Here is a 68590-nt window from a genome sequence, read left to right as displayed (position 1 = left end):
TCTCCCCCGCCGCCCGCGCCCACGCCCTCCCCCGCGGGGCCGTGGCAGTGCCACCACGGGCCTCTTTAAGCTCCTTTGAAGCCGGCAGAGCCCCGCACTGCGGGAGGCCCCGCCGCTATGCCAGTTATGCCAGCTATGTCCCCGCCGCCGCCGGCCACCACCGCTCCCCCATTAATGCTGGCTAATCTGGCTAATAAATAAACTCCCCTCCCAGCCTCAGCCTCCCGCAGGCTCCCCCGTGCTCCCCCGGAATTGATTTCAAGGCTTGAACCAGAATAAGCGTTCCTACTCCCTTCTGAAGTCTCTGACATTTTTTTCTATTGCTGCCCTAGGTCAGTTGCCCGTTTCTGACGGAATTTGGGGAGGTGGGGGTCCCTCCCTGGCGCACTGCATCTGCAACTCTTTCAGTTCACCTGTGCGCAGGGAGCAGGCCACATGGCTGGACGCAGGGAACCGGACTAGATGCCCCGGGATGATCTACTGGACGGAGGAGCGCCCCCTAAAGGCGGGAGGGGGCGCTTGCCACGCCCCCCATCTGCCCGGCCCTCGTCTCCGCGGAAGTGGGCCGCACCTCGAGTAGCCCCGGGACAGGTGACTTCACGCCAGGGAAAGGCTCTGGTGTCCCACGCGGCAGGTGTCCCTTCTCCGCGGCCTTGGCCACCCCCTGCGTCCCCACCCGGGCTTCCGAGAGTCTGACTCAGAGCCGAGCCCGCATCGCTTCACCTCCTATACAACACACCCGGAGCGCGCGGAGAAATTACAGGATTGCAAGGGCACGACTAATGCGTTCTAATTACCCGCCGCCGCTCTCATCCGCGGCGCTCTGCTGCGCTGGGCCAACGCGCCGTAACTAGGCCATCCCTCCCTGGTCCCCAGTCGCCATAAGACCGCGCTTGAGCTCCGCCCGCCACCTCCTCCTGCCGTCCTCTAGGACTGCGCCTCAGTCCCAGGAGAGCTATGCGAGAGGGGAGATTGAGGGGCTTGGAGACCTGCCCGGGAGCCCGAAGGTGCAGAAGTCGATCTTCTGCAAGCTTATAGCCCTTGAGATCTCTGCTGGAAGAAACTGGGAGAATGGAGAGGAGTCTTGACCCATTTTGTTGACATGGACACTGAGGCCGATTGGAAAGTTAACTGCAGGGGGAGGAGTGGGTTGGGCACCAGGACAACAGGATCCCCCATTTTGCAAACGAGGAACAGAAAAGTAAAAGCTCTCAGGGAAGGCCACCCAGCCAGAACTAGATCAGTTCATTTCAGGGTGGCTTTACAACCGCCCCACAGGCTCCTACCCAGGGCAGTGGAATTACCTTCTTGCAAAGGAAAGTGATGCCCCCATCACAGACCTGGAGTCCTTGGCTGTCTGTCTTTATCCAAACCAGGCTCAAATCCCTCTTTTATCAGAAATTCTTTCCTGATGTCCAAGGGGTTGCGAATTCGTGGCCTTGGGCCAAGTCTAATCTTCAGTGAGATTTTGTTTGGCTTGCGGTGAGTATGTCGTTTTTGTATTGAACTTCAAAGCTGACAGACAGTGCATGCTCTCTGATTGCCCTCCCCTTAGGCAAAGGCAGTGTGGCCAGACTAGTGCCCAGAGGCATTTAAGTTTGAGAGGCCTGATGTAGACCAGCCCACTAACCCTTCTCCTCAGCTGCTAGGATCTCTGTCTGCACTGTTGCCACACCTTTGCAGTCTGTGCATGTATCTTGGTGAGCATGCAGAGATGCGTGTCCTTGAGCGCGCCTCTTTAGGCTCCCCACCTGTGGTGGTAATGGTGGCTGCACATGCTTCTAGAAACCCCTCTTGTACCCCTTTTTTCATCTTGAGTTTCAGTCTGTTCCCTGGGTATGCACTGTATCTTATTCAGCAGGAGGACAGCTGTTTTTCTGCCATGAGTCTAGAGGTTCCTTGAGGGCAGGATTTTGCATCTCTCCCTCAGACTGGAATCTCAGGACTAGGAGAGTGGGTTATGAGGGTAGTAGCCTCCATCACAGGGAACTCTGAGGGCAGGGCTGTGTCTCTCCCCTCAGCTGGGGCTCCCTGAGGGCAGGGCTGTATCCACCCCCTCAGACTGGGGCTCCCTGAGGGCAGGGCTGTGTCTCCCCCTCAGCTGGGGCTCCCTGAGGGCAGGGCTGTGTCTCCCCCTTGGTCTGGGGCTCCATGAAAGGCTTTGACTTCTCTCCTCAAATGCGGCCTTTGCTCCCCACCACATGCCTCTGGCCTTCCATGCCCAGGCATTCCTCCCAGGACACCGTTTGTCACGCTTTGATGAATGAAACCTACTAAGAATAACTCAGTCCTTGTAGTCTCTGAAGGACAGGAATGGGAGGGTGAAGGGGTTGGGGGGAGGCTGGTGATTGTGGAGCGGCTGGGGAAGGATGGGCCGTCCATTCATTTATTAGTATTTCCCTAGGTGCCCATCTGGACACAAAGGGGAGACACAGTGAGTGCCACAAAGCCCCCTACTATGTCATTTCTGCTGTTGCCAGGAGGGAGGTGGCCACAGGACCCCTGAGACAGAAATTCCTGCCCCCTTTTTCACAGCCTTCCTGTCCCAGAAGTCATCACCTCAGAGCCACCCAGCCTCCTCTGTGTCCGGCACCAGCTCCCTCTACTTGGAAGTCAAACGTGCTTGGAGTCGGGTGCTGCCTCCAGGGGAACATGGGCTGTGGTGGCGCTGCCTGTGGAGCAGCCTCCTTCCTTCCGTGGAGAACTGTCAGTGACAGCAGGAGATGTAGAAGCCATCTCAGAGAGGTGGGAGGGCTTAGGGAGTTTTGATTGAGGGAGAGGGTATGAGTGACCCAGAGGGGGAATCCCTGTCCACTGCACCCCCACCTTCCTCCCTCATCCTGCCCCTTACACTCCCAATTCTCAAGTCTTCAGTTCAAGTCTTCAGTTCAAAGGTGACCTTTCCAATGCAACTCTTGTCTTTTCAGGGGGCCTGTTGGGTGGGGAGGCTGTGACCTTAACCCACTTCTCTGGACTAGGCCTTCCTGGCTCTTTGCCCCACCTGCCACCTCCTGAGAGGGACATTTCTGTTTGGTCTTGGCAAAAACATCAGCCTACGAGCCAGGCAGCCTTGTATGATACCAGCTCTGCAAGTGACCCCACTGTGATCTTGAGAAGCCATTTTCCCCTGGGCCTCAGTTTCCCCATATGTAAAATGAGTACTAATTTCCATGGTTCCCAAACCTTTCTTTTTGTTAAAATAATGGATTGTTTTGTTAAATAGTAACTTATGTAGAATCTCTACTGGTAATAGAAAAAGTTAGGGGTTCTATGATCAAAATAGTGTGGGCCCAGAGCCCCAGTGTTAAGTCCATCATACACACACACATACACACACACACACGCACGTGAACACAGATCAGCTCCAGGGCACTCCCTGGGGCACACTTCACAACCTTCTGAACCCTGAAATCCTGCTCTGTGCAAACATTCTAAGGCCATGATGGGGCTGGGAGCTCTAAGAATGGGGGTGTCAACCTCTCAGACGACAAGGTATTGATTGTGGGACCACCCAGGAGCTACCCATGGTTCACCCTGGCTACCCATGACTGACCGGTTACTAATGACAAAAAGTGTTAGCCAAGGGGTAACAGGATGGGGACTTAAGCTGGTAGGGGGCAGCCTTTCAACACTGGCTAACCCCACTGAGGCTGGGCAGGGGCCTGGGTCCAAAGCTGGGTCCATGCAAACCCTCAGTGCCTTCCTTACCCACCTGAGCTGCAAGTCAAGTGGGCTTGTCTGGCCCTGGGTGACCTCAGCTGGAGGGAGAGGGGCACAGTGGGGACTGAGGATGCCCTTTCCCAGAGGTAGGGGGTGGCAGGTACGGGTGGGAGCCTCTGGCAGCTTTTTCCTGGAATCCCTCTCACTATGCCTAGGACAAGGGCCAGAGTGGCAGGGGCGGAAGGCTAGCAGGGGCCCTGCAGTGGCTGAGAGGTGGGGGCTGAGCCGCAGGGAGCCCAAACAGGGTAGTAAACCCCACTGCAGGAGACACAGGGAGCCTCACAGCACTGCTAAAGCTGGAAATGTGAGCATTTGGTTCCAGTGGGGAATGCAAGGGCCCAATGGGCACTGGTGACCGGAAGGTAGGAGTAAGGAGAGGGGCAGGTGCCACACAGGGAAGAACAACGGCACCAATAAGAGGCAGGACTGGGCTTGGGGTCCCAGCTTAAGGCGGCAGGGTGGGTCCCTCCAAAGTGGGGGAACAGCAGAAGTGCCCCAGTTCCTGTGCTCAGGGGTGCTGGGAAAGGCCTGTGCTCAGTCCCAGCCACCTGGGGTCACCAGGCAAGGGAGGCGCTGCCCCCTCCCTTACACCCACAGGGGCCTGCCCCTGTACAGCCCTAGAAAGACTGTGGTTCCTGACTTCCCTCAGCAAGCATGCGAGGGGAGGGAGCACAGGGCCCCCTTCCTTGGGACGTATGACGAGGGAGGGGGAGAGCTACCTCCCCGACCTTCTCTCTCAAACACACACACATTGACTTTTGTTCCCTAGAGACTTCACACCCTTGGCCTTGGAAATTTCTGGATCACTGCTCTATGCCAGGCACAGCTCTGGGCACTGGGGATATAGGAATGGAAAAGACAGCTGAGGTTGCTGCCCTCCTGGTACTCACATTCTAGGTGGGGAAAGACAGATGATCAACAAGTCAGACACACTAAAGCTCAGGTCATGATAGACAACCATTCGAGCAGAGGATTTTGGGGGGGGTGGAGCTGTTTTAGGTGGGGTGGTCAAAGAATATCTCTGTGAGGAAGTCACATTTGCATGGAGACCTGAGCTACAAGATGCTAGTCATGCTTTGGGGCCAAAAGGACTCCAAAAATGTACAATATTTTTAAACAGAAAAGAATGTGTATCCATAAACATTAAAGGGCAGGGAAATTAAAAGTGCTTCTGGAGCATCTGTTCTATGTCCAGCACATTGATAGGAAGCACACATGCATCCTCTCCCACAGTCTTCTTCAGAACTAGAAATACGAAGCCCACAGATGTTCTTGCTTCATTCATTTAATAGGATGTATTGAGTTTTAGCCTCTGAAAGAATTATAATAAATCCACGTGGGCTCTGCCCTTTGAGATCCTACAGCCCATAAAGCACAGAGGAGGGTCAGGGAGGGCTTCCTGGAGGAGTCTATGTCTAAGCTGAGTATGCAAGGATGAAGAGGGGGTGACAAGGGAAGAATGAGGTAAGGAGCGGGGCCAGATGGGGTGGCACCAGTGGCATGGAGCCACATGGCAGAAGTAAAGGACAAAGAGGGGGTCCTTCCTGGCTGCCTGTTCAGCTCCCTAAGGAGCTGAGATGGTGACTGAGGGCCCTGCAGGCAGGGCAGGAGGGCAGATGGGGCCACCTGGTGTGGCTGTTAGGCAAGGCAGATCTGGTGGGCCTCTTTCAAGGTTCTGGTGACCTGGCTACCCATGACTGACCGGTTACTAATGACAAAAAGTGGGTGCCAGCCAACAGCAAGCCTAATTAGACAGCTTACACAGGCTTGCACACTCCACACACATGAGTAACAGACATGTGCACACCAGACATGCACAAATGCACGTGTAGGTGGCCCCACTCCTCCATCCATATTGATGAGGGGCTGGGAAAGGCACAGGGTGGAGGTCAGAGATCACAGAACAGGGTGGCTCCAGCATAGCTCAGACCTCAGGCCCTAGGCACCTCTTTCTGGAACCTCAGGGCAGATACCCCTCCTTAGCCCCCCAGGCTCTCTGGCCCCTTGCATCCCCCAGCCCACTCTCCACATGCTCAGACCTCACCTGCCAGCACCTTGTCCAGGATATGCAGACTCCTTGCTGGTCACATTCACAGGGAATTCAGCCCTGGGCATTGCAGCCAGCAGCAGAATCCAGGTTCAGCCAGGTTGGAGTGAAGAGGCCATCCCAGAAAGAGAAGCATTCACAGGGCCAACACCAGGACTCAAACACAAGGTCAGACACTCAACAGCTCAGACACAGGCTGGGGAAAGCCCTGTGTAAGATCGGTCCTGGTGAGCCTTTCTGGGGTGGGACTGGTCCCCAGGGAGCATGCATGTGCATTAATGGGAGGGCAGTAACCAGTCAGAAAGAGAGGCCACCCCCAGACTCTGAGCTGGCCCCCAGGAGTGGTGGGTCCAGATCTGGAGATCTCGCAAGGCAACAATGACAAACAGAGTGACAGGGTGGGGAGGGGTCCGGAAACCCCATCATGTGAGGAACTGCCACAAGGATATTTAGCCCCAAGAATGAAAGGTCCTAGCCCCTGGAAGTGCCCTGCGCCAGCCTTGGCTCCTGGGTGCCAGTGCCCAATGGCAACTCTCCTGCTCCCCCTTAGCTAAGCCCTGCGTGTTCTTCATACCAGCTAAAGCACCACTTCCTCAGGGAAGCCTTTGGACCTGTCTGTGGTTACGTCTCATTTTTATTTGCTCTGTGACTGCCTTGCCCTGGTTTCGGGGCAGCACTTAGCGGGGGCAGTCTGACGGTTATCTACCCGATTGTTCTGCTCACCCTAACTAGACTGTGGTGCTGTGTGCCAGGGCTGTACCTGCTGATGTTTACTATTATTTTCCTGGTGCCTGGCACATAACAGAAGCTGGATAAATGTCTGCAGAGGGAGGGGAGAAAGAGAGGAAAGGAAGGAGGGAGGGAGAAAGGGGAGCTGAGCACGCCTGGAACCCTGAGGGCTGACCTATAAAAGAGGGCTAAACGGGTTCTCCAGGGGCAGAAGGAGCACCAGCAGGTCAACTTAGAGAGTCGGATTTGCAGTCATCAGAGGTAAGGTTGCAATAGTCAGATGGTCCCAGTGTGGACTGGGCTGTCCCAGAAGGATAAGTTTAAGCAGAACCAAGAGGAGCACTTCTCAGAGGTGCTATTGCTTGTATGAATGAAGAAACCAACGAATGAATGAATGAAAAATGACTGAGATTACTACAGAGCAGTTCTCACAGTGAGCAGAAGGCTAGAGACTCTGATCTTTGTCTCAGAAGGAGTCTGTGTGCCGGGCTATGCCAGAACCCCAGTAGACAACCAGCTGCGGGCCCATCCTCAAGGGGCTCAGTCTAGTGAGAGAAGCATGCGGCACACCACATACGGGAAAGCACACTTCCAGCCCATCTGCCAGTGCCGGGTGTGTCATGCGGGATGACGCTCATGTTGGGACAAACAGAGAAGTGTCTTGGAAGCAACTCAGTCCTGACTCCCCCCACACCTCCCAGCTTTCTCAAGGAGGTTAAGTTCTGAAACTCCCTTTCGACTGCTTTCCCAGGGGTGACCCTCTGGCACAAGTCTATCCTGAGGTCAATACTCCTCTGGCAGCTTCGTCCTCAGGGTTGAGGGTGGGGTTGGGAAGGAAGAACCGGGCATCCGGCCTCACTCAGCGATCACCTGGCCTGTAGAGGCTGGGCAGCCACGGGGCAGGCACCCTGGCTCTGAGTCCCCCTGACAGATTCAGGAGCCTGAGGAGCCACCCTCCCCCGACCCTGAGCTTCCTGAGAGCAGGGATAGGGTCTTACCTGCCTCCATCCCACCCCTGGCACAGAGGAGGTAACCACTGGGTGAGAGGTGAGCAGTGCAGGGACCAGGCCTGCAGAGCTAAGATAGGAAGAGACAGAGATGGAGCACCTTCCTAGTGGGGGACAGTAGCATCTAGACAGGGTCCAGGAAGAGCACATGGGCTCTGGGGCCCCTGAGGCTGGGACCAGGTTGGACTTGTGTCCTGTCCATGAGGGACCTGCCCTGAATCAGCCATGAGCCACCCATGGGTGAGTCAGAGCCAGCTGTGGCTATGGAAGGGAGAAAGTGGCCCCCAGCTGAGCTCATGCACTCGCAACCAGCCCTCTACGCCTCCTCACCACGGAGAGCCTCCCAGCTTCCACACACGCACGTCCTGGGCTGCCCTTTCCCAACTGCAGGGTGTCCCTTGCTGCTTATTTTAGCCTGATGAAGCCTCTTGAAATGTCAGAGCTAGAACCAAGCTTGAGATCATGAAGTTCAACCATTTCATTCAACCAGGGAGGTAATGGGGATTCAGAAAGAGTAAGCGATGTGTTTCAGGTCACACAGCTAATTGGTGGTGTGGCCAGAAACTGACTGCAGGCTTTGGGGGCCCAAATCCAGCTGTCCTGAACTCCAAGGGGGCAATCTGCTTCAGGCAGCCCCTCATTTTGGGAGCCAGCATGCCTGGATTTGAATCCTGATTTGTCAGTTCTCAGCTGTGAGACTACAGGCAAGCTACTCAGCCTCTCTGTACCTCTGTTTCCCCATCTGTAAAATGGGGCTAACAATGGTACCTACTTCCCAGGTTGGCGTGAGGATTGAATGAGTGAATAAATATGAATTGCTGAGAGCAGCATGAGGCACTCAGAACACATTAGCTAACATTCTTAGGTGCTTGGTGGAGTCACCGAGACTTGGTCCTTGTTGCAGAAAATTCAAAATCGGTTTAATCAGTTTGCCCAAGGGTGAGCAGATTCCGGACGGCTGGTCATATGACCAGGCTTGTAGCAAACTGATGTATGGTATTCCTGTGGGGACAGATGTCACTGTCAGAAGGACCACATAGGTGCAGAGGCGGCCTCCTGCTCCAGCAGCCACCACCTGGCAGCCAAGACTTTGCAGACATCGCAGCAAGGGCAGCAGCAGATTCTCAGAGCTGTGGAAGCTGAGTGAGCCTGAAGAAATGCCCTTCTGAGCTCAAGAAAAAGTCTCTGTTCATCTGAAAAATGGGAAAATCACAGCCTCTCGGGGGGATTGGTGTGCGTGCATTCAGGTGACACAGTACCTGACAGCCCTTCCAGCACTCCTCCCCCCTCACCGTCTCCCCTGCCCCCAGCAGCTGCGGGAGACCAGCTGTCTTGGTTCAGAGCAGGCTCCCCTATGCCCAGGTGAATAAATATTGACGTGTTCTTTCCTTCTGATTTCCTCCTTTATCAGTCACCAAGGCTCTGACTCCTCACACCAGAGGAACTATGCTAGGATTGGGGTGGTCTCATTCCAGCCCCAGAGGTGCCTGTTGAGTGGATGACTTGGTGAATCAGTGAATGGAGCAATTCCCAGAATCTCCTGAGACGCACTCTGAGCTCCCAACATTGGGCAACACTCTGGCTTCCCCTGGGCCCCGGCTGCAAACTGCCTCTGAGGAGAGGCTACTAGGCAGCTGCCTCATCAGCCCTGGCCACCTTTCATCTCCCGTTCACAGGCAACCTTTCTCTGCCCCAACTCCAGCCCCACCATTTAGTCTAGACCACACTGAGTCTAGGTGTCTGTGTAGCCTCCCCCAGCAGGAGCGCCGTCACAACCACTCTGCTGACCATAACCACTGCCCACAGGCCTGGTGGTCAGAGTCCAGCCTTCTCCTGCTCCCCAAGTCACACACACCTCCTATGATGGCCTGCCTGAGAAAACTGACTTCTTCCCTTGCTAGTCCAACCCACTGATAGCCCAGGATGCCAGCAAGCCCCAGCACATGCCCTGCTAGCTCCAGTTGTTCCCCCACCCCATAGGATCCTGCTGGGGTGGCCCACTTCCCACCAGGAGCATCACCTGCTGTCTGGACTCCTGCCCATCAAGGCAGACTAAAACTCTTCAGACTGGGAGGCCAGCTAGGAGAGCGTGCCCCTTTGAAGGCTGAGGTGATGGATACTAGTTCTGCTCTCAGGTGTCAGGACATGGCTGGGGCATGGTCTCCAGTTTGGTCCCAGCTTTTTCCCCATCACTGACTCTCTGAGTGGGATTCTACATGGTTCTGAGCTACCCATGGGCCCTCTACACCAACCAGAGGATTCCAAGAGTATCTGAACTGGAAGATCCTCCGGAATCACCCAGGCTTGTGGAGATCTTCCCAGAGTGTTTGAAAATGTGTTAGTCCCTTTCGCTGCACCAATGATAAGGGGTCCTTTGGCCTTGGACACCATGAGCTAGAGATGCTAAACATCCCACAATGCACAAGGCAGATTGCATGATGAAAAACTGCACCCCTTCCTTTCTTGGAGAAACACTGATTCTAGTCAAAAGTACTTATTGTGCAATTGTAGTAACTAAGAGCTAGGGAGGAAAAAGGGATCAGCCCAGGATTACATAGAAAATTTGTCTTAAAGGCAATCCAATGAGGGGGACCCAGGAGTCCTCATCTTGAGAATTCCAATGTCATCTGTTCTCAAAATCCACTAGCAGTCACCAGGTCAAGGCAGTACAGGAGAATCAAAGGCTAATGTGAGACATCCGAAAGGCTTCACAGAGGTGTCAGTTTAGCTGAGCCTTGAAAGATGGATCTTTGACTTCTAGAAGTTGGGGAGAGCATAATGGGCAACGGTAGAGCATGAGAACTGGTGCCCAGTGTGCAGGTGGCTAAGAAATGAGCACAGGCTTTGGAAGAAAGCAGTGGAGAATGGGGAATGACTGAAAAGTAAATGGAAGCTGGATCACAGAGGACTTTGCTTGTCTTGCTGAGCATTAGGATTTTTTGTTATAGACAATGGGAAGTCCCTGAAGACATTAGAGTAGAAGATATGCAATGGTGAGCTCTATTCTTAGTAGGAAAGTTACTGAAACTGCCTGTGGAGAAGCAATGGGAAGGAAATTATAGGGTCAGGAAACTATTGTCCGAATAGTCCAGGTGAAAGACGCACATGAGAACATGGATGAGGACAGGGTCAAGGGGATGGGGTGAGGGAATGGAGACCATGTCAGAGACGAGCAACATTGCAGGAATTGGTTATGTCCTAATCATTAAAACAAGAGGTATTATCTGGTTTGAGTTCCCCTGGAAGTAGATCCTAGAAAAAGGATGTGAACATAGTTTATTTGGAAGATAATTTCAAAGAATAACAATAGGAGAGTAGGAAAATCAGGAAGGAAAGGGAAGGTAGCCAAAAAATGGAATTATATCAACCCAGTTACCCCTGTGGGCAACTGGAGATCAATCTTGCTGGAGATCGCTGAGAGACAGTAGAGAACACATGCCTCTGAGTTAATCCTTGAAGGGCAAAGGATTTGGGGGTATTTGTCCACTGACTCTCACCAGTCACTGAGGATTTCTGCTGGGAGAATTACCTCTCTCACTCTTTTGGAATGCCTCCTACTTTGCAGAATTAGGTTCTTTAGTCAAAAAAAACCCTCAGGTATAAAAGACTCAGCACTTGCAATTGGAAGCTACCAGGTAGCTGCATAGAAAATGTTGAGTACCTGTAACAGGGGGCAAAGCACCAATAGTGTCTGCAACACACATTCTTTCCCACAAGTGGAACTAGTTAGCTAAGATGGCTCCCTGTCTAAAACTGACTCCATAAGTGAACCAGAAAGGGTGTTTCTGAAAGAGGGCTCTGACAGCTGAAATTCTGGTTTCTGTAGCCCAAGAAGGCAGAGAAGGAATTTGAAGTACAATAATATGGTTCTGCCAATTTTGCTTTATATATTCGATGCCAAGTTGTCAGGTGCATATAAGTGTAGAATTTTCTTCCTAGTGGATTAACCTTTACATATGATGTATCTCTCTTTATACCTAGTAATGTTTTAAAACAGTCTTATTTTAATACAGCTACACTAGCTTTTTGCTTTTGTTAGAATTGTATGTTATATCTTTTCCTATCCTTTATCTTCCTTTGTCTATATTTCAGATACATCTGTGTAAACAGTGTATAGTTAAATTTTGGTTCTTATCCAAAAGAAGTCTGAAAATATTTACCTTTTAAGGGAAGAATTCTCATTTGATATATAATAAGATAATTTTTATATTTGGGTTTAAACCTACCATCTTACGGACAGTGACTGTGAATGGGGATGTTGGGGGGACTTGGTGAAGAGGGGAGCCTAATGAGCATAATGTCCTTCATGTAATTGTGGATTAATGATACCAAAATAAAAATTTTTTAAATAATAAATAAATAAATAAATAAATAAACCTACCATCTTACTAAGTGCTCTCTGTATGTCCTTCCTACTTACTCTATATTCCTTTTTCTCTCCTTTCTTTACCTCCAGTTAGAATTATTTTATGCAATTATCTTCTTATACTAATTTGGAAGGTATTCACTCTTTTACATTTTTTGAGTACCTGTAAGATGGGGCAAATAGCATGCATTCTTTAAAAATCCTATTAAGTGATTCTTGTACTTTCTTCTCCCAAAATGTAGGCAAAGACCTTAGGACCTTAACTTCCCCCAAAACTATCATATTATTATTTTTCTATACAGTCAATATTATTTGATATTAGCCACATTTTCATTGGTCTTCATTTTTTCTTGCGTCTCAGACCTTCTATTTGACATTATTTCCTTCTGCCTGAAAAATATCCTATTAATGTGGATCTGCTGGTGATTAATTCTCTTTTTTATTAGTTTTTATTAGTTTGAAATACATTTATTTCATTTGCACTCTTGAAATTTTTCTGGGTATTCAATAATAAATTGGCCATTATTTTCTTACAGCCATCTGAAGAATTCCATTGTCTTCTGGTTTCCATTGGTTCCTTTAAAAACTCAGCTATATATCTAGCTGTTGCCCCTTTGAAAGTGATCTGTGTTTTTCTGTTTTTAAGATCTCCTTATCTTGGATTTTCAGCTTTCAGTTTTATTCTAATAGTAAAGATGTACTCTTCAGCTTTACTCTCATGGACCTGAGAATAGATTCATTTTCACTTATTCTGATTGAGATTTGTAGGGCTTATTGAACATATAGATTGATATCTTTCATCAGTTTTTTGTAGTTGTTGTTGTTGTTATCATTAATCTACAATTACATGAAGAACATTATGTTTACTAGGCTCCCCCCTTCACCAAGTCCCCCCCACAAACCCCATTACAGTCACTGTCCATCAGCATAGTAAGATGCTGTAGAATTACTACTTGTCTTCTCTGTGTTGCACAGCCCTTCCTGTGCCCCCCCCACATTATACATGCTAATTGTAATGCCCCCTTTCTTTTTCCCCACCCTTATCCCTCCCTTCCCACCCATCCTCCCTGGTCCCTTTCCCTTTGGTAACTGTTAGTCCATTCTTGGGTTCTGTGATTCTGCTGCTGTTTTGTTCCTTCAGTTTTTCTTTGTTCTTATACTCCACAGATGAGTGAAATCATTTGGTACTTGTTTTTCTCTGCCTGGCTTATTTCACTGAGCATAATACCCTCTAGCTCCATCCATGTTGTTGCAAATGGTAGGATTTGTTTTCTTCTATAGCTGAATAATATTCCATTGTGTATATGTACCACATCTTCTTTATCCATTCATCTACTGATGGACACTTAGGTTGCTTCTATTTATTGGCTATTGTAAATAGTGCTGCAATAAACATAGGGGTGCATCTGTCATTTTCAAACTGGGCTGCTGCATTCTTAGGGTAAATTCCTAGAAGTGGAATTCCTGGGTCAAATGGTATTTCTATTTTGAGCTTTTTGAGGAACCTCCATACTGATTTCCACAATGGTTGAACTAATTTACATTCCCACCAGCAGTGTAGGAGGGTTCCCCTTTCTCCACAAACTTACCAACATTTGTTGTTGTTTGTCTTTTGGATAGTAGCAATCCTTACTGGTGTGAGGTGATATTTCATTGCAGTTTTAATTTGCATTTCTCTGATGACTAGCAGTGTGGAGCATCTTTTCATGTGTGTGTTGGCCACCTGAATTTCTTCTTTGGAGAACTGTCTGTTCAGCTCCTCTGTCCATTTTTTAATTGGATTATTTACTTTTTGTTTGTTGAGGTGTGTGAGCTCTTTATATATTTTGGATGTCAACCCTTTATCGGATCTGTCATTTATGAATATATTCTCCCATACTGTAGGGTACCTTTTTGTTCTATTGATGGTGTCCTTTGCTGTACAGAAGCTTTTCAGCTTGATATAGTCCCACTTGTTCATTTTTGCTTTTGTTTCCCTTGCCCAGGGAGATATGTTTATGAAGAAGTTGCTCATGTTTATGTCCAAGAGATTTTTGCCTATGTTTTTTTCTAAGAGTTTTATGGTTTCATGACTTACATTCAGGTCTTTGATCCATTTCGAATTTACTTTTGTGTATGGGGTTAGACAATGGTCCAGTTTCATTCTCTTACATGTAGCTGTCCAGTTTTGCCAGCACCATCTGTTGAAGAGACTGTCATTTCCCCATTGTATGTCCATGGCTCCTCTAGCGTATATTAATTGACCATATATGTTTGGGTTAATGTATGGAGTCTCTATTCTGTTCCACTGGTCTGTGGCTCTGTCTTTCATCAGTTTTTGAAAGATCTCAGCCATCATCCCTTACATACTGCTTCTGTCCCATTCTCTTAAACATCCTGACTGTTTCCTCTGGTATCTTAGACTTACTTCTATATTTTCCATCCTTTACCTTTCCATGCTTCATTCTGGGTATTTTTCCTCATCTAGTTTCTAATTAACTAATTCTTTATTCAGCTTTGTCTAATAAGCTGGTAAACTTATCCTTTAAATTCTTAGTATCAGGTGTTATAATTTTCAGTTCTAGAATTTCCATTTAGGAAAAGAACAGTTTCAGTTCTCTGCCAAAATTCTTAATCATGTCTTTTACCTCTTTGATCATGCTAAGCTTTGTGGTTTTCTTTTTTTTATTTTAAAATCTACACGCATAACTCCAACATCTAAAGAGAATGTTATATATGGTTTTCTTGTAGATTTGCTCATTTTATCTTGTCTCATCATGTGTCTGTTTTTTGTTTTTGAGGGATTGGTGGGGGAGGGGGGAAGGCTGGTTTTTATATGTGTATGCCCTGGATGTTGTAGTTGCAAACTCATTTTTAGAAATTAACACCAGGATGATATCTTCTTCCAGAGGATTTACAGGAGCCCGAAGGCACTAGCGACATCAGGTCACCTTAATCCAGTTTCAAGAATTTGGATGAGTCACGGCTGAGCTGCAGAGCCTGCGAGAACCTGTCTAGCTCTGACTCAGCCTCACTCCTCAGGTGCAGCCCTTTGGGACCCCAACCCAAAGCATGGAAGTATAGCCATATGCTCCTCTTGATGGTCCATGTCTCTTATCCCAGGAAACCCTCAAAAGCCCTGATCAAGCTTTCAGCCTCTCAGTTGCTTCCTTCATTCCCAAAGGAAAAGTATTTCCAAAGCCAGGCCTCCCTCCCTAGTCTTGGTCCACCCCATATCCTAGCCCAATAAACTCCACTCTTATTTATTGTATTTGTCATCACTCAGATGCTTCAAAAAATTTGTTGTTTTTTGTTTTCATTTCTAATTTTTTTAAATCTATAGCTTTCTTAGTTGCCTTTAGGAAGAAGGTTAATCCACATTACCTAGTCTGCTGTTTCTGAAAGCAAGCACAGTGGTGTGTAGGAAGTTTCTGAGACATTTGCAGCAGTGCTAAAAAGGTGTTTTTTAAAGGCAACAGTTTACAAAACACAGATTAACATGTTATGGCTTGTCATAACGGAGGATTTTTTTCTACATAAAAAAAAAAATCTAAGACTTATATAATATATTGGCTTTAATACCAAGGAGGGTTAATCAGGATAATAAACTTAAAAGGAGCAAAGTTAAATGATGAGCTGGTTTCATGTATTGAAAATAAAATTAGATTCTGTGTTCATTTAAAAAGAACCATAACCCAGGAAAATTGACAGGACTGGTGGGTAGGTGGAAATTTATGCAAAGGGATGAGGAGTCAAGGGCTTGATCTGGGGTGACAGGGAGCAGGGGGAGCAGGTAGACGTGGGGAGAGCATAATGAATTCAGCGCTGGACATCTTTCCTTTAACATGCTGGAGAGTCCAGCAGGGGAGCCGGTCAGTGGCCAGAAGTGGGGTTCTAGCTGGGTGGTCTGAGGAATCATATAGGCCAGAGAAATGGATTTGGGAGCTGTTTGTGCCCAGACTGGACTCGGAAGCAGGGGAGACAAATGACCCTGTGGAGAGTATACAGAGAGAGAGGGATGCCACCGGAGCACCAACCTTTGGTGGGAGAGAGAGGCAGAGTGACTTCCAGGTGGCAGGGAAGCAGGACATACATGTCCTGAATGCCCCAGGGAAAAGCTCTCTTGAAACCTCAGGGGTCAGAGGGCCGACTTCCCCCAAGAAGTTGAGGCTGAGATGTGGGAGAGGCCTCACTGAGAGCACTTCCTTATGGAGTCAGGAACCCAGAGCCTATAAGAAGGGGTGAGGGAGTGAGTGGGCGGCCAGGAAGCAGAGGCAGTGCATATAAACATTTTTAGAATGTGTGGGGCTCCGAAGGAAGGAATCGAGGTGGTGATTAAGAGAAGAATCAGTGGGAACTACTGGAGGAAGTTTGTGGGCATAAGGGAAGGAACCGGGGCAGACACAGGGAGCAAAGAGCCCCTAGAGATGGATCAGAACTGAGGGAGTCAGTGTCCACCCCAGGGAGCCCGGAACTCCACCAACAGCACTTATTATTCCCATTTTTCAGATCAGGGGAGTGAGACTCAAAGAGGCTGACGTGTCCAAGTGACTGACAGAGACGGGGTTAGGATGGGACCCAGGCATGTCAGGTCACAAAGCCCACCCCTCAACCCTCACCCCACCCCCATCATGATTTCAGGGTTTCCATGACCACCCCCATCACACCACACTGCCACCGTCATCACGCCCACCATGGCCTCCACCACTGTGACCACCACCGTCACTGTCCATCCCACCACAATAATTACGCTCACCAAGATGAGATTTCCTGTGCTGGACACATGCAGTTACTGCCTTTGGGGCCTCTTATTCTGAGAACATGCGACCAACAAAATAACCAGCTGAGACAGTCAACCAAAGGCTTTGGATCATGTGGCTGGTCAGGTGCTTAGAAAGCCTGCATTCCTGGCTCCTTCCTGGGGTAGGGGGCATGTCAGAAATGGGTTTTTCCATTTGCTAGTATTTTGCCAAGGTAAGCTCCACAGGCCTCCCCCATCACCCAGCCTCACCCTACCCCAAACCCTTCATTCATTGTCTCTGAGCTAGGAAAATTAAACAGATTTTTCCAAAAGAAAATCCTTAGGAAAGGGAGTGTGTAGAGAGGAGTTAGAGCTGGGCTGAGGCCCAGTCATTCCTCGTCCTCCTCTGAGACTCCTGGCATCCTGCAGGGACATGCTCCCCAGTCAGCAGGGCCCCCTTCCTTCCCCCAGCTCACCATACCCCTCCTTGGCACAGTCAGGGATGGGAAGCCCAGGGCTGCAGCCTGGCTCCACTGCCCCCACGGGGCTATGGGCCCCAGGCCCTCCCCAGCCCTGTCCATAGTCCCTCTCCCCCGGGCCACCAGGCTCCAGGCCTAGAGAGATGAAGACCTGGGATGTAAAGGGAGGAGAGGTGGGGAGGAGACAGGCAGGCCTAGGGACACTCAGAGAAAGTCGCCATGCTGAGTAGCTTGCTCTGAGCTGCTCTGTCAATTCCCGCTCCTCACTAATCCCAGGATTAGAGTAAGTCTGGGAACACAGGAGCCAGAGTCTGGGAATGGGGCACAGTGTGGTGGAGGGAACGAGGCAGGCTTGCAGCCCTGCTCAGCCTCTCGCATGCCCAGGCTGTGTGGTCTGGGCAGGCCACCGACCTCTCTGAGTTCCACTTCCTCCCATCTCAGATGAGGATCACCAGGTCTGACCACGACGAGAGAGGCTGAGTGTGAGGTGTGGTGCTCCGTAAGCGGTGGCCAGCTGACTATTACCGTGGTGTTACGAGCTCCAAGTGCAGGGAGGAGTGGGGAAGAATGGGTATTTCTTGCCCCTGACTCTTGAGCCCTGGAAGGCAGAGTGGTTCTGTGGGGAGAAATCGGCGTTGGCGGCAGATAGGCTGGCCTGGACCTCCACTCCCCTGTGTGAGCCTGGCAGTGATTCAACCTCACCACGCGGCCGCTTCCATGTTGATACACAAGATGCTCTCTCGGCCTGCTTCAGGCCCATAAAATTTGACACTGGTGTGGGTCCAGCACAGCGCCTGTTGTGTCTTCCCTCCTTTCCGTTTGCCTGTGTCTGAGCCCAGTGAGTCCAGGCCCTTGGTTCCATCCTCTGCCCTCCTTGGAGGGACAGACAACGGGTCCCAACCATCCTTGTCTCGCCTGATTTTTGCCACACTCCCTTGCTTCTTTTCTCCAAAACCATACTCCCCTGTCACTTCCCCCTGCTCAACAGCCTACCACAGCTCCCTATTACTGAGCTCATCTAAACCAGCCTCCTCAGCCTGGCACTTGAGGCCCCTGGAGCACTTTTCAAGCCCTATCTTCTCTCCCATGTCTCACCAGACACCCCTTGCCCTGAGCTGACTTGGTCCTGGCTGGCCTCCTGCTCCCCAACCTGCCCCCACAGGGCTGCTTCTTCCCTCTTCTCTGGACTCCCGGGCCAGGCCCCAGCTCCCCCATCGCCCGGCTCCAACGGATGTAACAGTCACAGACAAACCAAATCTCAAGCAGTGGCCAGGAGGCAGCCTATCAACAATGGGGAATAACACAGTTAGTGGGCGGATTGGCTTTGGGAAGAAACAGGTAATCGAATCTCCCCGGTTGCCAGCTGTCTCCCTTGCTGCTGCCTCGCCGGTGAGATGCCCACCCCACGTCCATCAGCCCAAGCATTTGGTCCCTGGCCATAGAGCTGTTCCATTAAAGAGAGCCTGGGATCTTTAGGAATAAGAGGAAGGTTTCCAGAAGGTCAAGGAGGAGAAGACAAGGCCAGAGTCAGAGGGGGAGAACGGGACTAGCACCTACCCCAAGACTGATCTGGGAAAGGCGGTGTGGAAAGGAGCCTCTGGCCATCCATATTCTTGGTCTTTTTTGCATTTTTAACCATATTTTCTTCCATTCAAGTTTCTAGAACAACAGCTTGATAGGAGGGTACCAAGCACATAAAAGGTGCTCAGGCACATAACTCCCACCCAGTGGGGCAAAAGGGCTCAGCCTCAGCTTCTGGCACCAGGTTTCCTAGAATGGTACCCTACCCTGTCCCTGGCCAGGTATGTGGCCAGGGAGGGGCTCCTTTACCTCTCTGTGTCTGAGTTGGCCCCTCTGTGGAATGCACGTGGTAGTGGCAATACCCAGCTCGCAGCTGGCTAGACGACTAAGGGAATCGATCCGGGGGGGGGCCTCAGAGCAGGGCCCAGCCCTGTGGGAGCCCTCGCAGCATGTTAACTCACAGCTACCATGCCACACAGAATGGGATGGCTGCTCCTCGGGGGCTGCCTTCAGGGACCTGAACCCCACCTATCTGCAGCAAAATGGTGTGGGGATGCCAGCCTCATGGCTGGCAGTGGGTGGCAGCAGCTAAAATCCACTTTCAGGATCATAACTGAGCCCCACTCCTCTCTGCACCTCAGGGGGAGTGCATAGGGAGGGCGTGGGGGTTGCAGGCAGCCAGGTCTGTGCATTCAAAGCCGGCGCCCTCCAGAGCTTCCTCACAGACCGCCTGAAGGTGGTTGTAGGGCCTGACAGAAAGAGGGAGAGGTCAGCAGGACAGGAAGCACAGGAGCCAAGGTCCACCCAGACCCTCAGAGGAGCAATGGGCATCAAATCTTTCATTGCCAGTTCCCATTCATTTATTCCACAAACATTTACTGCCTGCCTGCTTTGTCCTGGGGCTGGGAGACCCTGGGGCTCCAGCGGGGAAAGGCATGACCCCTGCCCTCCAGGCCACAAGGTCTAGTGGGGGAAGCAGCGGCAGCTGAGCATGATAAGAGCAGCCATTGCTGGGGTGCATCTGAGAGGGCTGGAGTCAGGGAGAAGGGGGTGATATATATGTCTTTTCGACAAAATTGGAACAATACTGAGCATACTTGTAATTTGTATTTTTTAGCAGTAACTACCCCCCCTTAATAAATAGTCATCCATGTGATTTCACTGAGCTGCATCATACTGTATACTGTGGATGTGCCATAATTTATGTAGCCATTCCTCTGCTGTTGATATTTAATTTTTTCCTAGTCTCCACTGATATACATAATACTATGGTAAATGAATGTTCTCATACACAAATAGCTGTTCATTTCTTTGATTATTATTTTAAAACAAAGTTTTGAAAGCAGAGTTGCTAGGCCCAAAGGGAGACACATTTTTTTCAACTCTTGTTCCATAGGGCGGGACATCCTACTTCAAGACACCCTGGTCAGGAGCCCAGCAAAGGAGGGGCCCGCCTCAGCAGGACCTTCTCAGGAATGTCCACCTGGGATTGGTTGCGGCCTGTGTTTCTCTTTCAAAGAAACGTCAACCTTTGTTGCTTCCCAAGGACACGATAAAATCTTACAGCCTTATAGCCTGTTGAGCCTCATGAAAAACGGGACTAAAGCCCAAGCTGCTCGTGTCTAAGGAATAGCATCCCCTGCAGAATGCGTGGGTCCTTGTACTGATAGGATTTTATTAGGCTGCGAGCATCAGAAACCAGACCTCAGAGGATTCACCAAAGAGGGTGTGTTCTCTTCCCACAATGAGAAGCACAGTGGGAGCAGCAGCCCGAGACCGACGTCAGGGGTCCACTCTGCCCTCCGTGACCCAGGCGCCTCCAGTTTTCTTTCCCTCCTGTCTGAGCATGTGGCTTTCCCTCCTCATGCTCAGAAGATGGCTGTTGGACCTCTAAGCATCATTTCCACATTCCAGGCAGGAAAAATGGCAGGAAGGAAGGGCAGAATGTGCTGCCTGCTGAAAATCCCCGCCCTGCTTGTATTGAGGAAAACCACCAGTTGATCTTCACTTACATCTCATTGGCCACAACTGTGTCCCGAGGCCCACCCTTGTTGTGATGAGCCTGGAGAGTCTAGCTTTTGCTGGCCCATTGTGCACGGAAGAGAACTGGGATTGTACAAGTAGAGGGTGGGGAGGATAAATAATTGATGGACACCTAACACTGTCCGCCATCTTGCTCACATAGCGTGACCAACTGTTTGGTTACCTAAATGCCTTACTCTGGAATATGCAGCCTGGAGGCAGTGAGTGTCCCAGGCCTGGAGGTGCTTAAACAGAGGTTAAATGATGACTTGGCCAAAATGTCATGGAAGGGATTCAAACAGATAGAAATCAAGAGATGCCCAGCTCTCTCTAGTCTTAGAGACTCAGGAAAGAGTCCCACATTCTTAATTAGGTTATTATATGTTTGGTTTAATGCAAAAATGTATCATGAATCAAAAGTCCTAGATCCAAACCTCACTCTTCCCCTTACGGTGTAACCTTTTGCAAATTCCTATATTTTCTGAGCCTCAGATTCCTCTCCTATAAAATGGGAATAAATGAGCTTGTAATTATTTAGTGATTAATAGGTGCCAGGCACTATGTGAATTCTTTGCTTGCATTATTTTATTTAGTTTTAACAACAATCCTAGGGAAGGGTTATTATGGCAGATGAGAAAACTAGGGCACAAAAAGGCGAGCGGTGCGGCAATGCTCTGTACCCCTATCCCATCCCTATGGTCAGGGTCTGAGGTGAAGGAGAGCTACATGGTAAACTGTAACACGCTCCACAAATCATCCACATTGGAGCTTTTCACGCTGGCACAGGACTATAGGCTAAAAGAAAGATTCCAAATCCACGTATTCATTCAACAAATATTTATCCGGTGCCTGCTGTTCTCAGTACACTCGAGGGGATAGATACATCAGTGAACCAAACAGATGAAGTTTCCTACCCTCAAAGAGCTCGCATTTTAATAAACAAAATTAATGACTTTTATATTTAAATCTATCTGATAGATGGTGATCCGAGCTATGGAGAAAAATGAAGTGGAAGTAGGGAGTGACAGGGTGGCTAGGGGCTGTCATTTTAGTGGGGGGATCAGAGAAGGGTTCACTGAGGAGACACTTGACATAAGCCCTGAGGCGGCAAAGGAGCCTGTCACAGGACACCTGGAGAAGGCAAGGCGACAACTGGTACGATGGCTCCAGGTAGATGCCTGGCTGGAATGCTTGAGAAACAGCAAGAAGGCTCGAGTGGCTGGAGTGAATTACGTAAGCACAGAGTTGGGAGAGGTCAGAGAGGCAGGGGAAGGGATTGATTAAGGCTCTGTGACCACAGCAAGGGTGTTGGTTTTTACGGAGGGGGATGGAAGCCACTGGAGAATCCTGAGCATATGATCTGGTTTGTTTTAACAGGATCACTCTGGCGGCTGTTGAGAATAGACTGAGCAAGGCAAGAAGTAGAAGAACTATTAAGTGATCCAGTGCGGCTGCAGTGACCCAGCCGCAAGAGGCCGACAGTGGGAATGGTGGGGCTGGTGAGAAATGGCTGGATTATGGATGCAGTCCAAGTTGGAGCCAATAGGATTTGCTCATGGATTGGACAAAGGGTGCAAGAAAAAAGAGACATCAGGGGTGACTACCAGGGCTTTGATGAGAGCAACTCAGAGGAAGGAGTTGTCATTAACTAAGATGAGAAGACTGTGGGGGGAGCAGGTTTGGGAGGCAAGTTCAGGAGCTCAGTTTTGGACCTACTGACACTGAAGTTCCCATTAGACATCCAGGTAGAGAGTCTGAGCAGGCAACTGAATACATGAGTCAGGGTTCAGGGGAAAGGCTTGGGCCTAAGTTAGAGTGAACGGGTCATTAGCATACACATGGTATTTAAAGCAATGAGAGCGAATTAATTTACCAAGGGAATGAGTGAAGATAAAAAAGAGAAGATGTGCAAAGACTGAGCCCCAGGCTCTCCCCTGATTAGAGGTCAGAGATGAAGAAGAATCAGCCAAGGAGACAGAGAAGGCACCACCAGAAAGGTGGGCAGAGAACCCAGGAGTATAAGTCCTGGTGGCGGAGGGGAGGAAACCCAGGTGACTTCTCTGGAAATACACATAGAAGCTTTCAAAGAGTTAACACCCTTTAACTAAAAATTGTACTTCAAGAATATATTATAAGTACTTGTGGCTGTGCACAAAGATTCATGTCCAAACTTGTTCCTGACAGCGTGGGTTAGAAAAGTGAAAACAAGAAACAACCTAAATGCCTAACAATGGGGGACCAGTTAAAGAAATTATGATATAGCTGTATGATGGCTAGCACACGGCCATGGAAATCCCCATTTTGAAAACATTTTAATAATATTGAATGAGCTGTGGACAGGTTTATCTTCCTGATCTATTATTAAGTGAAACAAGCAAATTATAAGTGGTTATGGTCAACAAGACCCCTGTATCAGTTAGCTAGGCACATGGAAACCACTCAAGGCATTTCAAGCAGAAAGGGATTGAGTTTAGAGAATTAGGCATCTACAAAGCTGAGGAATGGCCAGCTGTAAGGTTCATGCCATCTTTCAGGGTGTCACAATCTTACTGAAACTTCAGGAACCTCCAGCACCAAAGCAGAGAAAATGCCTAAAGGCTGCTCCAAAGTCCCCTCTCCACTGAAGCCCACACACCTGCACGCAGCTGCCAGCAGAACCATGCTATGATTTCTGCTGCTCTTCCATCTGCCAGAGCTCATGGAAGTGCCCTGGCTGGCAGGGATTCTGGTTCCCTGGCTTCCAGCCCCTGCTGGGCAGAGGAAAGCATAGACCAGGGGAAGGAAGGAATATTGAGTTGCCAGCAAACAATACTGCACACTTCTACAAACATTTCTTTACAGAGACAATGTGCCTGGAGAAAAGACTGCACGCATAACCACGCAGTAGGCCAAATAGCCTGCCCCCTTCCCCTGCCCCCAAAGATGCCTACACCGTAATGCCTGGAACTCATGAATGTCTCGTGCTACCTGGCAGAAGGGACTTTTTAGATGTGGTTAAGGTTGCAGACCTTAAAATGGGGACATTTTCCTGGGCCATCTGCTTGGGTCCAACCTAATCACCCAAGCCCTTAAAAGCAGAGAATATTCCCTGGCTGAAAGTAGAAGAAAGGGGTGGCAAAAGAGGAAGACAGGAGAGGTATGAGAGAAGGGACGTCAGAGAAGGTCCAATATGAAAATGATACTACACACCAATACTGGTTCTGAGTCATAGGGGACCACATGCAATGATCAGAGAGGGCTCCCAACCAACAGCCAGCAACGGAACAGTTCTACACTGCAAGAAACTGGATTCTACCAACAACCTGAATGAGCCTGGAAGTGGATTCATCCCCAGAGCCTCCAGAAAGGAAAGCAGCCTCACTGACACCTTGCTGTCTGTCTTGTGAGACCCTAAGCTGAGAGCCCAGTCAAGCTCACCAGAACTTCTGACCCACAGACACTGTGAGATAATAAATGGATGTTGCTGTAAGTCAAGTTTGTGGTCATTCATTATGGCTACAGAAAAATCTAATACAAGCATCAAGATGCTACATATGGTTTACTCTGAGTAATTATAAAGTGGTAACTTCTTTTTTCATTTTTTAATTTCTGTCTTTTTTCTCTCTTTACTTCCTTTTCTTTGATTTTCTGAATTTTCCCTCCATTCTATAAAAAAATGCCTCATCTTTATACTTACGGGGAAAAAAAAGGAAAGAGAGAAAGAAAGCCCTTCCAGGTTGATGAGAGAGTGAGCCTTGTGGCCCTTGCCTATACTGGTAGGATGCACAGAACCCAGAACAGGTGTCCTGGAGAGGCAGTGAGCTGGTGCATTCCCGGGGGGTTTGCAGGAATAGGATAATGACGTCAATAATAGCTAACACTACATGCCAGGCACTGTGCTAAATGCTTTATCTTATAGAACTTTCTTTAATTGCCATGATAACCTACTGTGTAAAGCTCAGGAAACTGAGGCACAGATGGAGTTAAGTGGCCTGCCTAACATCCCAGAGCTGTAAATGCCAGCCCCGAGTATGACTCCAAGCCGCTGGCTGCAGATCCTGGTCTCTAAACCTGGACAGAGTACTGCATCCCATGCCCAAGGCCCAGATCCTTGGGCCTTTCCAGAGCCTTCCCAGTGTATTCTAAGATTCAGAACTCACTGTGTAAAGGACCCTTACTCCAAAGTCCAGTATGTACCACTGATCAAGGCAGGGAGAGCTCTTCTGATCTGCCTAAGCTGCTAACACCAGGTGGTGTCTGCCCAAAGGAGAGAGCTTTGCTGAGGGAGTTGAACTGTTATTCCAAAAGGCAGTCATGTCACCATCTTGGCTCCGTCTCACACAGAACATCTGGGATGCATTTACTAGTGGCTCCCCCTGAGGGCCTGGACCTGGTGCAGAAATTGAGAAGGCTGGAAATGAGTAAGATTCATGCCAGGGCACTTAACAGGACCCAACAGTGGCACCTACTTTTCCACAGGAAGCCACATCAGTCAGGAATCCATCATGATTTTGCAAGATGATTCCAGGGAAAATCTCTTGGGTTGTGGCGGGTAGGGGCCAACTCAAATTCCCTAAGGGTTCCTCATTTTGCTGGGCACCATTCCTCGTTCCACGGGTCCGGGCCAAAACTCCAGGGGCCATCTTGCCTCCTCCTATTCAAGCCCCTGTCTTGAACGCCCACCCAGGGTCCTGACTTCCCAAAGGCTGGGGTCTGCTCTGCTCTTGCCATCTTGCCAGAACCTGGATTTCCTCCCTGAACCCCAGTCTGATGACAGGAGCCGCTTCCTGTTGAACAACCTCCCGTGCTGGGAAATGAGGGAGGTTACCCCCAGTTGCCCCTACAGGATGTACCAAAAGTAGTAGGAAAAGACTCAAGAATCCTTTAATCCTCTCAGTATCATCAGCATCCAGAGGTCATTGCACTCAATCCACCATTCACTCTTGCTGGCCTCCTGACTGGCCCACCAGGCTTTTCCCTATTTTGCCTGATATTATTTTGTACATGGATATTGCAAAAGAACTAGGTTAAGAATGTTTAGCAATAATCAGAGAATTTAGTAAGGTGGCTAATTTAAAAGCAAGATTTCCTAAACACAAGAAGTAAGGTCCTATCCACAAAGGCAACAAAATCGTAACATTAAACAGTGAAAAAAAATGCAGGTATGCATGGAAAGAGCTATAAAACCAAAATGAGGGACTTAACAGGGACTTAAATAAATGGAGAGCGAGAGAGACCTTGCACATGGATAAAAAAAATCAATAATATTGTAAAAATGTCAGTGTCCCTATAATGAATCTATAAATACCGTGGAACTTTCTTGAGGTAACTTAACAAACTGAAAAATAAATATAAATATATGGACAAATAAATATAAAAGAATAGCCAGAAAATTCCTGGCGGGAAAAAAGTAAACCAGCAAGGGAGGGGTAGTCCCATAAAACACTTTTAAAAATATTATGTGGCTACAATAATTAAAATAGTGTGGGACTGGTACAGGCAGACAGATCAGTAGTAAAGAATGAAGAAATATGAAATTGACCCAAGTAAACATGAGAATTCAATTCAGTAAATTAAGACACTAACCAGATATTCAGAACAAAAAAATAAATCCGTATTCCCTACCTCACTCCTAACACTGAAATAAATTCCAACTGAACCAAAGATTTAAAGAAAAAAAACATTTGAAAAATAAAGCCGTAGAGTGCCAGAAAAAAAATATGTGTAACCGTTTTTACAACCCTAGGGAAACAAAGGCTTTTCTAGTCATGGAACAAAACAGAAGTCGTAACTTTTGAGAAGAGCAGTAAATGTATCTACATACAAGTTAAAAGAAAAAAACTCCATAAACAAAATCAAAGGACAAAATAGAGAACAATACCTGCCAGAGGTATGATAAAATGTTCATTTTCCTAATTTTAAAAAAAGACATATTTTACAACACAGTAAAGGACAGACAACCATCCAGTGGGGAAATACAGACCAAGAATATAAATAGGTCATTCACACACAAAAAAACTGGCTAATAAAAATAAACAAAGTGTTCCATCTCACTAGCAATTTTAAATGCAAATGAAAACAAGGCATAATTTTTCACTTATCAGATTGGCAAAGATCAGGAAGATTCCTAGCACAGTGTTGTGAAAGATGTGTGTCTTCTGTCTCATACAATGCCAATGGAAAGAAAATTAGTACATCCTAGGGAGCAATTATGCATCATCTATTAAATTTTAAGTGTTCATACTCTTTGACTTAGCAGTTTAACTTCTAGAATTTTATCCTGCAAAAGCATTTATGCAAATGCCCAAAGGTATATGGACAGAAGTGTTCACTGAAGAATTGCTTATAATTTTAAAAACTGGGTGGGCAGGAGGCAGGTGGACAACCTGGAAGTTCATTTATAGGGATTTGGTTAAGAAATTATAGTACATCCACAGAGTGAAATACTATACAGCCACTAAAAAGAATAAGGAAGCTTTCTGTATATACTTTTATGGAAAGATATCTAATATAATAAGTGAAAAACAAGTTGCTAAACCTACAGAAAATATAACATTGATCTGTAAAATAAAATCTAAAATATGTTTTAATCATGTCTTGGCCCAGCCACTTCTCCTCCTTCAGAAATCCCCAAGGAAGTTTAATGCATTAGAAAAGTGGGAAAGGGAGGCAAAATATCATTTACTACTGGTTGGGGCCCTGGCCCCAAACCTGAACTCCAGTGAGTAGGACAAAGGTCCCTCTGACTTGCACACGGCAGAGGACCCAGTGGTTCACAAGGCTTGTACCCTCTTTACACCCGTCTCTCCACCTGAGGCCACATCCGGGATCCCGAGGACAGCCCTGTCATACATGCACGCCCAGATGCACCTGCTTTGCTCAGAAGACCCGCACCCTCTAATGACTTCGGAATCTCTCCCTTCCAGGTATGAGGGTAGAGGGAATTGGGTGGGGGAAGGCAGAGGAAGGGGATGATCCACCTTCTGGGGTCAGAGGTCATGAGCCCTCCTGGGCACACGGGGTGGAGCAGAGCCAGGAATTGCAACAGCTGGTGGCTGGGTCTGTGGTTGAGTGGGCAGGTGGCCTGCTGTGGTAAGGTGGGGAAGGGTTTGTGGGAAACAAGGTTGGCAGAAATAGACAGGCTGGCATGCACTGGCAGCTCTGGGGAGGGAACTCTTGCCCTCAGGCAACTCCTCCGGGGTCTGTCCTGGGGCAACACAGGCCACCTGTCTGCCCTATAGGCTTTGAGTCACTTCCTGTGTTTTTCTTTTTTCCCAGGTAGGCTCCTGACTCACCGCACTTCTTCTTTCCTTCCTGTCCTTCTGTGACTCAGGACAAGGACAAGATCTACTTGAAGGCCAGGAAAAAGGGAACACTGGTTTGGCATGAGTGCCCCCCCACTCCCCTAGCCTCTGTACCTCCAGCACCTTGGTCTCCCCATCCCTGACCCGGAGTTAGTCTCAACACTAGTGGAAGACCAGTTCAAAGGTCATCTCAGCCAGTCTCCTGTGTCCAGTCCAGTTGGAGCAGGGACCCTCATTAACTTCTTCCCTCAGAGAGAAACTTCCTGTCTCCAGGTTCAGCAGATTCAGACTTGTTTCCCTAGCCTGGTACCCTGGCCCTGCTCTCTCCTCTCTTGCTACAGCAAACTCCCACCAGGGTGACACCACATCTCAGACCTCAACAAATTTTTTCTAACTGAATCACAGTGAAACCAAGTCTCCAGGGCGGGAGCCAGAAGCCCAGATAGTCAAGGAAACAGAAACAGAGTCCTCTTTATTGGGAAGCCTTTCTGTATCAGCCTGCAAAATAGACAACTACTGGTCGTCCACTCAGCCTCTGGCCCCATACACCTTTTCCCTTTAAAACCCAACTTACCCCTTCACACAGCTGTATATGCCTCACCAACCTGGGGAGCCTCTTCTCCCTACCAAGAACTAACACAAGAATGAGCATGTGCTCATTGACCTAAGAGACCTCTTGGCCTAAGAGAGCAGGGGGAAGGTTTGCTGGGGTCACTTCAGGGAAAAATTTTCTTGATCTTCAGAATAGACCCACAGAAAGAGATGGCCCCTCTTCAAACTCCAGACATCATGTCTGGATATGATGTCTGGAACGTCAGTAGCCATCCTGCAACCATGAGGAGAGCTGTAGCATCAAAGGAGCAAGCCACCACTAGAGGAGAGCCAAGCAGACAGAAGGAAACTGGACACTTGATGATGTGGTGGAGCCACCCCCTGGAGCCACCCTACCTCTAGACTTTTCTTCTTATGACATACAAACCTCCTTTATTGTCTAAACCATTTTGAGCTAGGTTTTCTGTTACTTGCAGTCAAAGGGTCCTTATGATACAGCCAGGTGTTCGGGAAGCCTGGATGAAGAAACCCAATGAGTCGTTGTGAGAAAGAAGGGCATGTGGCCTGAGAAGGAAGGAAATCACATTTTCCAAACCTCTGGCTCATGTTTAGCCCCATGACATGAGACCCAGACAGCTGGGGGCTGAGAGGAGCAGGAGAAATGTAGACCATGTGTGGATAAAGACATGAGAAACAGGAGGTGGCAGGAGGGGACCTTGCAGAATCAGCGGCTCAGATGTGGTGAGGGAAAGGTACAGAGAGATTCACTGAAGCATTGTTACTAACTGTTCACAATTCTAAACAGAGGCTCATTCATAGAGACTTGGTTAATAAATTGTAGTACATTCCTAGAGTGGGAGCAGCCTATTGACAGAGCCCTAAAAGAGGAGGCAAGAGCTAAGTGGGAACCTGGAGGGATCATGTGGTTGCCCCAACCAAGGGTCCTCCCCTGGCCCAGCCTGGGAGGGGGGAGGACTTTGGCTGGGCACCAGGTCCAGTCCCTATCACACAGTCCTTGATGTCATGTACTCTATTCCCTGACCCCCCATGCAGCTCTGCTCTTTTCTTGAGGGCAGCACCCCCGTTCTGTGTCTGGGGGCTGACCTGGGCCCAGCACAGCATTTAGGGACTGATTACATCAGGCCCAGGAAGAAGGGAGCATCTGGGGAAGGTGAGGGAAGAGGAGGACCATCCAGGAAAAACAGGTAAGTGGAAGGGACAAAGTCTACTGAGTTGTATCACTGCCCTGGAACCAGGAGAGGCACAGAGGTGGCCAGCGAGAAGATGAGGAAATCAACTCTAGAGCGAGAGAGGTGAGGAGCTTGCGTAGGGGCAGTGGCATCAGGGAGCAGACTAGTCCACACAGCGCTGTGGAAAGAGCACCCTACTGCCCACCACCTACTGCCACAAATTGCGCCTTCCAACCCACAATCTGTGCCTACACCTGAAACAAGCTATGCTTTTGCAAAACCATGCTTCCACTACTACATGGAAGGCACTGTATTTTCTGTTCTGTTCTATACCATGTTTTTTAAAACACTGGTTCCAACCTACTGAATTAATTTCCACCCAACTAACAGGTACACTTGAAAACTCAAACAGTGACCCGCCCACCAGGACCTTCCACCTCTTACCAGCAGCCTGGGACAGGACAGGACAGGACGGGAGCAGGCCCCTAGACTCCCAGAGAACAACCTGACAGAATGACTTTATGGCTGCTGAATCCAACAATAGAATATTGGAGCTTGTACTCTGTGCGCCATATTTTATTTTTCTGATAATTCCTTTGTATCATATTTTATAATCTTATTTGTCTATAACAAATTGAAATTTTAAAAAAAGCTGGTCCTTCCCCCAGGTAGACTAAAGAAGGACTCCTTCTGAGGATACAGGTCCTGCCCAGAAGCTCATAGTCCAAGACAAAACTCCTGGCCTTTCCACCCTACGGAGTGGTCTAGAGGCACCCCCCTCCCTCAGACTGGCACACAAATGTCCCCTTCTCACCTGTTGGAGCCCTGTGGCACTCAGTTCCAAGCCACCTCTGCAGGACAGTTTCTGAGCTGGTACCACCTGCATTCACTGTTTCTCCCCAAGCTCCCCCAGTGCCTTGCTTAGACTCTGGTTACATTAGTTCATGTTTTTGTCTGGGTGGCTGTTGATGGACTCACTTACCATGGATTCGGGCCCTGGGTCTGACATGAGCACAGTGCTTTGCACATAGTATGTGCCCTGAAGGTAAGAGAGAGTAAAGGAAGAAAGAAGAGCAGAGACAGGGTGAGAAAAAAAGGGACAGGCTCCAGATCCGGTCCCGGGGATGGCAAGTTTGAATCAGGCCTCCTTCCAAAGCCAGAGAAGGGCCCTCAATAGAGATCCTGGGTGCATCCTAGCCAGCGCAGTCTGGGGAGCAGAGGCGGGAAGCAGGGCAGGGGGTGCCTGCTGGAGCAGGGAACAAGCCTCCCCAGGCGTCCTGGGGCCAGCTCTGCCGCTCCCGTGTCATTTTGAGAGTGTCTTAGTTTGGGGCCTTTGCTGTGTGACCTCAGGCAAGTGGTTAATTTCTCAGAGCTTCAGTTTTCTCATCTGTCAAATGGGAATAATAAACCCATTTATTCTGAAAGGGCTGCTTTGCGAATGAAGTGGATAATGCATGGGAAGTGCCTGACCGAAGATGGGTGGTGGTCAGTGCCCATGCCTTTGTTTTCCTGCAGGCTGTTCCCTGACACGGTGCTCAGCCAGGAAACTTGGATATCGACCACGTAGTGTGTCCACTGTGGGTCCAGAATCTTGCAAGGCCAGCAGGAATGAGCTATCGGAGATGCAGAGGGGTCAATCATAAGCTTCCCAGAGGAGGTGAGTCGCAGCCAGGAAGTGAACCTGAGAAATGAGTGCAGGGAGGGTGAGTGGCCCATGCAGGAGACCCAGCCCCTGGAAAGACTTGTGGGAAAGAACAAGCTGGCCAGTGCATGGAATGAGCAAGGTGTGCAGGGTGGGCAGCTGGCAGGGAGGCATCTGGGTGCCATTCAGGAGGGTTGGCAGGCCAAGCCCACATGTCTCTGCCCCAGAGCAGCCCATCCCTGCCTCCCGCCTGGGGACAACAGAGAAGCGGGAAAGGAACCCCCACCCAGCCAGGTGGGCAGTCCTGGCCTCAGAGAGAGGCCACCAGCTTGCCACCAGGAACTGGCAGCAAAGCTGGCAGGGACAGGGCCAAGGGCCTGCGAGTGGAACAATGTGCTTTGTGTGCTCTGGTCCCCAAGGGACTGGTGCTTGTAATATTCCTAGAATGAGGGGGGCCTCGGAGCAGGGCTGGGGCTACGTCTGCCTAGAATGCCTGACTCTGCCCACCACCCAGAGGGACAGCAGCCCCACCCTAGCCCTCACCCCCTCCACCTGCAACCAGACCCTCCACAGCCTGCCCCACCTTGACTCTCAACCAGCAGCCCCTTCACACACACACACACACACACACACACACACACACACACACCAGGCAGGGAGCCCCCAGTGTCCAGTGGGAGGAAACATTGATGGAGAAAGGGGGTTCTCCTTGTACCAGTGCAAAGAGTCCAAGGTGCGGGGGCCGGAGAGAAACCAGCACAGAGAAAGGCAGGAGGCCCTGCAGAAGAGTCAGGAGGACAAGAGAAAGGCTCAGAGACAGCAAGGGGTGGGTGGGGAGAGAGAACAGCAAAGAGAGACAGAGGCCCTGGGAGGAAGACCCTCAGAACCAGGGGACACTGCCCTGCAGGGGTCCTGGGTTCCAGCAAGGAACAAGGGATGTTTTCCACCATCAGCCATGCAGGCCAGCTGTTCCAGTTTCTCTACCCCAGTGCCGTTCAGTCACCTGTCCTGGGCCTGTCACCAGAGACGTTCCTGAACTCCCTCCTTCAAGATAGAGCAGAGGGCCTCCCTTGGTCTCACATGAGGCCGAGGTCCATCAGCCCTCCAGGGACCCTGAGCACCCGTCCAGCTTCGCTCCATGTTTTCTCTCAAATGCATTGCCTTCCATTTAGAGAAAATTCCCCTCACCCTGCCTCCTGGCCAGCCACACCTCCCCAGGACCTGCTTAAAATCTGTCCCCACTATCTTCTCCAGGAGCTTAATTTTCTCTGCAGAGTCAGAGCTTTTCATTTCCTGCCTACTTCAAATGCCCAGGAGGCCCTGGGCACACCCAGCCCAGCTCCAATGCCCAGGCTACTAATGGCCAAAAAAGAGGTTGGTCACCTTTCTTAACTTCTTGACTCTAACCCATCCCCTGTCCATAACAAAACAGTGTCCCCAGTCCCACTAACAGTTTGGAGGTGAAACCTTGGCAGGAGGCTTAAAGCCCAACTATTGTATGTTCTTCTCTCGACTGACAGGCAGGGTTTCCCCCTTGGAGAAGCAACCATATCACCTTTCTTCTAAGAAGTTCTAGCACTCAAGGCATCAGTGCCTGGACCTTGATCATGAGTCCCTCCAGTGGGCCTGGTATGGAAGCCAGGCTGCCACTCTGAGACCCTGCCCTCTGGTCTCACCGGGCCGGTGACAAACCGTGGGTGCAAATGTGCCTGCAGCCCCACGATTCCACCCTCTGGTCCTCCAGCACTGCTAGGGGACCTTCAGAAAGAGTGCTGGCCTTGGGGACAGAGACTGAGACCTAGAAGGTGGGACAAAGGCAGAGACCAAAGGAGACTGGGAAGGAGGGAGGTAGAGACAGGATCAAGGAAAGACAGAGAGAAAGAAAGAGAAAGAAAAAGGGAGAAGGGTGGGTCAGGGGAGGGTAGAAAGAGACAGAGACAGGGAAGCAGGTAAAGACTCAGGTAAGAAAGAGACAGGTACAGAGACAGGGTTTTCCTGGCCCCTCCAGCCCTCCGAATATGATCTAAGAACTCAATTAATCCTACAGATGGAGGTGGAGGCTTGGCCTGGGACTGAGGACGAAGCTGTCTCCCAGGAATAAGTCACATTCCCTGCACCCAGCCCCGCAGCCCAGGACAGTACCTGGGACAGGTAAGGGATGGGGAGGGCCCTTGTGAGGGCCTGAGGGCTGAGGAGGAGAGGCTGCAGGCCCCACTTGTGGCCCATCTCCACCAAGGACATGCAAGGATGCAGCACAAGAGACTATGATTAGATAACAGGAAGAACATGCTGACAGCTAGGGCAGACAATTCCCCACAGGGCAGGGAGGAAGGGGGGCAGGCAGAGGGAGGAATCTGTGAGGAAGGAGCTGACCATCCTTCTGCAAGGCCAGAACTAAAAACCAGATGGTCCAATCTTCTCCCACCTCCCTCCACCTCCAGTTGTGAGTCAGGATTCCACAGAATTTTGAATTCCTGCCTTCCTTAGGGCCACGATACATAATACTTTCCTGGGTTATCTCTCCCACCACAGCTGTGAAATCTCCAACCAGTCTCAAAGTTTCCCTTCTCTAGGCTCCCGGGGTAGGCCCTCCATTCCCCATGAATAACTCACCTGCGCAGCCTCCTGCCTACCTCCGCCCAGGGCTGCTCTCCGATCTCTCTTGGGCTTCTGGCGTTGCAGGTGCAGCTCCCTCTGCCTGGAACCCTCTTCCCAGAACCAGCTTCTTCTCATCCACTGGGAGCCAGTCTAGATGATACCTGCACAGCTGGCCAGTTCTCAGGAGCCTGGCATAGAGCAGGCACCCCGAGTGGCTGTGAATAAAGGAATGAGTCGATCAATCAATGCAGAAGATCCTGGGAGGGGGAGACACCATGCCACACTTAGGGAGCCCACAGCCTGATGGTGGAGGCTCGGCCTCTCCCTCAGGAAACCCCCAATGAGCAGAGCTGTGAACTCAAAGAAAAGAAAGCTCTGTGCAGGTCCTGCAGCAAGGCTCCCTCTGAACCTTAGAGCCGGCTAAGCCTTCATTTACGACCAGGGCCTGGCTCGTGTCCACCACGCTGGAGGAGCTCCGTTAACATCTGTGGAGGGAGGGAGGGAAGGAAAGAATCTTGGTCTCCTCGGCCTCTCTTTGAGGGAATACCCTTTGCTGGAGGAGCTCCCTGATGAGTAGGACCAGCTGGGCCCTTTCTATCCCTGCCCCCCAGTGCCAGGCACCGGAGCACAAGGTGAGTCCTTGTGACAGGGTTGAGCAGTCTGAGCTGAGCTGGAGGATGCTGAGCACCAAGAGGCCAGGCTTCAGGCAGGCTCCAGGTCCAGGGACAGAGCATCTGCCTTGGTCCCCAGCCCCACAGCAAGTGCCACAGAGCGGGGAGGTGGGGAGGCTGCCACGGAGTCAGGCAGAGGCTGTGGGCAGGGGCAGTATAGGGCACTGGCCTGGGACTCATGGCTGCCCAAGAGTCTGGGTGGCCCTCAAGGTGGAGGGGCACAGGGGAGACCAGGCAAGGATGGGATCTGCCCCTCTGGTGGGACTGAGTCTGAGGAGGAAGGGGAATCTGGGGGATGGGGAAGCTGGCAGAGAATCCCTCCACCACGTCTGCTAGGCAGAGCGGAGCCGAGCTACTGCCCCAGCCCAGCAGCTGGTAGTGGGTCAGGATCACTCTCTCAAGAAGGTGGCTGAGTTTCCATGAGGGAATCTTTTCCATCCTCAAACCAAAACCTACATCTCCAGCGCAGCAGGCAAAGCTGCCACTTCCTCTCCCCGGAACAGCAAAGCCCTGGGAGACACCGGGGAGAGAACTGCCACACGGGCCCCTCTGCCTCCTGCGGGCCCCCGTTGGGACTGGCTGCTGTGGCTGAGGGGCAGCGGGGAGACAGGTCAGCATGAGCACAGGCTTTGTCCTGAGCCCTCGTGGGCTCCATGTTCTGCTGTGATACCCTTGCCCCAGGCCGTGAAATGCCGCGGTCAGGGCAAAATGGTGGGGTGGGACTTGCATGCTGAGGAAGGGGGCAGAATCAGAGACTTCCTGGGTCCACTCGGAGTAGGAACTAATTGCCAGGACAGGAGTAAGTGCTGAGACACAAAGCTAAGGGTCAGTGAATCAGTGACCCTCCTATTCACCTTTTCCCTAGCAGACCATCCTTTGGGAAAGCAATATAATTTTATTTAACCAAGAGTTATACAGCACAAGATAAAGCATAGGTCCCTTAAAATATTAACTCACTGAATCCCCAGTACAAACCTCTATAGACAGCACTATTAGCATCTCCACTTACAGATGGGGAAACTGAGGCTCAGAGAGGGTAAGTGACTTGCCCAACATCACACAGCTGGAAAGTGGATAAACCAGGATTCAAATCCAGGCATAATGCTGCCCCAGCAGATCCCTGCTTCTACCACAGTTTCAAGACCTGGCAGGGGTCAGGGATAGTCAAAGGTCAGGGGGCTGGCTCAGGGATGACATCCCTCCTTCAGGAAGAGCAGGTTGTTTCAGAGAACAGGTCAGAGGCCTCTCCCAGAGAGGGCTGAAGCCCAACAGCAGCTGATGTAATTGCTCCCCCTTGTGGGGGGGTGGGGGCAGAGTTGGCCCCCTCCCAGGGGGGTGTGCCTGCAATGACAGGGGCCTGGGCCAATGGCAAGGGCCCCAGCCTCCCCCAGCTGGCCAGGGAGGAAAAGAACACTCCTGGGTATTTCTATTATCTTGAGGAAAGAGGGAGGAGGGAAGAAAAGTTGGCTGAAAAGTCAACTGAACTTGCAACTTGTTTTAATAACCAAATCCCAGTTCTCCTGTGGGTCAGACTCCCTCCTGCCGTACCCTTCAGGGAAATTCAGGCCAGGCCTGGGCTGGGAACAGGGAAGCCTGTCCCCACACACACAACCCCAGCCTGGAGACCCAGAAGGGGCGTTCATCTTCCCTGGTTCCCAGCCCCACTCTGGCCAGCCAGGTGGAGAGAACATAGGCTCCTCCCCAAGCCCTAGAGAGGACGGAGGCTCCCGGAGATGGGGGCTGCATCTTCCACCCTGAACACAAGGCTGTGTGGGTTGGAAAAATAAATGGCACTAGTGGGGCAAGGGGGTAAATCATTGGAATGAGGGCTGTCCTGAGAAATGCTGGGCATGCATCCCCAGTGGATGAGAGGTCAGGGCACCCACTGTGCAGTCGGAGGGCTGGGGGGTGGCAGGGGGGTACAGCATGTCTCCTCACTGTTTCCCCACCACTCATGCACACAGACACAGACATATGCCAGTGCTCATACACACACTCATGCTCAAATGCACATGACCACGTGTATCTACACTCACACACTGAGGCACACCAGGCACATCCACACACACTTACACACACACTCGTCCCTCGGGATTAGGATCAGGCTGGGTAGGAGAGAGGCCTTCTGGGAGGATGGCATGGCTGGTAGCTGCCAAGGGGTGGGTGGGCAGTAGCCTGGGACCGGGCAGAGAGCCCAAGAGTGGGGGGGGTGCTGTGGGCCACTGCTCTGGGGCCAGGACTGTGAATGGAGTGGACACTGCTCCTGCCCCCTCCGGGCCACCTCTGGCCAGGCCAGCCTCCATGCCCTGCATTGTCTCGGCCCCTCGGGCAGAGTTCCCAGGCCTGGCTGAACTGGAGGCCTGGCCAAGCAGCCCTCCTCTGCCCTCCCATCCCTTCCCCTCTCCCCCTGGGAGGGAGGGTGTGTGGGGAAGTACAGGAGAAGGAAGCTTCCTGAATCGCTGGCACTCCATCCTCCAGCCCACACAGATGGCCTGCAGAAAAGCTCAGGTGCGGGGCATGATCCCGGAGGCCCAGACTCCATAAGCCCTACCCTTCCTGGGGCAGGCAACCCGGGGAGTCCAGCCCAACCCACCTGTCCCCTCCACCATCACCTGAGGGGAGGGGGATGCAGGTATAAATGGACTGACCCAAGGGCCTTCCTGAGAACTGGCTCTTCCCTGCCCCCTCCAAGAAGTCCCCCACCTGCTCCTGGCAGCGGTCACTCACAACAGAGCCCCTCACGGCTCCCCGACGGTGCTGGAAAGCTGGGTCACCATCAGTCACAGTGGGAGCACTTCAGCCAGGACCTGTGGGCAAGACCAGCACCACCCAGGACCCTGCATGGCCTCCCTTAATGGGACTTGGGCAACACTCCCCACTGGGTCCTGTGGGGAAACAGCAAGAAGAGGACCACCTTCCTACTGTCCCAGGTCTTGTATCCTCCTGTCCTGGAACTGAACCTAGTAAGGGACTTCCCTCCGGTGCCTTCAACTGATCTCCACCTGAGCCAAAGGGATTTTTCCAAAACACAAATCAAATCCCATCCAGCCCTTGCTTAAAACCTTTCAAAGGCTTCCCAGTACCCTCTACATGATTCCTTAACATAGCACATTGGTGGGACCTGGCCCTTGCTGCCACTGCCCCATTCACGCCATGACCTTCCCCCACTGGAAGTCCCAGGATGCTCTCCCCTCCTGCTAGGCCTCCTCTGGGCTTCTCCCAGTGCTCACAGTCCTGCAGGGCTCTGCTCCACCTCCCCAGGCTCGGAAGCTGAAGCCTCGGCTCTGTTCTTGTGGCCCCTGCATCTCTTCCCGCCCAGCACTGATAGTGCTTGGGAGGGTTTACTCCTCAGCCTACCCGTCTAAGCCAGGAGGGAAGCAGCACATAGGCCCTACTTGTCATTAAACCCTCAGCCCCAAGCCCAGCACCTAGCACAGAGGAGTACTGGGTGAATACAAATGAATGAATGAATTAAAATGAGTGAATGAATGAACAGCCCATAACCTCCTGGCCTTTAGGGCCATGATGTGCACATCTTCCAGGGCTGACTGGAGCAAGCATGCCCACCCCTCAACCCATTGCTGCAAGCAGCTCAGCAAGGCTGGCTCTTCACCCTCTGCCAAGAATCCCCTGGGTAGTTCCCACCATGGTCCAAGCCTGCGCCCTTCAAGGCTCAGTTCCCATCAGGAACCCCAACCAGGAAGTCCCCTGACTGCCTTCACTCCTGCCCCAAGATCTAACCTGTTCCAAATCCCTGCAAAGCCCTCTGCTGGGGTTGCTCTTGGGCTTACATCACTTTTTTGGTGGGCTCACTGTCGGTCCCCAGGGGGCTTCCAGACTGCCCAGAAGAGCAGGGCCCTGGAAGACGGTATGCTACCTGCACTGTGCGGAGAGGCAAGCCGCAGGCTGGGTGCCCTACAGAGTTGATAGGCCTGGCCTGGTCTGGGGAGCAGGGAGTATGGGCTATGGGAAGCTGGGGCTCTAGCATTTCCTGCCTTACCCCCAGGCCCTGCTGGGGAACCCCAGGCTCTGGAAAATGAGCATCAGAAGAGGAAGCCCCCAAGTGTAGAGGAAGGAATGTCAGCCAACATTCCAACCCAAAAGAGAAAAGCTAAGATTGGGGCATCAAACGCCAGACTCCGAGCCCTGGGGCAAGAACCTGGAGGAGACAGGGAGGAGCCCGATGGGAGAGGAGAGTGAATGGAGGCTTGTCCCCATCCTCCTGGGCTGCCACTTAGCAGGTGGGCTTCAAGGGAGACAAGGGGCCTACGGTAAGGGGCAGAGCTATGTGTGTGCCTCCCCCCCGACCCCGACCCCAGCCCTGCCTGCCCCCCACATCTCCTGGCAGTGGCTCAGTCACCACCCACCACTCCACTCACCAATGCTCTCAGTACCTGTGAGCAGCAGGTAGATGCCCACCTCCTATGGGCTAGGTGGCTCAGACCCTGGCAAAGGGCCAGGAGAGTAGCAGACCCAGCACTGGCCTGGCAGGGGAGGAGGGGTTCCTTGCACAAACACCCTCATCACCCCCAATGCACACACACACTTACGGGCCTGCCCAGCCTCAGGGGCAGAAGCCACTGCCAAGAGAGGACTGCAGGATGAGACAGGGGCGGGCAGACCAGTTCCTGTGGGCAGCCACCGGAAGGGGACTTGTGTTCCTCCTGACTCTGCCACCAACCTGCTGGGTGACCTGGGATGAGCCTCACCCTCCTATCTGTAGACCTCTCCGTGTTGCCTTGATGTTCAGAGGAGATGCACCTGTGAAAGCACTCTGTGGGCTTCAGAATCTACAAAATGGAAGGTTTCTTATCATTCTTGTTGTTGTCAGCATCTAGAGAGACTAACCCTACTGCCTCAGTAAACACAGCAGCTTCATCTCCCTGCAAGATACCCTCACTCAACAACCATCTGGGCCCACCTTAGCCTATAGGGTAAATGCCACCATCTATGGTCTAGGAGTTCATCTGCCTTAAACCCACTTTCCAATTTTATCTCCCTTATGCTTTAGTCTCTCTGGTCCTTTCAGTGTCCCCCCAACACATTTTTTTGCCTCCTTGCCTCCAGGGTTTTGCCCATGCTGCTCCTTCTCCCAGCAGGCCCTCCCTCATCACTATCTGGTGGATTTAGTTCCTTCCTTCAAGACCACACCGTGGTACCAACTCTCCCACGTAGCCTCCTTCCTCAGCCAAGCCAAGAACGATCACTCTCCTTCCTGTAAAGGGTTTGTTTTACACCGAGCGCCACCACAGTGTCTGGCACAGAGTTGGTGCTCATGAAATGGAAGTTGTAATGACCACCCCTGGGCCCTAAATGCTTTATGTTCACTGTTTCATTTAATCTTCAGCACAAGCCCACACCTGTGGTACTGTTAGGATCCCCATTTTACAGATGGAGAAACCAAGGCAGTGCCTTGTCCAAGGGAGCGTCAGACTGGGGTTTGAACCTGGCAGGCTGACGTCAGAGTCCACACACACAGGCCTGAGGAACTGAGCCACATTTGCCTCTTCATCTCTGTCCTGCCCCTGCCCAGCCCAGGACCCAGCGCAGAGCAGGGGCTCAGTGCATATCTGACAGCTGCAGCAACACTCGCCCCAAAGGTCCTGTTCGTGCTCACCTCACTGTGCTGAGAGCCCCTGAGGTGAGGGCCAGAGGCTGGCCCAGAGGGGTCCTGGGAAATGTGGCCCAGCAGCCCCACTGGCTGGTAGATCCACACTATCCTCAGGCATCGGAGTGCCAGACTAGTGTGGAAAAGATGGTGCAGCAGCCCTTTGGCCACAGCGCAAGACTGCCTGGTAGAATGCTTGCTGACCATGTGTGGGTAAAATTGTAATATTTTCAGAATATCTCGCCTGGCTTTAGTACATCTGCATATCAATAGGAGTTCAGAGGTGGAAAGAAGTGTGGCTTTAGTGCATTTGCATCATTCCTCAGGGGTGGAGAGAAGTTCATCTCCATATCAATGGGTAATTACCTGGGCAAGGAGGGCTTCTCTGTACCAAGAGGTGAGGGGGAGGGCCGGTCTTGCTTCTTCAGGAGCAGAGGAGAGGGAGGGTTCTGGACTGCAGTTGGTAAGCAATAAACGGGTTTTAAACTTTATTTCTCCCTTTGACTGATTTCGGTTTTTAGAGGTATTTTGCCCCGGGATTTCCTCTCCCTGGACTTACACCATGTTGGCTGCTGGCCAAAGTCATGATTAACCCATCCATTGTCATCGGTGCTGGGAAAGTCCAGAGCTGGGTGGGGAGGGAAGCAGGCAGGAGTATCAAAGTCCAAGTGCAAGGGACTCCAGGGACCACCCAACCAACTGTTCACTCCCATTTAACAGATGAGGAAACTGAGGCCCAGGTGTTGGAATGACTTGCCTGAAGCTGAAGAGCACAGCAAAGGCTTGCAAAGGCTCTGGCACCTCTGGGCTTTTCCTTCTCACCCTACATGTGGGCCTGGGCCTCCATTTCTCCTCCTGAGAGCTCGATAATTAGCTCTGGGCAGCCAGTAACCAAGAGGCCTGCTCTCTTCAGTGATCCCAGCAGAGGAAGGGGTGCCCTCAGACAGCTCTGCCAGGCTGCTGTGCCCAGCCAGCAACAGGCCTTACAAAGAGAACTGGGAGAGAAGTTGGGAGAAGGCCAGCCACTAATTGTGGAAAATAAATCAGGGACATCCAAACCACGCAGCTGAAGAAGGGCCAGTTGCACGTAGACATGTTTCCTTTTGTGCTCTTAGCTCACCAACTTTAATTGTTAATTAAGGCTGTGAGTTATATAAATAGGTCACATGGATACCAAAGAAGGAGTTGAACAAGCTCTTGAAAATATGCCACGTGCTGAGTGGTTTGGGGATGAACAGGGGTCTCAGAAAAGCAGGTGGCTGAGGAGGGCAGCTGACCTAAGAGGGCAACCAGGACAAAACTGTCCCCTAGTGCCAGCTGTGGGTCTGCAGGCACATCATGCCTGGGTTTTTCAGAGTATGAGGACGTGCGTTCAAGTGGCTGATTCTTCACAAAATCACATAGAAAGTCTAAGGTGATGCCATTATATTGATTTTTTAGTTTAATAAGGAGACAAAACCTCCCCCATCTCTGACCCTGAGCTGAGAGCAGGCTCTATGTTCCCCCTCAGACTGGGGCTCCCCGAGGGCAGGGCTGTGGCCCCCTCAGACTAGATCTGAGCTGCAGCTTCCTCATAAGACCAAGGACTCCCTGAAAACAGGGGCTGTGTTGTTTCTTCCCTTTCAGACTAGGGATTCCCTGGGGCAGGGGCAGGGGCAGGGGCAGGGTTTCTCCACTCAGTCAACCCCACCCAACTCTCCCCAGCCCAGGTTGAAGAATCACGGACCAGGAGCTACCATCACTGTGGGAAAATTTCAGGACACACCCTGGTGATGAGAGTGGGAAGGGTTAAGAAAAGACAACTGCAGCTCGCAGGGACACCTTTCTCATCAGCTGGCCTCCCCCTCCCGCCTGCCGCCAGAGCTGGTCTAGCCTCTGATGGGTTCCAGCTGACAGCTGGGCCGCCTCCATTCTGACCCGCGGGCAGCTGTGTCCTGTAATGACCCCACTACAAGCACCCTAGCCACCGAAGCCGGGCAGAGCTGGCATCAGGATGGACTAGGATGCAGGGAGGAGGGGTGGGCAGCCCTGCCTCAGGGAGAAAGCAGAACACAAGGAGCACCAGAGGAGGGTGCTGGGAGCTTGGGGGTTCCACTGATCCCCTCTGATGGCCTGGCCCTGCTGCCTGGAGCCACCCTCCCTCCCCACATGGGCCACTTTCTTCTGCTGCCACCAGCCCTGGGGGAGAGGCCTCCAGTCTGGGCAGCAGCCTGTGGCTCACCCAGCGCCTCCTCAACTGTGAATCATTCCCAGAAGCCTGTGGGAGCAAAGACAGCAGACCACATCCTCCAGCCTGAGGAGAGCAGGGCACAAACCGCAGGACTGGACAGATGCAGGTGCCTGGCGCATGGACACCATCCCCGGCTGAAGGAGGAGGCTGCATCTTGGATCTGGACAGATCCCTGGGTTGGTTTCTCCACATCCCTTCCTTCCCAGCTCTCTGAGATTCTGGTGCCTTCCTCATTTGTACCCTTGTCTCTCCTGCAGGCCTCCCTGCTGCACCTTTGGGTCCTTCAGGACTCATCTGTAATGTCACTTCCCCTGGGAAGTACCCTTGCTCTCCCCAGGCTGTTCCCCTTTGTGCATCCTTGTTGCCATGGGCATCCTTTTATCTGCTTCCCTTGCTTCTTTGCTGGCTAGGTAAGGAGCCACAAGGCAGCTGGGACTGTACTACATTTTTCTCCATGTTCCCAACACCCAGCCAGTGCCTGGCACATAGTACTTGTTGGTGGTAGGGTTTCCAAAGACAGATCCAGCCAGGAGTTAAATAAAATCATACAGACCCACCCCAATAACCAATATTTACTGGTCCTAGCTGCTTCCAAAGCCCCACCAACCGTTCCTGGGCAGGTCTAGGAGGTTTCTCACCTGGGTCAATGACCTGTTGCCAAAACTCCCCCAGGACCACCCGCAAAGGGCACCAATGCTGTGCCTGAGCCCTCAAGGTACCACAGCTGTTCAGTGGTCTGTGGCATTGGGTGGGGAGTGACGGGGGATGTACCTGCCCCTTCCATTCCCCTCTGAGAGGGCCCCAAAACAGAGCTGCTTGTGCCTGGCAACTTACAGAATTTAGGACACCGTGTGCAGTGGCTATGGCGGACCGCCTCGCAGTACGCATTCTACCCTCTGCTAGGCGCCTTCCTGGACTACAGACAGGAGAAGGAAAGGAAACTGTGTGCCTTGGTGTTTGGATTCAAGATGTAATTCAGCTGTAATTCCCATGCCATCAGACACACTAGTGTGGGACTGGGAAGGGGGGCGGCAATTTGGTTTTTCTTGTTGTCGTTTTGCTGCATGGCTGGCAGAAAGGCTCAAAAGATGAGGCGGAGGGCACCCATCTATGGGTGCCACTCACAGTGGGTGTCGTGCGGGTCTGGCAGTGGTAGCAACTTCCCCATCTCAGCCCTGCATGCGGCCCCAGGGAGGGTAATCTGATCACCAAAGACACAGCAGCAACTTCGGTGGCCCAGTTCTGCAGCACGGCTTTCAGAATTAGTCCTGGAAGCTCAGCCTTGAGTCTATGTCTTTGGCCTCCCAATAATTCTATGGCCATGTCATACTCTGTAATAAATCGCTTCCACTTACACCCACCAGACACGTGCATTCTGTTCTGTGATGAAATCCTGATGCTCAGTGCTGTGTATAATACTACCAGCTCTCTCTCCTGCTCACCCTCTCAGACCCAGATGTGTGTCTGCCAGAGAGCTGGACCAGAGCAAATCCAGTGACAATTGCCCACCTGGCTTAGAACTGAACTTTTTGCTTCCCCTTTAACAGTGAAGCGCTGTCACTTGGCCCAGATTATCTCCCAACTCTCTCTTTTCTTTGGATGAGTTTTCTTCAGGAGTTTCTCAGACCTTTGTCCATGTCTGAATCCCAGTCTGGAATGCTAAACTTTCATTTCATCTGTCAACTCTGATTAGCTAGCAGTGATGGCCTGGGCAGTGTGTGCAAATAAGTGTGAGGCTGCTTCTGGACTCAGAAGAAAGTGCTATGATCAGCTAGTGACCACTTGCAGGAGTGGGCTTTGACGATGTGCATGCTGTATAATTGTTCACATATTGAAGGGAGAAGTGAATGAACCTGCTTTCTGCTTACCCCAGACTGGGGTCGAGTCAGCTGTATAATACTCCCCAGGCAGCTACCCAGCCCTAAGGCTACTCCACAGTTTCCCGACACTACCTACTGATTTCCCCAGCTCAGCGTTTGTTTGCTCAGCCTATTTTACCAACTATCCCTAATGCTTCCTGATTCCCGTCACCAGCTTGCGTCGCCCACCCAGTGCTCCAGTGCTCACGCTAGCTCTCATGATCACTAGGATTCTGACTTCAGGAAGGAGCTAAAGATGAAATAGGCCAATTCTTGAACTTAAGTCTACTCTTCCTCCAGAAAGAGCTCTGACTTTTAGGTTCCCGAAAGGCCCTCCCTCACAAGTCTCTGTGCCTAATCAGTGCTGGCCGCTCAGGAATGGCTCAATAAACCCATGGATCAATGAAAGAATAGGCGGATTGCTGGGGAATGACCTCACCAACCACTGGCCTTCCTTCTCCTGTCCTTGCCTCCTGCCTATTCCTGGACTCAAACATCTTTGTTGACACTGACATATGGGTTCCCAAATCTCAAGGAAGCCAGCATACAATGGGGTATCCCACATCTCATCTGAGCCACCACTGAACCCCAATCTAGCCTGCTGCAGAAGCTAGCTGCTGGCTGTGGGACAGCAGCTGTTTCCTTTGAGGGAGCTCCTAAGCTCCACTCTGAAACTGAGGAACCACCCTCTGGGCAAGGTAGAGGTCAGGGTGGGTGGTAAATCATTTTCCAGAGAAGAAAACAACTCCTGAGCCCACCCCACCACATCCCCATTCTGGGTTCTTGCTCACCAACCACACCGTTCCCCCTAAAGGAAAACAGATGATGTGGTTAACTGGGGTGTCGTAGTGGGCTCTGGTCCTCATTAAGGCCAAGGTGGGGACAAGGAGTGATTTACCAGGTCATAAACAGCAGCTCAAGAGGGGCCAGTGACTTCATGCCCACAACCTCTGAAGACCTAGGGAGCAGGGAAGAGAGGCCACTGGTCTTGGGCTGTGGGGTCAGGCTAGAGCTCAAACGGGGGACTCCTCCCCTCCCCCTAGTCACTTGGCTCTGAGCTGAGACAGTTGAGGGCAGGCAGAGCCGGTGACAGCTCCTGGGGGGTCCAGACACTCGCAGCCGGAGAAAGTGAGCACAGATCTGGTCGCGGCAACCACCACGTAGCAGAGACACCCAGGGGAGGCTGGGCAGGGGCTGCCAGAACCTGGGAAACCCCCAGAGATGCAACTGGGACTTACCTCTGCTCACTAGAACACAGGCGCCCCTGGCAGACACCCCAGCCCCTGAGTCCCTGACAGACAGATGTGAAGGGAAGGCAGGCCCATCCCTCGCCCCAGGGAGCCCTGTGCCAGAGAGAGGCCATGGTGAAGAGCCAGGCTGCCTGCGTTCAAGCCCCAGCCCTGCCAACCACTGGCCTGTGTGACCCCGGGCAGCTTCCTTAATCCTTCTCTGCCTCGACTTCCCCATCCATAAAATGGGATGACATTTCTTCATGAGAATTGCATTAGCTAAAAGCCTCAGAATAGTGCCTGGCACATAGTGTTATATGCTTGGTATAAGTTATTGTTTTTAAGGCAAGAACAAGTGTCTCCATGTTGGTGAACTGCGGGTGTCCTCACCTTCCCCTGTTGTCCAGCTGCAGCCTCTGGGGAGCTTCTCCACGTACACCCATTATTCCCAATCTCTGAATCCTCTCCCTCACCCCAGCAGGACACCCAGGTGGAGGGAGGGATGAGGGGCTCCAACCCTGCCTAGAAAGTGAACGAGCCAGCTGCGTTCTGGACACAGCCTGGGTAAATAAGGAGAAAGAACACTGTTCACTGGACACCGGCTATGTGCCAGGCCTGATGCTGGCACTCTCTTTGTACTCGCCTCTTCAGTCTTCAAGGTAGGCATAGCTGTCCCACTGCACAGATGAGAAAGCCAAGGCCTCGAAAGTAATCGTCTAAGTCACCTAGAGAGCTAGAGGAGGTGGTGGGGTCTCCCTGCCTTCAGAATCTCAGCTCTGTTCTCCAAATAGGAATGTGATCCTCAGCCACTAATGTCACAAACACTGAGGGACTGTTTAACTAAGATCCTTCCAGACCTAGAGAATCAGAGTCTCGGGTGAATAGGACCCAAGAGTCTGTATTTAAATACAATAGCTGTCCCAGGCTTTGGACCTCCTGCCACCCAGCACAGCCCCGACCTCAGACAGTGGGACTGTGAAGAAGGAAGAAGGAGGCAGAGCCCATTCAACCTGCACTGGTTATTGCTGGGGGGTGGAAGCAGCCATGCCTCTGTGCCCCTTCTTTCCTGGGATCTCTCACTCTCTCCCGCACTGGGGCCTAAACTGGCAGAGTGGGGCAAAAGAGAGGAAGAAAACATGTCTCCAACATGTCTTGGAGTGAGAGGTCCAAGGCATGGGGATGAGAGGAGCAACAGGGTCATTGGGACCACCACCTCTATCCATTGCAGGGGTGCAAGTGGAATGCAGAGGGACTGGCACCCTGGACAGTGCCAAGACCGCATCAGCGAGGAAGGCCAGCTCTGTGCGAGGGAGATTCTTTTAGACTAGCCCCTCTGCCTATAGCACAGAGGGAATCCTCTCCACTCCGACATCTCCTCCAAATACCGGGGGGACCTGATGGGAGTGCCCCAGGCTCCCTGTGCTGCGGGGGCAGCAGACGCTGGTCTTCAGTGAGGAGTGGAGAGGGATCAGCACACATCACATCACACTTGGCACAGCCCCCATTGGCGGGCACTGTGCCACTGTGCAGCCAGCCATCTCCCTGCAGAACCTTTGTCGGCAAGGGAGGGGCTGCTAGGGAGATCAACACCCACCGGGAGTGGCCCAGCCCAGGGAAGTCCCTTGACCACCACCCCACACCCCCAGGCCCTGCCCTCTCTGGACCGTTTGTAATTCTTTTCATTTGTGTGACGACTTGCTTTCAGTCTTTCCTTCCCCAGCCTCTATCAGAACTGGACTGAGTCCATGGGGTTCAGCAGCATATCCTGAGCACCCGGCACGTTTGTTGAATGAATGAATGACTTGAATGAAAGTGACACATTCCTGTCCACATTCTTGCCTTTAGTGCAGAACCTTTTGGTGCCCGATGCTCAGACTAGGCAGGATGGTAAAGCTCAAAGGAGCCCATCTGGCCAGAGCCAGGAACTCAGGATTAACCCCAGAACAAGTCCAAAGTAATTAATCTTGGAAGACTTCCTGGTGGAGGTGGGCAGAGATCAGCAGCTTGCAGTCTCACATCTGTTCTTCCTGTTTCTGGCGGGAACTCCCGGAGAGCACAGGTCATGTCTGGGTCTCAGGGCCATCCCCAGAACACCCCCACTGGGGCTGCACGTGGCCAGACCCACTGTCGACTGCCCGCCGTGACTCACGGCTCATGAGCCTTTCCTCTAGACCAGAGATCAGGGAGCAGATATTACAATAACATTACTAACCGCATGTCACGGCTATGACGACGCTGACGCTCAAAGCACCACTGCCCGCAGTCCCGCCCGGAGGCCGGAGCAGCGACCTCACCCTCGGGGCTCAGCAGCAAGCAAGGAGTCCTTCCCAGAGCACGACCTGGATGGTCCTAGTCTCCCTAGAAACCCAGAGTCTGGCCCCTTCCTCTCAGAATTGGGTCGCGCACCCTCCCCCACCCACCACCCAAACAGCCCAGCTAAGGTAGGGACTCAGTGCCCTGCTGTCCCTTCCCCCACAGGGTGGGAGGAAGGAGGAAGGGGAAGTGGTGGGGGCTGCCTTACCCCTGCCCATCCCCACCGCTGTGTCTAGGATGCTCACGCACTGGGGAAAGCGTCATCTGGGGATATGGCTGCAGTGGCCAGTTCCTGGTGCCAGCAGAAATCCCCAAGCCCATCAGTAGACCCTGTTCAGACGCACTCGCTGACCATGGCACTGAGGAGACACCTACAGACTGAGGTCACTCCCCCATCCTCCCAGACAGGCCCCTCCTGGGGCCCAGACCCAGAGGGGGCCCAGAGCATTCATCCGTACAGAGAAGGCTCAACAGGAAAGAAAGGAACACAGAGGAACGGGGCTAGGAGCCCAGCTGAGGGCTCTTAGGAAAGTTACCCAATGTCTCTGGGCCTCAATTCCCTCCGCAGTAAAATGGGACTAAGACTACTGCCTCTCAGGCTGTCATGAGAATAAATGAGTGCACGGGCCTGCATCTGCAGCGGGTGGACAACAACCAGTGGCAGGCAGTCTTGGCACCGTGGTGCTGCCATAACAGCATCAAACTTGCCCCCTGATGCATGAGGCGTACGTTCCTGAAACTGCAGATAGCACCAGGCAGTATATACACTGTTTTTCCTGTGCATACATATGCACGATAAAGTTTAATTCATAAATTGAGCCCAGTAAGAGATTAACAACAGTAACTAATACTAAAATAGGACAATTATAACAATATACTGTAATAAAAGTTATATGGATACAGTCTGTCTCTCAAAGTACCTTGTCATACCGTACTTACCCTATTTTTGTGATGTTATGAGGTGATAAAGTAGGTGAGTGATACAGGCATATGACATGGCGTTAAGCGACTGTTGAACTATTGACAATACGTCAGCAGGGGGATCGTCCGCTTCTGACTGTGGCTGACAGCCAGTAACCGAGACCGTGGAAAGCAAATCTGCGGGTGAGAGGGTGACTGCTGCACTGAGCCTCAAGAAGAATTGAGAGTTCTGAGAAGGAAAAGAACCAGGGTTGCTTGAGGAAGGGAGCTGGGAAGGCCCTACCCGCCCTCTGCCCCCTGCAGACTGAGGGGAACAGGGCCTTGTGGCAGACACTGTCTCCTAACCTCCGCTGTTCCCTTCTTGCCCGTGTTTTCAGCCAGACCGCTGTGACAGAAAGCCTAGTGCCCCTCTTCCCTTGCAGCTAGGTGTGGCTGCGTGACTACCCTGGCCAGTGGGGTGTACGCAGTGTATGTGATTTCCAGGAACTTTCCTTAAAGAAAGGGGGTGTGCCTTTCTTCAGCCCTCTCTTCACCTTTCCTGCTGGCTGGAGCTCCAGCAACCATCGTGAGCAATGAAGTGACCTTGGAAATGAAACTACACCCAGGAGATCAATGAAATAGGAAGGCAGATCAATAAGATACAGAGTACCTCTGACAGCTGTCCCTGACAGCATGTAGCTGTTAAAGCAGCTCAAAGACATTTACCTCCAGACTTCAAGTATATGAGCAAAAATGCCCCTCTGTGTCATATAAACCAAACTTAGCTCTGATACAGGCCCTCCTCTGGTGGAATCACCTCAAGCTTCATGTGTGGCTGGGTGGTAGAGGAGGGACGGGGGTGTCTGGAAGAGGACAGTCGCCCTGAGTGTGACGTGCTTGCGAGGAGGGTTTCCTTCTTTGTGTCCTGCAAGGCCAGAGAGAGCCCTGTTAGGAGGACTTCACTCCAGGAGGAGGTGGGGATGGATGGATGGATTGGAAAAAAGGAGGCAAGTGCTTTAAAAAAAAAAGAACTCCACAGAATCAGTGTGGCATTATGTCAATTCGAAACCCAGTCCAGAGGCCCTCTTTGTACTGGGGATTCCTTACTTCTAAAGTGGGGATAACAGCAGAATGCACCTCACCAGGCTGTCACGAGGATTCAGTGAGAGGACTCCTGCCATGTGCTTCTCACAGCATCTGGCCCAGTGCTAGTGGGCAGGAAACTGTCGCACTTATTTCTGCCATTGTTGAAACCCTGCCCTGGAGTAAGGAGCAAAGAACAGCCACCAGACTGGCCTTTGGTGTGAGCTTAGGGAAAGAGACCTGACTCCTTACCTCAGAACAACAGCCCCAGCCCTTGGGGACCCTAAGGATCAAGTAACACATGTGCCCTGGAAGAGCCACACCTTCCACACTACCAGGATCCTGGGGGCACAGGAGGGGAGCGGGGGCGATGGGAAGACAGGGCAGGGTAGGGTGGCCACTAAAGCCAGACAAGGCTCACGGCAGGTCCCCGCTTGGTCACAAGAAGCTGGCAAGAGCCCAGGCAGGGCAGCAGAGGCCATGAGGAGGGCAAGCACGGGCCTGAGAGGGACGGGAAAGGAGTTGGCTTGTCCTGCTGGGGAAGGGAAGGCTCAGAGTTGACTTCCATGCTAGCTTCAGCAGTTAGATGAGATAGTACACAAGGATGCCTCTCCTAAAACTCCCCAGGATTATAACATGGCGAGATCACTGTTACAGATAAGAAGGGACTCCACAAGGGGAACATAGGACTGTCATGTTCCCTTGGAGCAGCCAATGAGAATAAAATGATCTTACATGAAAGTCACCATGATTTCCGGTGGCCTGAGGGAGAATCCTGTCTGCCCTCAGGATGAGCTGTGATGTGGAAGGAGCTGTAGGCAAAGTCAGGAATATGAGGGTCCTGGAACCCTCAGAGTGACTGTTAGCAGCCGCTGAAGCTCTGAGCCTCTGCTCCCACCTCCGTAGCATCAGACAAGGTAATTATTCAGGTGCAGGCTTGGGAATCATACAGAGTTTGAAGCCACCTAGGACAAAGTTACCTAACTGCTTTGTGCCTTTATTTCTTCTTCTGTTTACAAAAAAAAAAGAGAGAGAGAGAGAGAGCTTAAAGGGCCTCTGGGAGGATTAATTCCAGGGATGCCAGCTGAGAGCCTGGCACCCAGGACAAGCTCCATAAATATTCTCTAGTGGCTGCTGTTTAACTCCTGTCTGGGAAGAGATTGAACTGAAAGTGTCTTCTCAAGTTCTTTTCAAGCCTAGAATTCCTTGATTCCACAATCCTGTGCTTCCCCAGTTGTGATTCTGCATCTAATGACTGGGAGTAACATGACTGCAGCTCAGCCCTGTGCAGCCCTGGCTTGGCCCCTGATGCTCCAGCCTGCGGCCCGCATCATCTTACTTCCATGAGTGGGCTTCACCCTGTCATGTGCCCCAGCCCCGTGGCAGCCTCACGGCCACAGACAGCCCTGCCAGCTGTCTCTGATCCCTCCATCACGCCCTCACCTGGAGTCAGGGCAGCACGAGCTCCTCAGGCTGACTTCCTCACACCTACAGTCCCCTGACAATGTCACATGCCATGGAAGTTGGCAGGCCCACAGGGACCACAGATGCCAACACAAACACCATTCCTGTGGAGGGAGAAGAGCCCATGGGGGTTATTTTTAACATGTTGATCAGAGGCCACAGTCTGGCCCTGGGAGGCCGGGGACTGGGGGTCTGAGTTGTCAGGCCTCACCTCGATGACTCCCAAGGGCACTGGCTACCAGGATGACAGCCCTCAACCCACCTGGGTGGAGAAGGGGAGAGGGAGACACAGGTCAGGACATGCCCCTACTGCTCTTAACTGGGGTTGAGCTCAGCCAGGAAGGGCAAGGGTGTCATGAACCCCAAACACTGAACCTGGCTCCCCCACTGGGCAGCTAAGGAGACCAAGGCCTGAGAGAGGAGGCCCGAGGCTCCACCGCCAGCTAGCACCAGCTCCCTGCCCATTTGTCCACCCGCAAACCTGAAATCTGACGTGTACATTTCAATAGCTCTCCAAGGCTGCGTCCAGGGGTCTCCCTGCACTACCCTGCTGACCAACGGACCACCTTTCCTTTGCCCTATTCCTGGTCTGTCCCACCCGGACCAGGGGCTTGGTGGAAAGCCCCTGACCACTCCAAGATGAGGCCTCCAGGCCCTGGCTCCCCCTCCAAGGACTTCTCGGTGCCCAAGCAGTGCCCCCTGGAGACCAGCAGCAGCGGTAGCCAGCACAGCAGGCAGACCATGGTGGCCGGAGGCCCAGGCGAGGACGTGCGGGCCAGGGCGTGCCTGCGTGGGGGAAGCTGGACTGAGCTTCTGCCAAGAGCCCGCTGCTGCTGAGCCTGTGCTCGCCAGAGGAGGGGGTGGCAGGCAGACAATGGACCCCACAGCTCAGCCTCCTGGCCTTGGCCCCTTGAGCGCAGCAGGCAGCTGCTGGCCAGAGCAGCCGCTTCCACTGGCCCCTCACGTAGCCCACGTCCTGCCTGCTGGGTGGCTCTTATCATCAGGTACGTGTAGGAACCCACATGCCCACGCTGCCATGAGGGGCGGACCGGAGGCCCGGGGTGGGGGAAGCAGTGGGGAGTAAAGCTTCCTGCTCCCCTACCCCCGAAACTCCCAAGAAGGGGCCTAGCAGGCCCTGACACCCCTTGGGGAATGTCCCACACCCAGAGGGACCTTAGCCCCATCTCGCCAAATCGCAGCTCTCAAATACTCTTCTCCTCTTGGACTGAGGGGGTCAGGGTCAGGAGAAGGAAGATGTCTTCGTATAATTGCCCTGGGTCACTGGCTCACAGATACCGATTATACTCCAGTATAACAAGTACTATTACATTATACTGACCTACTACATGGGGAAACAGAGGCACAGAGAGATTGAGTAACTTACCTACAACCTCTACCCACACAGCTGGTAGAGACAGAGTCAGGATTCAAACCCAAGCAGGCCGAGTCAAGAGCTAAACCACTCCCCAACAGTGCAACAGGCCCAGGGATGGACTGGCAATGCTCAGCCTCCTACCCGTGGGCATGATGGCTGTGGGGTCTGACAGACACGGCTGAGGGCCAGGAACTGCACGCTCTAGGCCAAGGGAAGTTCCTCCTCCGGCCAATGTTCTTCCATCTGAAAAATGGCGCCGTGACATGGTGAGGAGGCGCTGCATGAGCCTCACACGTGGAAGCATGTGCTCCTCCCCTTCACCTAGCAGAGCTCAGGGTCGTTCCATTGAGTGATCAGAATGGCCTCTGTTTGGCCAGTTGATGCCCGCCATCTTGATCTCCACTTCCTTGGGCCAAACCCACAGGGCAGCTCCATTCCCTGGCCCTCAGGCTCTGCCGGAAGCCACTAGCATGCCCAGCCAGGTGGCCCCAATGATGGCTGGCTCGGCCCAAGGACAGTCATCTAATCCACAGTGGGCACTGGGTTCTCGCTGTCTTCTCCCCAGGAAGACTGAGCATGGGCAGTGGGGCTGAGGAGGATGGGCTGAGCGCAGGGGCTGTGTCTCCCCCATCAGATAAGAGGGTCTGAAGGAAAACAGGAAGAGTGCTCCCTCAGACACAGACACTCCAAGCAGGGGCCCCAAGCACAGGCTGGGCCGGCCGGGGCTTCTGGGCTACCTGGCTGGGCACACGTGCACCTCCCATTTCCAGTTGGCTACCCAAGAGCTATGTGACCCTGAGCAGTTCCTTCAACCTTTCTAGACCCAGTTTCCTCTAGTGCTAAATGGAGATCACATTTCCCATCTACATCCCACGCTTGTGAAGATAAAATGAAACCATATGTGTGTCCCTCCTCATGATCTCCGCTAGCAGATTAGGACTACAGTGTGTGGGCAGGGAGGAGGCTGTCCTGACCGGGAGGACACGGGAGTCAGGCACACACGTCAGGAAAGGAGGGAAGCAGAGGGGTTTCCCCACCATGCTGTGGGGCCGGAGGCTGTCCAGGCCGGGGAAGAAAGGCCGAGGGGGCTGAGTCACTGGCCGTGTCAAACATGCTGGGAATCTGCTGCCTCACAGCCACTGAGAGTGAGAGGGACCACAGGAGGGACCACAGGAGACACAGGGAGCCACAAGGAATCAGGAGATGGCCGAATGGGACAAGGAAGGGAACTGTGGCAGACCTAGGTCCAAGACTCAGCCCTGCCCTCCCCGGGACCCCAGGCTGATGGGAGACAGCCCTGCCCTCAGTGGGTCCAATTCTGATGGAGACAGAAAGGGAGTCTGCCTGCAGGGAACTTCTGGCCTGTCAGGACATTGTACTGACATCTGCTTTAGGGAGACTCAGCCTCTGCTCTCAGGGAGCCCAGCCTGGGGTGTCTATGCTTACAGGGCACACATCTGCATGAATGCCATGCATCAGTGTGCTGAGGCCTGTCCTGCCTTCCCACAGAGCCTCGAATCTGATGGGCAGACATGGCCTTTGCCTCCGGGAGCTCTCTGTCTGGGGGCATATGAACCCAACAGCACTCAGGCTTAAGCAAAGAAATGCGGGCACATGTGAATGTGTGGAAGCCCTGTTCTTATCCTCTCAGAAACCTCCAAACCTCCGCCTGATGGTGACAGATAACTCCTCACAGAAGGAAGAGAGAATCCTTGGTTGGGCCCCAGTAGGGGATGGTCCCCAGAAGTGCTTTTGAGAGCCTGGAAGGTAGAGGGTGGAAGGAGACAGACACACATCTGGTCTGGGGATGGCTGGGCTTGTTGCCCTGAACAGCTGGACCACATCTGGCTTCCAGACATCTTGCTTGGTGATTCACTCTAGCCTCACGTGTCTGCCTAGATGCGGAGGGCATGGGCTATGCACTGCACATGCTATCTCACACGCATGCGTGGCCCTGGCGCACACTGAAGAGGACAGCTGGGGCTGGGAGTCAGCAGACGCCCCTTCTCTTCCTGCCCTGGTCCTTGTGTTGCCTCTACCACTGCCACTGCTGTTGAGGGGACAGGGGTCCAGTCTGCCCTTGAGTCACCATGACTCAGTCTCCCAGCCTGGAACCCTCACATTCAGGCTTCGCAGGCCTTATGCAGAGACGGTGAGCAGGCTTGGAGTCAGCAGGGAGGAGGCGGCACAGCCAGCCAGGAGTTCTTGTTGCCCCCCATCCAATCCTTCCTGGGGAAGGAAACCTCCAGAAGAGCAGAGAAGGGGGCTAGAGGGGGAAATACCAAACAAGGAGTGAGGGAGTAGGGAGCACGAGCATTTCCCCACCAAGTGGAGTCTCCCCGAGGACAGGGCTGTGTCTCCCCTCAGACTGGGGCTCCCTGAGGGCAGGGCTGTGTCTTTCCCATCAAACTGGGTCTGAAATAGGTCTCCTTTAGTTCTAGAACAGGTGACTCATCTACCATCTACATCATTTGGGGTTTTCAGACTCATTGGAAGTGAGAGATCAACTTCCCAACAAACCTCCATCCTGAGGGCTCCCTCAGCAAGCAGCCTGCCCCCAGTTTACCCACTGAAACCTCTGGTTGGTCCCTCCCACAATCTAGCCCCAGTCTGTCCTGCTAAGTCATCTTCTGTGCAGAGTGGACCCACAGGACCTATATGCAGGGCCTGGGGAGGTGGGGGTCCAGCTGAGAGCTGGCATTCGCAGGCATCATCATCTGGGGGGCCTGCACGTCCAATTCCCCTTAGATGCACAGCTGAGCCCGGGGAGAGGCAGGCAAGCCTGGGCATCTGCAGCTCCTGCTGCCATGAGTCCAGATCAGCACAGAAAGTGAGCCCCAACTCTTATCAGCTCATCCTTATCCTGAGCACTAGCCTCTCAGAATTGACAGAAGGAGAGGCCTCCTACCCCAATGGTCACTACAAGAGGGCAGCCCTGTCTCTACCTTACCTCCCACACCCCTTGCAGGGAAGTGAACCACAAGGCAGTGCAGCTGTGAGGCTGGTGTGGCCACAGTGGATGCAAAGATCTCTGAGCCCTTCTTGTTCCACTGATAACCCCAGCTCCAGGCTGGTGGGGTCAGAGTCTAGGCCTCCCAACCCAGCGTGGAGAATTGGGCATCACCATGGCTGAGTGTGTCCTTGGCTATCAACCCCATTATACAGATGGGGAGAGTGAAGCCCGTAACTATTGTAGGGTAGATCCAGCACCAAAGTGAGCTGGCCAGGTTTGTGGTAGGCAACCACTGTGCTTGAGTCAGGGTGGCCGTCTCCCAGCTGGACCAGGAGCTCCATGAGGTGGTCTTCGGCTTCCTGAAAGGAGCTTGCTAAATGGGGGCAGGCTGAGTGCAGAGCCCAGGCTGGCTCTGGGGCAATGGTAGATTCTGGCAGGAAGTCCCCAATCTCAATGTCAAGGCCCCCTCACTGGCGTGTCCTGTCCTAGTCCTAGAGAATGCACAGAGCCCAGAAGATCCTCCAGATCTTCTCTCCCTTCCCTTCACTTTATGCTGCCCCCGCAGCCTGACTGGGCTGGCAGCAGGGCTTCCTCATCTCTGGGCCCCTCCTTGGCCACAAGCCCCCTCGCTTGGTTCCTGGCAGCCCCAGACTTCTGGTGCCTGAGGAGGAAGGGTCTGGAGTGCACAGGCAGACATGCATCCAGGCCAGAATGGGCCACCGGGAGAAGCCCCCAGAGCCTGGTGCAGGAGCCCTGTCCTCCAAGCTGGCAGAAGGGCCGGCAGGAGCCAACACACCTGCTGTCCCCCACCACTGGCCCCAGCCGGTTGGCTACGCTAGGTCCAATTTAGTCAGTGTCCCCTCCCCTCTCACTCCCAACCCTAGCATGGTCCCTTTTTCAAGTACAGTCTTTGCTCCAACCAGATGTCTGAGCACAGACTTGCCCCCAGGAAACCCATGCCCTCCCCTACCAGTTTCTGTTCATCCTGCCCTCTCTGCCTGTTCTCCCCACACAAACCATCTCCCCTGGGGCCACTGGGCCCACCACACTCTGCAAAACTCAAGCCTACATGGAAAGCCAGCCCTCACCCCCACCCCCAGCACAGGGAAGGGGCAATGGCCAGCTTCCTCAATAATGTGGCATGCTTGTGTGCCCCCCCACCCACTCTCCTTTCCAGTTGCCAGCCTGTGCCATCTCTCAAGGCAGCAAGTTCATTAGGTCTGCTTCCTTCTGTGTGGGCGACGATGTGGGCTCTCTCCTATCGGATGCCAAGACTTGCCGCAGCCCAGCTCTGCAGCAGAAAGAGCTGTCATCAAGCCCAACCCTCAAGTTCATACTATGTGATCCACAGGGAGGCTCTTGCAGAACCCGCCCATGTCAGTCACTTATCCCTACATTACACACCATTTTGGCCAGGTAGCTTTTTTTTTTTACATTTTTTTAATTGTGTAAAATACACAGAACATAAAATCCACCATCTTAACCATTTTTAAATGTGTAGTTCAGTGGCACCGAGTAATTCACATTGTTGTGCAACCATCACCACCATCCACCTCCAGAAGTCCTTTCATCTTGCAAAACTGAAACTCCAAACCCATTAATCACTAATTCTCCATTTTTGCCTCCCCACAGCCCCTGGCAACCATCATTCTACTTTCTGTTTCTGTGAATTTGGTATCTCATAAAGTGAGATCATACAGTATTTGCCCTTTTCTGATCGGCTGATTTCACTCAATATAATGTCCTCCAGATTTAGCCATGTTGTAACATGTGTCAGAATTTCCTTTCTTTTTAAGGCTGAATAATATTCCATCATATGTATCTACCATATTTTGTTTCTCCATTTGGGTAGTTTGTTTTATTAACTACTTTTTTAGAAAAGCAAAGTAATATATTCTCAGCATTAAAAGTCTGAAGAGTTCAGAAGCAGATAAGGTAAGAATTGAAAATTCACCTCAGCCTCACCTCATTGTGCTCAAAGTGAAGCACTGAAATGTTCAGAGCAGAGGGCAGGTAGATTTATATCCATTTTTTACACCAACAGGGACATATTCCTCATCAGTACTTCTCAAAGGTAAGCGTGCATCAGAATCCCCTAGAGAGCATGTTAAAACAAACTCCCAGGCCCCAGTCTCAGGGTTCCAACCCAGTTGTTCTGAGGCCGTGCAAGGTTCTGGGTCTCTATCAGGCTTTGGGGATGCTGACGATGCCCGAGGGCATACCCTTCAACGACTAGCAGGGTCCAAGCCAGGTCCTGCCACTTGCTTTTCCACTTAGTGAATATTATCGACAGATAAAGCTGGACCTCATTCTTTTTCAGCCCTGCATATTAGTCTGGTGTTTGGATACCCTGTTACATAGCTGATTGGTGCCTTATTGATGGACTTGATATTGCTTTCAGTTTTTTACATTTGGAAATAAAATGGCAATGAACAGTTGTACATGTTTTGAACATTTGTAACATTTGTGACCGTATATCTGATATATTCCTAGATTTGGCACCTCTGAACCAATGGTTTGCAAATTAATTCTTCTCATGTAATATCACCAGCTCCCTGCCCAAGTACAGTTGCCTCCCTACCAACTCCAAGGCTCCTGTGACAGGCAGGATGTCTCCCAATCAGATCCAGGAAAAGAGAATCTTATTTCTTAATTTGGTTTCTTGTATTTTGACTGAGGTGGGCATTTTCACCTGTTTACTAGCCACTGGTTTCTCTTTTCTCTTCATGTGTTTTGCCCATTCTTCTATTTTCTTTTCTTTTCCTTATTGACTTGCATGAACTTATCTTCATATATATTTTTTGTTTCTTGTTTATTATTTGCCTTTAGATTTTAAAATATTACATTTTTATGTAACTAATTTTTTTAAATCTTTCCCTCTGTGACTTTGTCATACTTTCCCCAAAGCATATTTTAAAATTTTTGTTAATATTTTCTTCTAGTAATTTTATGATTTCCTTTTTACATTTAAATATTTGATCCATCTGGGACTTATTTCAAAATAAGGAATGAAGTAGAGAAAAGGCGCTTTTTTTTTTTTCGAAACACAGCTAGTCAGTGGTCCAATTTGATTATAACTCATCTTTTCTCCTCTGATCTAAAATGTTACTTTATCATATACTCCATTTCCATTTGTTCACAAGTGTGTGTCTGGACTCTATTCTGTTCCTTTGATCTATCTGTCTCTTCTTGTGCCAGTACCCAACTGTTTTATTACTGGAGCTTTATACAACATTTCAGTAGTTCTAGTTGCCTCCTATAATGCTTCTTTTTCAGAATTTTCCAAGCTCTTTGTTCATGTTTATTTTTCCAGATGAATTTTAATATAATTTGTCAAGTTCAAAAGATCTCATTATCACATCTTCTAACAGAAGTCATTTTCTGACTTCTAAGCCCACAACAGAATAGAAACAAGTTGAAAAGAATGAGGTAGGGTGGTGGTCTGCCTGAGACAGGCAAAGTGATAAAAGTGGAAGTGACAGCTAATAGGAAGAGAGTTGACAAAGTGATGAAGAACTATAAAAAGTGGACATGAGAACTATGAAAGTGTAGCCATCATGGAATGAACCTTTAGCGTGAGGCCAAACAAGACCTTGGATTTTCACCGTATTACAACCAGGATAGTGATGGACACTTGTAACCACAACTCTGAGTCACATATTCTGCAACCTCTGATTAAGAAGCAGGAAAGTGTGTAATATCCACTAGTGGTATCCATGTAAAATATATTTTTAAGGTCTCAGATACTAATGTCTGGAAAACCAGTTCATTTTTGGATGATGTCAGAAAGTATGATGCATTACTGGTTTCTCTACAGTTTTCTCAAAGCCCACCTCCAAATTCTAAGGAGCTGCCAGCTCTAGGATTTGAATTCACTCTACCTGTGGAAATCCAGCAGAGGGAAATGTCCCCAGCCTTTCAGCCAGTCCACACACCACAAGAATAAAGATTTAGCTCTTAGGGAGCATCTGCCTCCAACATGTGGGGCACATTATTGGCAGACTACATTTTAATCCCCACAGCCTTAATGGGTGAATGCTGTACTTCTATTAGACAGGAAACTGAGGCTCAGAGAGCTCAAGCTTGAGCAAGTTCAAGTTAATGTGTATAGACAACCCTTTACCCCCACATGCCACTAACCAGTCCCCTTCAACTCACTTCCATTACCACCAATGGAGGTCCAAAAGGCAATCATCCTATTCAGACACCCCTCAGCAAGACCTTCCTCCTGCTGTGCCCAAAGCCCACATAGCTGGACAGGGCCTCATCCCACGCCTCTGAGCAGCAGAAAGGGTGGGAGTGAGGGAAGGAAGGGGCAGCCCCCAGGCCACCCACTTAACAGGCCTCCAAAATCAGGGGCTCAGGAAGTGGGGAGAGTGCCCCTGGGACTCAGGAGACACCTCCAAGATGAGTGCTGACTTACACAGCCTGGCAGGGCCTCCCTGCATTCCCCACTCATCCTGGGACACACACTCTGTGTTTACCATAGGAGGTCAAAGCACTCCTTTGTTTTCCCTTGACAGCCATTTGTTAAGATTCTGGAAGTCTTATGGGGCCTGCCCTGGATTCGGATACAGGAGGTGGGAGAGCAAGGGGACAAACGTGATACTGCAGCCCTCTAGGACCCCTAGCCCAGGACATAGCCTACTATAGAGGATGACAGCGAGTGAATCAATTCATTCCAGCAACCCAGTCACCATGAAGCGCCTACTATGCGCAAAGGTCCGTGCTATTGGGGTGGAAGACGAAAAGGGCCTAGGAAGGTGGGGTTCGATGGAAGGGCGCCAGACTGCCATGGCAGGGCCTGGAGAAGCTGGGACCTCATCGCTGAGCATCCCCAACCTCTGCGCGCGTTGGAACCGCGGGCCCCGGAGATTGGCGCGCGCGCTCAAGGCCGACGCCGCACGCGCACGCGCACCTGCAGCCGCTCCCCCGCCCGCGCGGCTCTGGCTCCCGCGCGCGCGCACTTGAGGCCTCCCTTGTGCGTCTCCTCCATTCGCTACGTGCAGAATGGTCCGTCGGCAGCAGCTGCAGCGCCGGGTGGGAGGGGGAAGAGGAGGGGAGGGGGAGGCGGCGCCCAGGTCTGGAGGAGGGGCCGCGGCGGGCCGGGCGGGGGGAAAGCTGGAGGAGGCGGCTGGGGGAGGCCCCGGGTGGCCGCAACGCCCCCCACTTCACCTATCCCCGTAGCTATTGCTCCCTTCTGCAAGGCCATCTCAGCCATCCCCTGGTTTCCTGTCCCGGCGTCCTGGAACCCAGCCGACCGAGAGGGATTTTCTCCCTGTTGTCTCCTTCCCAAAACCCTGAACTCAAACCCAAGAAATAATCACTCCGGCTGTCCCCTCTCCCCTCTTCTCGCTCCAGTCACATTCCCTGGCTTTCGTGTGAGATAACCCAACAGCAAGTCGGGCTCTCCTGGGGTGGGGTCCCTAAGTGGTACTGTAGCCCCACTCCCCTTCTCCTTCCTCTTACCCACCTGGAGGAAGGGAAATGGACAGAATAGACCCCAGAACCCATTCCCCAGCATTTCCGCAAGGGGAAGGCCAGCAGCCCACCAGGCACACTCTGACAGCATGGGGGAGAGGTCAGGTGGCCCAGAAGAGCAGGCTGCCTCCCAGGCCCTTCAGGCCACATCCAAAGGGGTGTCAGGAGGGACCCTCTTAGATCCGCATGAGTTCACCCACATTATGGGGCTGTGCCCTATACACCCGCTTGTAAAGAGCTCCCCCAGGAGAGGCCACCAAGGGATGGATCGTATATCCCTGAGGAGCCTAAATAGACCGGCTCCCCATCCTGCCAGGAATCCAGATGTGTCCCAGATGTCCACAGCAAACCCTCCCACAGGGTAGCACAACAGCTATTCTATGCAGCCCCTCCCAATCCTTTCCTCGGGGTCAGGGGCGGAAAGCTGGCGACCTCCGGTGCCCCTTCCCCATTCTGGCTGCTAGGAGGGGGTAGTTCTCTCATCCTCTCCTTCCTGCCCAGAGCCACCTGGGTTCACCTCTAAGGAAGCCACCTGGGTTCAACCTGTGGTCTTAGCCCATAGCCCTCTGCTGACACGTTAAGCCTAGATCTCCAGGAAAGAAGGCATCCTGGGTCAGTTTCATTCCACATCAACGTACCCATGAGCCTGGACTTTGCACAGTGCCTGGAGCCAGGGAAGCAGATTTGCCTGTTCCCTCTCTGGTACCTCCGTCTTTTGGGGGGCGCCCTCTGCTGGCCAATGGGAAGTGCAGGAAAGAACAGACTCCTGCAGATGCACTCACATTGAAGGGTCTGGAGAAGGGAACGAGAGGCAAAGTGAAAACTGGGAACCAGCTGAGAGTAGTGACCAGGCTGGCCACAAGTAAGGGAAGCATGCTGAAATCTTCCTGGAAGTGAGGAGTTTTGAGTCCGTTTTCAGTGGATCCAGGAGGCCAAGCTGGCAGATGGGGACCCAGGACACCCCAACAGCAGCCCAACCTGTGTGCAGAGCCTCGCTCCTGCCCTGGATGGCTCACATACCGACTCTGATGACTGCTGGGCCCCACCAGGGGGACTTCTTTGTCAGCCTGTTCTGGGGTGGTGGACTGAGGGGAGCAGCCAGGGCAGGAAGCCCGGAACCCTCTAGTCATGACCTGGCCCCTCAGGGCTGGGAGAGCAGGTGAGACCAGAGAGGAATCTGCAATTGACAAATCTCTGCCTCCACCCCCACCCTATATACACAAGGATGTCCCATGCCCAGGTCCTTGGCATGGCAGGGCTCAAGGTGGGGTAGGGGCCTGAGTCACAGTCTGCTGTGGTACAGCCCTGTCTCAGGAAAGGCCAGATCGCTGAGAAGTGAGACCCGGGTCAACAACCCATTACTCTGCCTACAGCCGGGAGGTACCCTCTCTCTCCATCACGTCTCACACGTGGGGCCAGGGCGGGGCCAGCGCAGGGCAGGCCATGCTAGCATGAGGGCCTGTCCCCCAGGGCCACCAAGGGGCAGGAGGAAGAATGAAGGGGTTCTCACCTGCTACAGTGGAGGGAGGAGCTGAGGGTAAAGAGAGAAGGGATTAGGTGGACCCCCAGGCATCTGGAATCTCTCCCCAGGTGTGTTGGGTGAGGGAGGTAGCAGGTGCCACCAATGACTGACAGTTTCTAGAACCTGCCCCTCAAGTTGCTTCTCCTAAGCAGGTTAACCCTCAGGGCCTCAGCACCTGCACAGGCCCTTCGCCCAGATCTTACCTCCAAAGGCAGCCCCTGTTCCCGACCTTCACAGGCCCCACAGAGGCCCAAGTCCCCAGACCCAAGAAAAGCAGAAGGCCTGGCTGCCTGGACCACTCCCAAGAAGTAAATGGCACTTCAGGCTTCTTCCCTCCCCTCCCTCCCTGTTGCACTCACAGATTTACTGACTTGCACCTTACTGGCCAGGCCCCCTTCCAGACCCAGCCAGGGTGAAGAGGACTCCCAGGGGCGGGGAATGAGGCCCAGAAGGGAAAAGAGAGCATGGTGCTTTAATTGGAGGTAATTAGTTAATTTACTCTGAAAGCAATGGGGGAGGGAAGGGGAGGGAGTCTGTGGCCTAATAAGGCTCGAACTCTCAAACGCTGGTGAGTCTTTCCAGAGCTGACCTGAGCACACTCACCCACCCAGGTGACCCATTCTTTGGCCCCAGGTCAGAGCAAGGCCCAGAGCAGACTGGGGTGGCCCTAGAGAAAAAAGCAGGTGCCCTGGGGTAGTGGGAGCAAGCTTTGAGGTCAGGCAGGTGGAAACTGGCACGACAAGGATTGGGGAGGGCCAGCGGGTTCCGGGATGGGAACTGGGCCCTCTCCTCTCACCTATGTGCTTCCAGCCTTCCCAAGGTCATTGCCCTTCCACACGTTAGGGGCCCACCCCGTTCCTGGGGTTAAGTGACCCCCGGGGCTGCCCATCCTAAAGGGGACAGGGCCCGAAAGCTAGCTTCACTCCCCTACTTCAGGAAACCATTCCAATAACGGAGAATGGGGCGCCAGAGGATAGAGCCCCTGCCGTGCCCCAGGGGGCGTGTCGTCGGCCCGACTCGTCGCCGGCCGGCGGCGTGGCGGGGACTCTGGCAGGCAACCTCCCGCGCCCCGTCTGAAGCAGCTGACCTGTTGGTGACGGGCCAGGTCGTGGCGGGGCCGGAGGCAGCAACGTGCGGCGCGGCATGTCGCGGGCGCAGCGGCAGGGAAATGTGGGGGCGGACCGGCGCGCCGCCCGCCCCCCTCCCCCCAGCAGGCCCATTCATAAAACCCGCAGGCACTGCCGGGGCCTGGCAGCCTCGTCTCCTAATTGCAAACTCATTAGGGAGTTCGCATCTCATTTGCATGGAAATCATTTCCTGGCCCCAAACAGAGAAACTCCCCCTTCCTTCTGACCCCTGTCCTGCCTACCTAGTCTGGGAGAGGAGAGGGGGCATATTTCTGCCCCAAGCACCCTCCTTTCCTTCATCCTCCTCCATTCCCATAGTGAGGAGTTCGGGAAGGGGTTGGCAGAGCACCCATCCCGCTGGGCGCCCTGCCTGTGCCCTAGGTGAGCCAGCCCTGCCCCAGTGGGTCCAAGTGAGGGGAGGTGCCTGCCAAGTCATTTGCCCCCCGGCCTGGCCATGCCCAGGGAAGGGAGGAGGCGGTCGGCAGTCGGCCGCAGCAGCTGGTTGTACCTGGCAGGAGTAGGGCTGGTAGGTGAGGCTGTTCGTGCCCAGCCTCACGTACGTGCCCAGCCACAGGCTGTGCCCCCACCCCCACACCCCTCACCCCACAGAACAAGCGCCCAGTGACAGCAGAAACAGACACCCAGTCACGGCACACAAAGGCACCCACAGGAGGCCAGCCATCATGGCTGCCGCCCTGGCAGCCCGCTCAGGGGCTACAAATGCTTTCACAAGCCATTTGGTCCTTCTCCAGCATGGTGCCAGGTTTCCAGTAGGGGGAAAGGGGCTTCTATTGAGACTTCTCTGAGTAAGGGGGCCTCATAGAGGGGTTCCCTACTGTGTACTAGAGAAGGCCTCTTGCCCATTCTCCCCCATGTTCATAGAGGCCCCGAGGTGCTGGGCCCTGCATGAGGAACTGCCCAGGCAAGGGGCACACAGGGGCCTCCAGCCCAGGAGAGGCAAAGAAGGATGAAGCCCCTGAGGAAGGGGCACCCAGGTGCCTCCCCAGCTGGGCTGTCCTCCCCGTGCCAAGTGTGTGCAGTAGCGGAGTGCTCCCCAACTTCCGAGAGGGGAGGAAGTTTAAACTGTTGGAATAGGACCACCAAAAGTACCTGAAATTAGGTATTACCTGTAACACAAATGTCCTGGTTCTGTATGTCCTGGGACAGTAGGAAAAGTAATCGCAAAACCTTCAGCATCAGGGTCTAAAATAAAAACCCATTTCTTGTGCAGGTCATCTGGGTCTCCCCAGACATGGATATGTTCATGCTTCCTGTCTGCTCACACTCCCACCTGCTATCCCTGAAGTTTCTCCCTTCCATTGCTAGGCAAGGGCAAGGATGTTCTGGAACACTGACCACACATCTGCCTTGAGGGGAGTGGACTGACTCTAGCCTCTCATTTCCTGGAGCAGCTGGGTCTAAACTGCCATGCATAAATTGGTACAGGGGTGCAGGAGGAAAATATTAGGACATCTTTTTTTTTCTTTTTCACCTCATCTTTTTTTCATTTAGTGTGAATGTGTTTTACAAGGTAAACAGTATAAAAATATGCTTATGTTACAGGTGCATGCTCAACATTTTTTTATTGCTAGGGGATATGATCAAAAAAGTCTTTAATGACCAGTGGTCTACACTTGAGGTGGGATGACTGAGGATAGGAGATGGCTTGTCTTGTCCATCTTAGTATCTTTCCTAAGAAATGGTCAACTCAGAGCCTGGCAAGGGGGAGGGGGCAGAGACAGAGTGCCAAGTAAACTAAGTTTGCCCCTAAAACTGTCAAGTGAGGAAACTGAAATAACTCTGGGGTGGGGAGTTTGCTCGCAGGAGTATGAAGGCAGGCAGAGAGGACCTCTCATTCTTGCCCTGTCTGCAGCCTGCCCAACACCCAGCATGCACCCAAACCCCACACCCACCTATTCCAGGCTTCCTCTGTGCCCACTGGGAGCATGGTCTGTCTGAGCTCCCACCTAGCTCCTGATTCGCAGAGCCAGGCAGGGTTGCCACCTGCCACATCCTCTACCACCCTGGTAGAAAGTTGCAAGTTTCCTATCCTAGAACTCTCTGGAATGTAGCCTGGTGTGGGAGAAAAGATTAGGCTCCAGACAGCCTCCATCCTTGTCCAGCTAGGTGACCTTGGGCCCATCACGTAGCCACTATCGAGCCTGTTTCCTCATCTGTAACATGGGACGCATAATCGTCCATCCAATACAAGGTTGTGAATATAGAATGGCCTACTGTGTACGGGGCCTGGCACACAGTGCGTGTTCAGGAAGATTCTTACCCACTGTGTGTAGCAAGTACCTCATAAACTGACAAATTGTGATTTGCTGTTGGCATGGGAAGGAGAATTCTGAAAGCAGACAAATGAACCTTTGCAGAGCACCTTCCTACAGAAATTAACAGCCACCCCAGCAGCCTGGGCCCCTTTCCAAACTCACCCACTGCCTGGATGAGAGTGGGTGAGCTTGGAGGGCTCCTCCAGCTCCTTTCCCTCAGTCCGAGCTGCCTTTACTTCAAGCACGAGCTGATGGTGACACCTGGTGGCCTCTTCTGTAACTGCAAGACCTCGGGTCACACACCCTCAACCAGGAGGGGTATGCGGTCCAGTGGGTGAGGGAACCATTATTTACAGCAATTTTCTGGCACCTCCCAACTCCCTCTCAAGGCTCAGGGAACCTCCATGACGGCTAGTCCCCATCCCGCCTTAGAGCAACCACTCCCCATTCCACCTGAGAGCAACTCCAGCTTGGAGGGCTGCACCGGCCAGATGGGATGTTCAAGGAGGCCTCCGCCCAACCCCTGCCCTGGCCCCAGGCAGAAGGCAGGCTGATGACTACCTTTTCCCCAATTGCTCCTCGTGCTATATAGGCATCATCTCATTCAACTCCTATCACTAAGACCTATTATCACTCTAGGGAAGCCAGGAACAGCAAGGTTAAGCAGCTTGCTCAGTCACACAGCTCCTAGGTGCCCAAATGATTAAATTAATAGGACACCCAGCAAGCCATCAGGGGACAGAGGAGGTCAAGAGAAAGTGGGCCGTTTGGAATTAGAAGCCCCAGGGTCCAACCTGGCCTTGCTCAACTAATGGAGTAACCTCCCTCCAGAGCCTTCTGCTGGCTGTGTGTCGGCTGTTGGATAGAGCTGTGATTCTCAAACTGGCTGTACATGACAATCAGCTGGGGAGAATTTTTTAAATACTGATGCTTGTCCCAGCCCAGGCTGATGAAATCAGAATCAGTAGGAGTGAGATTGAAGTATGGGTATTTTTTAAAATCTTCCTAGGTGATTTCTACATGAAGCCGGGGTTGAGAATGGGGCCTCTGGGAGTTTCCTATCTTAAGACTTCCCTGCCCTCCAGAGGTCAGCTTCCCAGGGCTCCCCCCTGTCTCCAGGGCTCCCTGCTGTCCTGATGGCTAGCCAGAGAAACCACCCTTCCCTTCTCCAGTGTTCCCTGGACATCTTGACTTGTCCACCCAGACACCCAGGACAAGCTGCCTTCCCAGCCTTGGGGTGAATACCAGCCATCAGCCCTTCTCAGAGGGCACCCAGCAGGCTTGAGCCATCTGAATCTCTGACCCCATGCCTGGCCTCTGCAGTGAGAGCAGGAAAGCCACCAGGAGCTTAACCCCAACAGGATGAAGGCACCATAATTAGGGTCAGGTGATTGGCTCTGCCTGAGGAAATCCCCAGCTTAGTAGGGCTGGGGAGCTTCAGCCTGGGAGGGAGGATCAGGACAGAAGTGAGGGGGTAGGGGGGCCCGGGCACATGGAGACCCCAGAGCCTAGCCCCTAGCCATCTCCTGAGAGGGCCCACTAGAAGCTCAATGCTGTTCACCCCTAACCCCAGGAGAGGGAAGGACTGACCAGCCCCCAGTCCCAGAAGCCCTGCCACCCCTCCAAGCTGGGGTGCGCCATGACCACCATCCCCCAACCCTGGCCTTTGGCAGGAGGAGCACATTGGTGTGAGAGGGCTAAGGGCTACGTGATCCTTTCCAGGGCAGTGCAGGCTTCTCCCCTGCCCTTGACTGAGGGATCACTTTCCTCTGTGGAATGTAACACTGAGGGGACAAAATGGAGCAGAGGGACCTGGTGGGGAGGGAAGGACAGATGCCAGGGAGTGAACTTTGCTGGGGATACTTTCCAGCCCCCAAAAGGCCTTCCAGGAGGTGGCAGCTGCAAAGAGAGAAGTCACACACACACACACCAGCTCAGCCCAGGGCACAGGCTGGGCTGGCTGGGTTGCTTCTTGCAGACCCCAATCTGGGGTCCTGACACTAGGGGGCCTGGGTGATCACCTTTGCTAACCATTCATTTGCAAGGGTGGAAATAGGCTCTAAGAGATTAGAACTGGCCAAGGTCATGCAGGATGAAAACCACACCTAGAAGCCCCAGCTTTCTGAGAGACCGCCTGAGTAAGCCAGCAAGAACTGAAACGTGCAGGGTTGGGAGTTCCCACGCTCACCTGGCCAGAGTCCTCTGTCCCCACAACAGGGCACCCCTCCCACCTGCCCTCCAGGGTCATGAGCTAGGCATGGCAGGGCAAGTAGAGGGCAGGTGCATACTAGTCACTGCAAGCCTATGATACCTGGGACCAAGGGGCAGCCCAGAGGCTCCCACATTGAGATTCAACACTGATTCCTCCAGTAAGGCTTCCAGGCTGATCCACAAAGACCCTGGTAGTGCTGCCCCAACACACCTGGCCTTGACCTTCCTCCCAAGGGATGTCCTCCCCACCCCTGCCTCACCTGTGGCACATCACCTAGGTCCTATATAGGCCTCAGTTCTGTTAGCTGTGGGCTCTTCCCATCCCTTGATCCAGGAGCCCCTGATGGCAGGACTGTGTGGGCACAGAAGGCACTGTGCCCAGCCCAGCACCAGCTGTGGGGAGGCTTGGGAG

At 52.2% G+C, this 68590-nt stretch overlaps 4 long non-coding RNA genes across 4 annotated transcripts in view; 1 reads left to right on the top strand and 3 right to left on the bottom strand.

Annotated features, from left to right (window-relative positions):
• LOC118933297 (uncharacterized) overlaps positions 1-1628 on the bottom strand; it is a 6004-nt gene extending 4376 nt beyond the window's left edge. Inside the window, exon 1 of the long non-coding RNA XR_005033069.2 lies at positions 290-1628. This is a non-coding gene — a long non-coding RNA (uncharacterized LOC118933297). The remainder of the gene's footprint in view (positions 1-289) is intronic.
• Positions 1629-29392: 27764 nt separating this feature from the next.
• On the top strand, positions 29393-34096 carry LOC118933282 (uncharacterized). The gene is made up of 3 exons (XR_005033064.2): positions 29393-29651; positions 33326-33429; positions 33961-34096. It is a non-coding gene; the product is annotated as an uncharacterized LOC118933282 (long non-coding RNA).
• On the bottom strand, positions 30992-63780 carry LOC130681311 (uncharacterized). The gene is made up of 3 exons (XR_008994360.1): positions 63652-63780; positions 33892-34091; positions 30992-31317 (listed from the first exon to the last, which is right to left on the bottom strand). It is a non-coding gene; the product is annotated as an uncharacterized LOC130681311 (long non-coding RNA).
• On the bottom strand, positions 47334-52828 carry LOC130681310 (uncharacterized). Its single transcript, XR_008994359.1, has 4 exons — positions 52750-52828; positions 51213-51337; positions 48726-48936; positions 47334-47640 (listed from the first exon to the last, which is right to left on the bottom strand). It is a non-coding gene; the product is annotated as an uncharacterized LOC130681310 (long non-coding RNA).
• Positions 63781-68590: the final 4810 nt, after the last annotated feature.

The sequence above is a fragment of the Manis pentadactyla genome, chromosome 16 (assembly GCF_030020395.1).
Source record: "Manis pentadactyla isolate mManPen7 chromosome 16, mManPen7.hap1, whole genome shotgun sequence".
NCBI lineage: Eukaryota > Metazoa > Chordata > Mammalia > Pholidota > Manidae > Manis > Manis pentadactyla.
Note: the sequence above shows the minus strand (reverse complement) of the source record. Positions and strands in the feature narration are given on the sequence as shown.